Raw genomic sequence first — 65,483 nt, forward strand, 5'->3', positions numbered from 1 at the left:
GGAGACAGTTAAGGCAGTTCTAAGGGGACAGCTTATAGCTAAATTAATTAAAAATCAGAGAGATGACAAATAAATAACCTAACGAGGCAGCTGTACTACTAGAAAACGAGAACACAAGCCCTAAAGCGGGGGAGGGCAATAAATATGAAATTCAGGACACAGATGAAGACTGAAAGAACACGGCACAGACAGCTGTGGTGGCTGTCATGTACAGCAGTTCCCTTCTCATTGAAGCCATCTTTTCCATGAGAGAGTGGAAGGCTCATGAGACTCAGGAGGAAACAAACGTCACGTGCTCTGGAAAGCTGAACCTTAAGAAGATTCATGAGAGCCCCGGCCCAAGGTTACAGAGACAGTAAACTGTGCTGGGCTGGGTGAGACGGTGACTCTAACCCACACAGCTGCTGGGGAGAGACTCTCGGAGCTGTCAAGCTGCTCTCCAGGGTTGCAGCATCCATCGGTCACCACCCACATGGCGTCTGCTTGTGTAATAAAAGCTACTTCTGAGTCCCTGCTCCCGTAAGTAACCCCTCAATCATACTTCTGTGAGACCAATAAACAGACTCATCATCATACAACACATTTGTCTGTTCATCAAGTTGGATTCTGGTGTGGCCAAAACTTTTGTCTGTCATGGGTTCCCTATCTGGGCTGGGTAGAGAAATGTAAGTTGTGCCTCCTCAGGCAGGCTCACACAACAGTGGCTCACACCTGCAACCCCAGCACGAGGAGCCGAAGAGGAGTGTGATTCCAGGGGCCAGCAAGTACGCCTCAGTGGGTAAGGTGCCACCACACCTGACAAATTCGAGTTCAGTCCCCAGAACCTACACGGTAGAAGGACAGAACCAACTCCTGAAAGTTGTCCTCTGACCTCCACGTGTGCACTGGCACACACACTCATGAGTAAGTACAATTTTAAAGATTTTAAAAAGTGATATTGACAAACCTCTAGCTAACCTAATGGAAGAGAAAGCTTAAGTGAATAGAATTGAGATATAGAAGTGGATGTTAAAACAGCCTTCAGTGAAATTCAGAGGGTCGTTAGGGACTATTTTGAAAACTTAGACTTTAGAAGCTGGGAAAGGTAGCTCAGAGAGATGGCTCAGGGGTAAAGGCACCTGCCATACAGGCCTGACAACTGAGCTCCATTTCTAGGACCCATGTAAAGGGGATAGGAAAGAAGCAAATCCACAGCATTGTTCTCTATCCCCTGTATCTCTCCCTACACACACACACACACACACACACACACACACACACACACACGCATGCGAACACAAATGAGATGGCTAATCTTGATTGTCAACATGAATATCTTTGGAACCAAATAAAATCTAAGCAGCTGGGCACACCTGTGAGGGATGTTTTGTGATTGGATCATGTGAAGTGGGAAGACCCACCCTACATCTGGGCCACACCTTCTACTGGCAGCTGGCAGAAAAGGACACCTAAGAAGGAAGCTTTTGCTGTTGGCCTGCTTGCCCTTACTCTCGATGACGAGCTCATCTACCCTGTTGCTAAGGCACTTCTCCACTGGGCTAGAACCTACTACTGGGATTCTAGTGTAGACTGAAGGCCAGTGGCCCTCTAGGAATCCTCTGGATGGATCACCAGCACATGGACCGAACAGCTACTGACTTCTTGGCTTTTCTGTTGGAAAGCACCCATGTTAGGCTACTTAGCCCACAACCTGTGAACCACCTAATAAATCCTAATAAATTCCCCCTTAATATATACCCATATTCATTCCATCAGTTCTGTCCCTCTAGAGAATCTTGACTAAAACAATAAGATCATTTTTTAAATATTTATTTATTTATTTATTTATTTATTTATTATGTATACAATATTCTGTCTGTGTGTATGTCTGCAGGCCAGAAGAGGGCACCAGACCTCATTACAGATGGTTGTGAGCCACCATGTGGTTGCCGGGAATTGAACTCAGAACCTTTGGAAGAGCAGGCAATGCTCTTAACCACTGAGCCATCTCTCCAGCCCCAATAAGATTGTTTTAAACACAAAGTCTAGGGCTGTAGACAGCACAGCAGCTAGGGGCGTGCACCGCTCTGGCAGCAGACCTGGACTCAGTTCCCAGCATCCATGCCAGGAGTCTAATAACCCCTTGTAACTCTAGTTCCAGGGATCTAACGCCCTCTTCTGGCTTTCTGAGGCATTGAGCGCCCACATGGTACACACATGCACGTCTATATGCAAGCAAATACTCACACACATAAATTTTCAACAGTAATCAGGGAAATGGCACTTTTAAACTACTTTGTGATCCCAACTCACTCAAGTCAAAAAAGGCTATGATTAAGACACCAACAACAACAATAAATGCTGGCAAGGGCACACTGCCAGTCATATAGAAACTGTTGCCACCACTACGGAAATCACAGGTTCCTCAAAAAATATTAAAACTAGCATGCTGCCCACCCTTGAGCACTCAGGAGACAATAAGTCAGCATCACACACAGGCATCTACACATCCATGTTTATTAATGCAGTATTCACAATTGCCAGGAAATGAAATTAGGCTAGATGTCCATCAACAGATGCATGGACTTTAAAAATACATAAATAAAAATAAACTTTATTCAGCTGTAAATAAAAGTGATGTATTTGCAGAAAAATGAATGTAATTAGATGTCATCTATAAAGCAGAGTAAGTGCCACGGATACAGCATGCTTTCTCTTAGGAGTGGAGGAAGAGTGTGAGGATGGACTGAGTGTGTTAGCACACACCCATAGTCCCAGCACCCAGGAGACAGAGGCAGGAGGATCAGGAGTTCAAGGCCATCATCAGCTACATATTGAGCTCAAGGTCAGAAAGGTATACATTAGACCCTGTCTCAAAAACCCATCATCATCATCATCATATGGACCAAAATAGCTTGACTGTTAAGAGCACTAGCTGTTCTTTCAGAGGAGCTGAGTTTGATTCCCAGCACCCACACGGCGATCCCAACCCTCTGAAAGTCCAGTGTCTGGGGATCCAATGCTGCCTCTGGCCTCGGCAGGCACCAGGTATACATAAGGTACACAGAGATGTAGGCAAAACATAAAATAAAAAGTTACAACTGGTCAAAATTCAGACATCAACTGCCCCCAAGTAATACAATTACAATACAACTCTATCCTCAAGACGCGGCGGACATCATAGAAGGGACAACCAAAGCCAGAAGACCAGGACATCTGATTCAAAAGTCTTTCCTTAAAAAAAGAGAGACATGAAAGCAGTGGAGATGGCTAGGGTCAAGAGACATTGTATGAAATTCTCTAGGATAAAATAAAAGCAAATACCTGTTCCCTTTCCTAGATCTGTGATTAGAGACGTCAGTGTCACAGCCTGACCAGGAAGTGTGTGAACAAGTCAGAGCCAGTCAAACACTTGGCACAGACACAGGTGTGGGTTCTGGGTACAAGAGTGGCCTATCATCAAGGCTGGTTGGAGAAGCATCCAAAACAGACCTGTGTCAAATCTGAGAGGGGTCTTACTTCCAGCTCTCAAGGTAAACAATCTAATCCAGGGCTAAGGACAAAGACCTGTGCTACACTGCAGGCAGAATGAAGCCCCCCATAGGAACCCAAGGTCAATGAGAAAAGCAAGCATGGGACTTGAGCAGGCTCTGGGAAGGGGCAGACCGGAAGCAGGATGTCTGAGATGTCTGAGGGTGCCTTGCAGAAGCGCCAGGAGAGCTGGGAGCCTATGGGTATCGCCATTGTTACAGCAGTTGGAAAGGATGAGCTCCGGGCCAGCCGCTTGCCCTCTGCCAGCTCCTTGAGGCAGGTTATCTTTTCACTGCCTGCCTGATTGTTTCAGAGGAGGAAACAGGGGCCCAGAGAGGTCCCAAGGTCACACAAGCTGGTAGGTGGCAGAAACAACACCACCTGGTGCCTCACCCTGACCTCCTTACCACTGGAATGTCACACAGTGGCATTGCTCAGTTCTTTCCTTCTAAGATGTCAACAGCCGCAGCGCAGCTGGCAGATGTGTCACCAGGGGTGTGTGCACCGGGACTGGGGAGAGCATGTTCCCTGCGAATATGCAAGCCCTGAGCTGTCTCCAGACCAAAATGAGGAAGAAAGGAAGGAAGGGTAGACATGAAGGAGATGGAGGGAGTGGGGACGGTGGAGGGAAAGAAGAAGTGGGAAAAAGAGAAAGCAAATGTGGGTGCAAAAGTTTCCCTGTTTGCACAAACCAGGAGTACTGGTTTGACTCCGCCTCTTCCACCAAGCATTGGTGGCTGCAGGTTTTTCACTGGGATGGAGGGGACGGTGGAGCAAAGCAGACTGGAACCGAGGACTTGCGCTCTCGTCCTATCCGCTGCTAACCCTTTATTGCTCTACAGTGGTCCAGCAAGTTCCGGCCCCTCAGCTCTCACCAGGGTGGTTAGTGTCCCGGGCAGATCAGATCGTTCTGCCACTGCTACGGTGGCTGGCTTGACATCTAAGTGGAGCTTCCCCGCTGCCTATTCAAGTACTGCTGGGTGCTCAGAGACTCCCGCCTCCAGCGCAGCATCTTCCTCAGCTGGTCTGTCATGAACTTCTTTTTCAGGTGGTCGTACAAATGGCTCATTTTTCTCTTGGTCTTGTCCGAAGCTTTCATCTTAGGGAAAACAGAGATGAGTTTAGGATATGAACAAGTCACTTGGTAGCAAAAGGCAAGGCTGCTGACCTGGAAGGACAAGGGGCCGAAGGGGCCTGTGAGACCTGTGAGACCTGTGAGACCCAATCCATATTCATCCCATGAAACAGCATGGACCACACAGGGCCTCACAGTTTCTCTATTTTAAAGTGGACATTGAGCTGGATAGAGTACCGTGGCGCCCTCTGACGGTCTGTAGCTGCGGAGTCTGCTTTACAAATGGGTATTCATAGGGGCAGGAACGCAGCCTAGTGTATGTGAAGTCCTGAGTCTAATTCCCAAGAATAAATAATAAATAAGTGAAAAGTGTAAGGGAATAATGAAATGGAGGTTTCAGTAGAAAGGAGGTCCATCTTGTTTTTTCCTTCTTCCACAAATCCTCCCACCCTGTCCTTACTAATCACTGTGACATATCTACATGTCTATCTAAAACATGTCAGCTTCCCTATGACAGCCCTTCTGTCACAGGGATTCTAACTTCATCCACTCCTTAACTCCTCTCCTGTCTCAACAAGACTGCAAGGCTGGGAGGACACATCCTCTCTTACCCATTCAGCCGTGCATTTCAATGAACTGCTGCAGAGGGGGATGTGGGGAGCCGACGCAGGGGATCCCCCTAACTACAACACAATCAGGACGTGAGACGCATGCCTGGTGCAGGGGATCCCCGTAACCACAGCGTAATCAGGATGGGAGACACTTGCACAAGAATTTCTAAGTCAGGTAGAAGGGGATACACCCTTAAAGGAGGGGCAGGTGTCAAAAGGCAGATAGCGAGAGCCGCCAAGGAAGCCGGGAAGCATGGGTCGTCCTGTCCTAGCCATCCTTGCTTACGTGGACTCAAGTTCCCTATTCTGCTTAAAGTAGTTCAAATTTACTTTACACAACCTGTAACTAAAAGAGTTTCAAATCTTATTTTAAAAATGAAGAAAGTGTGGCTCACCCAAGATCATATACAACCAGCCTATCTCTGACTGCAGCAGCCTATTTCTACTAGACCATAGCACAGGAAGTTTAACACATGGCCCTACTCAGTCCTTGTCCTTCTGTGGGTTTATTGCTGTTGTTGCTGGCCTCAGCTCTCCTCTGGAGATGAGATAACTTTAAAAACAAAAAAACTAGCCAGATAGTGTTGATGCCGATTCAAGCAGGAAAGCCCGAGGTTCTGCACGGGAGATAATATGTTCTGAGGGAACAAAGCAAGAAACCACTCAAGAGGCGAGAGCTTTCTCTCTTGTCAGATCATGAGAGCAGGTGTGACACCTTGGGGGAGACACTAACCCCAAGTATCATTTTCTCCCCCATAAAGATGGGGCCTACCTTAGAATACGTTCATGACCTCCTATTAGCTCTAGGAGCTGAGAGTCCCTCTTCCACCCTGGGCTCCACAGGCAGCTATCTTAGCAAGGAAGGAGTTATGAGAGAAGAATAGTCAGGCTGCTAACAGGCTCCAACCCAGAAACCGGGGTACCCTACCTCCATCTCGTAGACGCGCTGTGCATTGAGGTTGTCCCGAATAATCACCCGAGACAGATGGCTCTTGGGTAAAAGCTTCTTCACATTGGCATCGCTGGAATTCAATATGCTAGAGAGAGCAGGGAGAAGGAACCGGTTAGAGACAGCTGGCCAAGGGGAGAGGGAACCAGTTAGAGACAGCTAGTCAAGGGGAGAGGGAACCGGTTAGAGACAGCTGGCCAAGGCCTGTTTGACAGCTGCCCTTTGAGTTTATTTTGTTTTGTTTTTGAGACAAGCTCTTGCTACGTAGCTCTGGCTGTTCTGGAAGTCGCTCTGTAGTCAAACTGGCCTGGAACTCACAGAGATCCACCTGTCTCTGCTTCCCACATGCTGGGACTAAAGGCGTGTACCACAGCACCTGGCTCCTCCGTGGCTTTCAAGATAAGTGGTTTTCTCACTTCCAGAGGAGCAAGTAAACCACTCTAAGTTTTGCCTGTAGATGAGGTCTGCTAAGAGGCTGCTTCCTGAACAGGGAGAAAGAGCATCCTGGGAGGACACAGAAAGGCCCAGAGCAGGCCTCAAGAGAGGTCAGCAGAGAATCAGAAGAGTCCTCAAGAATTGCAGTTGTCGTTGTCGTTACTGACACTCTGTGCTGGTGCTTGGCCGGAACCCAGGGCTGCACACACTAATCAAGCGCTCACCCCCTGAGATCGCCCACTGTTCTGGAGTGGTTATCTTATGAGAAACTGCAGGGTAAGAGCAAAGGTGGAGGAGGTCTTAGATGAATGTAAGTTGGAAGGTAGAGGCAAAAGATGAATCTGAGAGAGGCTGAGATGGGGAGTTCTTCCTTTGTAGCCTGGATCTGGGGGGTTTGGGAAATGGGCAGAGAACAGAACAGGATGAAGAAGGTGGGGATGAAAGCTGGTTGTGCTGGTGCATGCCTGTGGTCTCAGCACTCGGGAAGCTGAAAGGAGGAAGATGGAGAGCTCAAGGCCAGCCTGGGCTACACAGGCAACTCTTTTTAAAAGAGAAGAAAAGAATGAGGGAGCGATAAGGAGGAGTGTGGGTGGACACAGGGTTCATTAATAAAGGAAGTCTAATGAATGAGTTTGGGGAGGGAGGAGGTGTGGAGTGCTATAGGACTTCTGGAGACTCTATTCGCTATGTTCCACCTTTTGACACCACAAGACAACAATGTCACTGACAGAGTTCACACTCAGAAATCACATAATTGAGTTACCAAAAAAAGATTCCCCCATCTACTCCTAATCTCCCAATGCTCTAATTTGCTACATTGTGTTGTGTTGGACATTGGCATTCACAGGAATCCTGAGCCCCTAGGCATCAATGGGTCGGAGACACCCACAGGGTGAGAAGTATGGAGCAATGTGAGAATGAGGAGCTGGGGACCAGGCTCAGTTGGTGGAATGTGTGTTTAGCAAGCACACAGTTCTGGGTGGTCTCCGGCACCAATAAAAACTCACCTATTTGGGAGGCAGAAGAAGGAGATCAAGGGCATTCTTAGTTACATTGTGGTTTAAGTTAACCTTGGCTACATATCTTAACAATAAACAACATCAAAGGATGTTGCTAGCCAGTAGGTTTTCGTTTTCTGATAATTTAGTTACACTATGAAGCTTTTAAAATGGTTTTTCCATTTTAAAAAATTGTTCAGACCAGGCGATTGTGGTGCATACCTTTAATCCCAGCACTGGGAAGACAGAAGCAGATGGATCTTTGTGAGTTTGAGGACAGCCTGGTCTTCAGAGCAAGTTCCAGGACGGGCTCCAAAGCTACAGAGAAACCCTGTCTCAAAACAACAACAACAAAAAACTGTTTATACATTCTAAGTCATCAGATAAAATACATGTACTCAAGTATAACTATTTTGGTGTGATAACTAGTTAAGAGGAAAAAAGGAGATTGCTAAACAGTGATGTTTTGTGCTGTTTGTTTTTAAAGCTGTAACACACATACACATATATGTATTATCTTAGCCTATTAGTTGCTGTGATAAAACATAAACCAAAATCAACCTGAGGGGAGAGTGTTTGTTCCAGCTTACAGGTTACAGTTGCTCATCAAGAGAAGCTGAGGCAGGACTCAGTGCAGGAGCTAAAGCAGGAAGGCCACTACTGCCTTGCTTTCCATTACTCTACACAACCCAGCCACCCGCCCAGGGGAGGCACCACCCACAGTGGCTGCATTATCCCACATCAATCACTAGGAACCCGCCCCACAGACAGGCCCACCAGTCAATCAGCTGCAGGAGATTCTCCAGCTGGGGTTCTTTTAGCTTGTTTCAAGGTGACAGCAGCTAACCAGCACAGGACCTTACATGTACACATCAAAATGTTAACAGTGATCGCATCTGCTCATTCGTTTTGCTGGTTTGTCTTCAGTTTGTTGTTGATGATGTTCTAATCAGTATACATTACTTTTGTAATGATTGACAAACCATTTTAAAGGAAACCAGGGAAATGACCGATGTGCTGGCGAAGTGTTCCCTGAATACAGATTCCCTAACAAACAAGAACAAGAAAGGAAGAACTCCATGCACACTTTCACGAATTGACTGAACAGAAACAGCTGGCTGGATGGCTGATACACACAGGGACAGAAGGAGCAACAAACAAGAAAGCTCATGTTACCTTCATAAATTCTTTTCATTAGCACACCAGAACAACATCATCAGAAAGTATACTACTTTTATCATTAGGACCAAAACAAACAAAAAGATATATATTTTATTTATTTATTTATTTATTTATTTATTTTGTATACAATATTCTGTCTGTATGCCTCAAGGCCAGAAGAGGGCGCCAGACCTCTTTACAGATGGTTGTGAGCCACCATGTGGTTGCTGGGAATTGAACTCAGGACCTTTGGAAGAGCAGGCAATGCTCTTAACTACTGAGCCATCTCTCCAGCCCCAAAAGATATATTTTTTGAGACAAAGTCTCATATATCCCAAGCTGGCCTAGAACTCCCTCTTAAACTGAGGATGATCTTGAATTTCCAACCCGAGTGCTGGGATAACAAGCATGGGCAACCATGTCCAGTTTAAGAAGGGCAGGGGGACAATAACCTTTCAAGGGATTATAAAATGTTTTCCAATTTACTTTTTATCGGTAGGTAACAACTGTCTTCTGAGTGTGCTTACCTTTACAAATATTACAAAGAAATCAACATGCCAGGGCTGGAGAGATGGCTCAGAGGTTAAGAGCACTGACTGCTCTTCCAGGGGACCCAAGTTCAATTCCCAGCAACCACATGGTGGCTCACAACCATCTATAATGAGATAGGGTGCCCTCTTCTGGCATACAGGCATACATGCAGACCGAACACTATACATAATAAATAAATAAATAAATAAATAAATAAATAAATAAATAAATAAATAAATAAATAAATCCCAAGCTTCCTATTTCCATTTTTCTGGCTTCTATGAAAGTCAATCCAACATACCCAGGTGCTGACGGGAAAAAGGTTTAAAGGTCAGGAATTCGCACACAAGACTAAACCCTGTTTTCGAGGGAAAGAGCCTCAATACTTAGATCCTCTCTACTCAGTGACACATCAAATTTATCAACAGTAGACATGAAAAAGGAGAAAGGTTGGAAGTACTCTTTCAAGCAATAAATAATGGTCATTTTGAACCAAATTGTTTTTCCATAATAAATCCTCTGTAGGAACTTGGGTGAGGGAAGGGTTGAGAAAGCGGGGTAGAATTAAGGCTTGTGGGGATTGGGGCCAAACAACGGGAAACTGAAGGCTTTTCCAGAATCACTGGAGAATGGGAAGGCTTGAAAGCGGGTGGTCAAGTAATTGTGGGCCTGAGACCTGAGCTTCACCGGGTGTCACCTCAAAGTGCGCTCGGACCGCATGATGTCAAGCCTACAGTAAGCTAGGGCCAGGATTCATTCGGAGGGCTGAAAATGGGACCACGACTTCACGCCCGAGTCCAGGCTTATGAGGGTCCTACAGATTAATCCGGGTCTGAAGTCTGAGGAACTCGGATGGGCGGGGGTAGGGGACACGACTGGGCGGTGTGGATCTGAAAGCTCGGATTCCTTCAGAGGTCCCGGGTCTGACGACCGCTCGGCACACCAGAACCACACCTGAAGAACAACTTCGGAATTGCCGGCCGCGGCCGCAGGAAGTAGATCTGTGGTTGGACGCGGGAGCCGAGATCCGGCTGGCTGTCAATTCTCTCGCGCCGGAAGTCCGTGCCAGAGGCAGTGGGCTCCTTGGCAACAGAGTCCAAATTCGAGCCCAGATCCCATTTGACTGAAGGCCTTCTGGGCTGTGTGGAGGAACCTAACAGGCCGGCGAAGGACTCGGGAAGGTTAGCTATGCCAAAAACCATGCTGGAAGAGCGCGCGGACGCCGAGCGACTATCTATATTGAAGTCTAAGGCGGAGCTCTGCGCGTTGCCCTGGAGACAAGCAAGGGGCGGAGCCTGCAGGCTGCAGACCTCCAAATCTTTGTGACTCTCGGTAGGGTGTTGCCTAGGAGACGCTTGAGGGGGCGGGGCCTGAAGGCGGCCGCCCTGAGGTCGACCCTTCCGGCTGTCTGAGACGCGCTGCCAGGCGCGTTTCCGTGGAGACGGGCCGGTATGTTGTGCTGCAGCCTTCCCGGCTTCTCCGAGAGGTCTGATGATTGCTCGAGTGCTACGACGCTACGTCCGGGTGCAGAGCAGGCCGCGGCTTCCCCATAGGCCCAGAACAGCCCTTTGTTGCGCGAGGAGAAGCCGTTGCTACCGAGATCCAGGGTCATGACGGACCCTCTCGGAGACCATCGCCCGCGGCTCTGCCCTGCGGTCGCTTCCTGAAAGACTCCCGCGGCTCTGCGGCTGAGAGGTAAGATGATCGGAGCCCTGTCTCCACGTAGAGAGCCATTCTAAGCCAATTCCCTAGGAAGCGTCCTAGACTTGAAGTGGCACCTCCTGCCCATCAACTTGTGGACTCTGGTCCAGTTTATAACCCAGAATTTAACCAAAGCCCCACCTATATTTGCCAACTTTCTCCCGAAAGAACTTGCTGTCTGACGATGAACAAAACTTGTTTTCCTCGAGTCTCACTTTCCACGAGTGACAAATTAACTAGATGTCAAAGGCCTCATTGGCCATAAAGTGCGAAAGCAGCCGCGACCAAGTTTCTCTCTCCTTCCTCCTCAATCCAAACTGTTCATTTTTGTGGGGAATGATACTGGGCCTGTTCTTTTGTTGTGGGTTGTTTTGTTTTTAAAGAATTTCAGTAGTCCAGGCTGGTCTAGAACTCCCCCGTCTTTTGCCTCAGTTTCCCCATCTGCTCTATGCCCTCCTGTCTGTGTTGGCTTCAGACCATCTTTACAACTCTATAGCCCCCCCGCCTTTACGTGTCATTCCCACAAGGATCTGCATTTTAACCTCTCTACACGCCCTTGGATTGTCTCGTTTCATCACCTCTTTATAAGGTAGACATCTTGCCCCGTTGATCAACATTTTAAAAATCTTATTTGGCTCTATTTTCTAAAGTTGTACAACACTTTATTCTGTACAACAGAATGTTCCAGTGAGCCAAGCAAAGGAGGTTTGTGGGTTTGTGGATAGAAAAGGACTTGAGGACAGAAACAAAAACACTGGTCACTTCAAAGTTACACTCCTTGGAAGGCCGGAACAGGGAGACAGACCTGTAGGAACATGACTGACTGGCCTGATGTTACTTCGGATGACCCTTTGTTGTGGGAGGATTTTAATAAGACGTCCCTTATACTAGCGGAAACTGGCCTGCTTGGGAAATTTGCTTGTTCTCTCTGTAATCCCATTTTCCCAAAGGTTAATTTTAAGTAAACAGCTCTGTTTCTTTGCCAAAGGAAAAAAACCTAAAGAGACCCTGTAGCTTGTTTCCCTGGCTCTTTATTCAGTGTAGGGGGCAGAAAACAGCACCCTTGTGTCCAGAGCCCCCCACCTTCCTCTTCTGCCTCCTGAGTGCTGTGTTCCAGGTGAGCACCGCCGGGCATCACTTTCACTTGGTCTCAGTTGACTTAGGGTCATTAATGTTGGAAGGTGCAAAGTCGGGCGGTGGTGGCGCACGCCTTTAATCCCAGCACTCAGGAGGCAGAGCAGGCGGATCTCTGTGAGTTCGAGGCCAGCCTGGTCTAAAAGAGCTAGTTCCAGGACAGGCTCCAAAAGCTACAGAGAAACCTTGTTTCGAAAAAACAAACAAAAATGTTGAAGGCACAGCTGAGCAAAATACATGACGAGTTTCTCATTAGCTTTGTGTCCAGTTGTGTGGGTACTCTCTAGGGACCAAGACCCTGGTGAGTACCACCTGTTCTCCGGAAGCTCTTTAGGACCTGGCCTGAACCCATCCCAGTAAACCCAAGTTGCTCCTTCCTTTGTCCCATGGTCTCTCCGACCATGGCTGACCCCCTTCCACTCACTAGCTGAAGTCCCTTTAAAGACTATCCCGTGCTCCTCTCGTGGTTGACTGTTCTCGTTTCCATTGTTTTCTGTGTGAAAAGACCCCCCCAACAATCCAGTAACTTTAGTGTAACTAACGTGTTCCCTGACCGCTGCTCAGAGAAGGCCTTGGCTAGCCTTGGAGACCCAGCCGTCCACTTCTCAGAACTCTTCTCAGTTCTTACCCTTCTCCACCCTCCTTTCCACAGTGTTCAGTAGACACAGCTTGGCAGAAAGATGGACATGTAACCCAGCACCAGCTGTTGACCTGTCTGTCACCTTGATGACTTCTCCTTTGGGTGCCTTCGCAGTCCAGTTCCCACAGCCTTCAATCAGTGGCCTCTCACAGATCACCAAGAGCCTGTTCATCAGCAATGGTGTGGCTGCCAACAACAAGCTCCTGCTGTCCAGCAATCAGATCACCACGGTCATCAACGTCTCAGTAGAGGTAGCCAACACCTTCTACGAGGATATCCAGTACGTGCAGGTGCCTGTGATTGATGCGCCCATTGCGCGTCTCTGCGATTTCTTCGACCCCATCGCTGACCATATCCATTCCGTGGAGATGAAGCAGGGCCGCACCCTGCTGCACTGTGCTGCTGGTGTGAGCCGCTCCCCTGCCCTGTGCCTCGCCTACCTCATGAAATACCACGCCATGACCCTTCTAGATGCCCACACGTGGACCAAATCATGCCGGCCCATCATTCGACCCAACAGTGGCTTTTGGGAGCAGCTCATCCGTTATGAGTTCCAGCTGTTTGGCAAGAATACAATGCACATGATTAACTCTCCGATGGGACTGATCCCAGACATCTACGAGAAGGAGATCCGTTTTATGATTCCACTGTAAGCCAACCCAACCAGCTCCTATATCAGGGTCAGCAGTACAGATCTGTCATTAATAGTATACAAGTATACTTGAACACTCTACTTGTGTTGCTGCAGGAGCACACCAGATGGTGCTTTTCATAAGGGCAAGAATAGAGCATTGCCATAACTTTTCACCTCCTAATCCACAGGTTTGGGGGGTACATGCCTTAGATGGCTGAAGCAGAAAGATTGCAAGGTGAGTTTGAGGCCAGCCTGGACAACATAGTGAGACCCTGTCTCAAAAAACAAACAAACAACTCAACAATTACTGCCCTGTAGTATGTGTCTTTAGATATTAAATTCTTTGGTTAGAGCATGGTGAGGGTAACTCTTCTGTGAGTGGTAGGTCACAGCTACTGTCTGGAGGATGGGGGAGGCAAATGGTGGCCATGCCAAAGAGACCAGTGCACAGTGCATATGGCAGCCTTGGGATCCTGCAGCTCTCCCCTAGATGACCAATCTAGAGATGACTCTGCCAAAATCCCACCTCGTTCATTCCTTAAGCATCCTGGTGCTCTCCAGTGTCTCACAGTAAGTGCCAACCTAATAGACCATGGGGCCTCCCCTCCACCTTCACCACAGTGGCCCAACACTGGTCTTCCAGGCCAGACTTGCACAGGGCGTGGATCACAGCGCTGCTCCGATCAGCAGTACTCATCCGGAAGGCCGTCCTGTCTACACACAGCCCTTTGTTTATGTGTCTCAGAAGCCTCTGTGAGAGAGAAGAAATAGCTTAATCTTTGCTAAGCCTCATCTGAGAAGTTTGCCAGAGCTTCCAATGTGCAGCCTAGGATGCACGCCCAGCTTTCTCCAAAAGGCCTTATGCAGAATTGCAGACCGTGAGATCCAGTGTCCCAGGCTGCCTGACTGTTCAGGAGTTATGGGGACAGAGGTCAGGACAAGTGAGTTGACTCCAGGAGGCCCTGAAATTCAGGGTTGCTCAGAATTCCTTAGTGTCAGGACCCAACTCAAGAAGGTTGTGTTTGGTTGAAGAGGTGATCCCAGGGGCGGTGGTGGTGCAAGCCTTTAATCCTAGCACTCAGGAAAGCAAGTGGATCTCTGTGAGTTTGAGGCCAGCCTGGTTTACAAGAACTAGTTCCAGGACAGCTAGGACTGTTACACAGAGAAACCCTGTCTCAAAAAAAAAAAAAGAACTAAACTAAATAATAATAATAATTAAAAAAAAAGAGGAGTCCCATGTAGTCCTTGAGCTCCTTATCTCTTGCTTGTACTTAAGGAATGCTGGGGCCATTGGTGTGTGCCACCATGCCCTGCAAAGACTAGTGCTCCACTTAACTTTTATGGTATAACACCAAAAGCAGCTTGGGGGAGGAAAGGGTTTCTTTGACTTACAGGTCCACACAGTCCATCATGAAGAGACGTCAGGACAGGAACTCAAGGCAGGAACTGAAGCAGAAGCAAGGAGGAATGCTGTTTATTGGCTTGCTCCTTCCCCATGGCTTGCTCAGCCCAGTTTGTTGTACAGTGCGGGACCACCTGCCCGGGCTGGCAGAGCCGAGAGCAGGCTACACCCTCTCCCAAATTATTCTTGCATTATTAGTCCAGAAGCCCCACAGACATGCTCACCTAGTGGAGGGACCCTTTCCTAGGTGACTCTAGTTTATGTCACGTTGGCAATCAAACCAGTTGGTCTGATCTAGAGCTTTCAGATGGTTTATGAGCAAACAACAGCACGGCTGCCCTGCTGGGTGGCTTGATGCGGTGCTGTGCATCTCGAGTGCTGTAGAAACTGCAGACCTTCCCCCTGTATGAGTCGGGTTCTCGGGAGGCGCAGAACCGGTAGGGTGAAAAGAAAAGAATTTAACTTAGCATATGGGACGCTCAGCAGTGGAAGTGGTTCCACAGCGTCTGTCTCTCATGGGAGAGGCCACAGTCCATGAGTCTGGGACATCAGCAGTCCCAGCCTGGCCCCAAAACCTGGAGTGCTCCCAGAGAGCCTGGAAATGCTGGTTCTGATGTCAGCGGCATGCGGGAAGGCCGAGAGCAGGGTGAATCATCTTCCTGCCGCCATGCTGTTTTTATCTGAGCTGCTTCCAGAAGTGCTGCCCACTCTTGGGTGGGTCTTCCCACATCCATTATAGGCAACCAAGCAATGCTCCAGGTGTGGCTCCCTATAGGTGATTCTGATTTATGGCGAACTGACATTTAAACCAACCACCATACTCCCCAACCTACCTGTGCCCTGTTTTCAGAAAGGGTCTGCCCCTCACACAGCCCCTTGTCTTTGTTCTATGGCATTTTTACGGCTATGTCACTCTTCACCCACTGAAGTGTATTTAGTTGTCGGGTGTAGGGGTTATAGGTGAAACTGCCATACACATTGCACACAGGTTGTTCATTTCTCTAGGGTGTGTACTACAGAGTTCTGGTCACATGATGATGGCCTCACCAGAACTGGATTAAAACTAATCATATTTACTTCTTATTACCCTCCCTCATCCCTTCCCACTTTTTCTGAACCCCTTTCTCTTCCCAGTAAGTTCCCTTAAATGTTCATAACTTTTCTGTGACTATATAAGGAAGTATCCATATTTTAAAATATTAAAAATTAAATTTTCTTGGTTTTCCAAGGTATGATTTTTCCATGTAGTCCTGGCTGTCCTTGAACTCACAGAGACCTGCAGCTTTGCCTCCCAAGTGCTGGGATTAAAGGTATGTGCCACCACCGTTCAGCTGTAAGTGAGGAGTTTTGTTATGGTGTATTGATAGATGTCATTACACTACTCCCTCCCTCTCCTTGTCCATATTTTTTATTTTTAAATAATATATTTTTGGAAAATATACACGTATAGGTATATTTTGATTGTCTCCATCCCCCAGGGCCTTCTCCAAGTCACCCTAGTGCCCTTCTTCTGCCTCCCTCCCAATATCATGTCCTCCTTTTGTTGCTGTTGTTGTTATTAATAACCCTGAAACCAGGTGGTGCTGCCCATATGCTCGTGGGTGTGGGATCATACCTAGGGCGTGGGCAACTTAGCAGTGGCCATGCTGCCAACGGAGAGAGGCCCTGTCTCCCTCGGCAGCCATCAACTGCCGGTAGCTCCTCCACAAGGTGAGGCTTGACTTGTGCCAGTAACAATGGGTGCTAGGAGTGGACATTACAGCGGCCACGCAATATCCAGCAGCCGGCCTGTCTCCTCATCCTCTAGCTCCTACATTAATGAGAGGGAACAGGAGACTGGTTGGTGCTTCCTGCAGAAGAGAATATTCTAGCACAGTAACATTTGTTGTAAAGGGTGACAGCTAGGAGTTGCCCTTTAATTTATAGACACATTTTGTGTTAAAATAAGTGAACCTTGCTTAAGGCCTAAACCTATATAATTTATAGACACATTTTGTGTTAAAATAAGTGAACCTTGCTTAAGGCCTAAACCTATATGACCTTTAAGTGTGACCTTACTCCTTTCCTAGATATTTTTGAGATTCCCAAAAACAAGACTAACCCCCCCCCTTTTTTTTTACAGTAGAAATGTCTTAACTTCCCCAGCAACCCTGTGATCTAGAGTTTTACCTTAGTGGTGCCCCTGTCCAGTGCATAGAAACTAGCCATGAGTACCTTAGGCTCAAGTCTAAAGCCACCAGAAACATACAGATGGCTGCTGTGACGACACTGAGCTGGGGCTGAGACACCCAGACACACGCTTTCGGAGATGCTGGCTTTCCTCCCCTGCTCCTCTGTTTCTAAATCTTTGTGCTTAAAATGTTTGTTTTTTTTTTAAATAAACTAACTCTGCTTCAGACTGGCTCTTCCTGAAATTCTTTTCTACTTTTCTAGTAGAGCCTAGAATCCAGCTCTACTTGAATGGAGATCCCTAAAACTAAGGGGACTCAAAAGGCTGCCACGGGGAGACACTGCCGCCCCTGACCCTTGAACAAAGCAACCGTGGAGATTATATTCAGGGAGCCTAGACATATTCCTACAGGTGCTGGCCCATTCCTGGACATGCTCAGTTGGACTTCACAACTGAAGAGGAAAGAGTAGACACACTGGGACATGCTGAGTTGAGCTCGGGTCAGGGGCATATGTGTACAGAAGATGGAAGGCCGGAATGCCTCAGCATGCTCAGCCTGCCCAAGGAATCAGCTTTTCAGAAAGAGAACTTTGGGAGTGTGTTATACAGGATTCGGCCTGGAAAGGTACCTGCCTCAACTAGTGGCTGGTTAGCAGAGGCAAAGAAGGTTTTGAGGGGTTCATGGAATGATGGCTGGGACGAGCAGTGTCCTTGTCCTCAGGCTCAGCTGCTGGGCTTTTCCCTGGACACAGCCTGGGTAGAGGAACCTCTGGGTGGTCCTGTTTAATCCCCGCCTCCTAGGTTGGTTGGTAAAACCTGTGTGGGTAGGAAAGAGACCTGCAGGTGTCTCCCTTAGACTTTCTCTTGGTGTTTTGAGACAGGATCTCAGTATGTAGCCCAGGCTGACCTGGAATTTACTTACTGGGTAGCCTAGGTTAGCCTCAGAAGCCTCCCAAGTGCTGTGATTGTAGGTATAAGACATCATGTTTCTAGGAAAGGGCCACACTTGATTGTATAAAGTAGAGGAGGTGTTTTTTTGTTTTTGTTTTTTTTGGGATTTTTTGGTTTTTCGAGACAGGGTTTCTCTGTGGCTTTGGAGCCTGTCCTGGAACTAGCTCTGTAGACCAGGCTGGTCTCGAACTCACAGAGATCCGCCTGCCTCTGCCTCCCGAGTGCTGGGATTAAAGGCGTGCGCCACCATCGCCCGGGCTAGAGGAAGTGTTTAACTGAGCAGAAGAATGTGGAGTTATAGAAAATGGCGGGCAAAAACAGAAAGGTGTACTTGAAGACAAGACCTTGAAATAGGTAATTAAAACCAAAAGAAGCTGCTCATTTGAAAGTTTGTGTGTTGGGGACTGGAGGAGTAAGGTGTGTGTGTGTGTGTAAGGGAGGGGGCATGAGGCCAGCTCTCCACGCAGCCCAGGACTAGCAATCCTCTCTACCCTCCAGAGTGCTGCCTGCCAGGCAGAGGGACAGACACGTCAGGTTACTTCAGGTTACCTTTTGGTAAGGATTAAAGGATTAAAAAACGCCCAGGCGACCTCATTGTCATGCCAGTTCCAGCTGCCCATTTGGGAACCCGGGCTATCCTTTCTTCTTCCCTTCATTTCTACTAAGTAGTAATTTAGTCTCAGTTTGCTGGGTGGAACTCGCGCAGGTTTTAGTTTTTAATCTGGCACATTAAGACAGTGCAAAAGCTAATTCAAAATAGTGAACTTCCAGAGTTTGTTTTTTGTTTTGTTTTGTTTTTTCTCGAGACAGAGTCTCTCTGCGTAGCCCTGGATGTCCTGGAACTCGCTCTGTGGACGGGGCTGGCCTCGAAATCAGAGATCACCTGCCTCTGCCTCCCGAGTGCTGGGATTAAAGGTGTGCGCCACCACACAAACTTCCAACAATTTTTAAACAACGTACTACTCTACTCTGGCCCTAACTCTTTCCCCACTGTCATATGGCCCTGGGCCTTCTGGCTCCAGTGAACTGGCAAGATGGCTCATCAGGAAAGGAGGCTCGCGGTACCTCCTGGGAAAGGACACACACAAGAAGAGTCCTTGCTTCCTTTTGTTCCTACTGTTGGTGTGATTTCCCAGCCTGGTCTCAAAATCACTATATAGCTAAAGATGACTGAATTTCTGAACCTCCTGCCTCCACCTCCTGAATGCTTGGAATACAGACATGAGCCACCACAGTACTGGCGGGATAAACCTAATACTTTGTATGTGTATTCTACCAATGGAGCCATAGCCTCAAACCCCAGCCCTCTTGTAGAACTAGAAGGAAAATCTTGCCTAACAGGCACACGACCCTTGGGTTCCATCCCTAGCACTGAAAAAAGGAGTCCTTGTTTGCCCTGACTTTCTCGAATGACAACCCAAGGGTACCAGGGCAGGATGGGAAGGGAAGCCTGGTAGCTAAGGCTGAAACAAGGCTTTGCCTGAAGTCCACAATGGCAGGATGCCCAGCACAGTTCCAACTTCCTGGCTTCCCCCAAGACCTGGCAGGAAGCCTGGGGGCCTGGGCTACACCCTGTTCTGTCCAGTAGGAGCAGGCCTGCCCTGAGGTTGTCAGTGTGCAGGTGGCCGCAGAGGAAGTGGAGAGACCAACTCCCTAGCATCTGTGACAGTGACTCAGGACACTTGGGCTAAGCACTTCCCAGGCAGCTCCCCAGAGCCGCAGGGTTAGGTTTCACTGCCCCATTTACAGCACAGAGGCAGGGGAGCTGAAGGCCTGGCTCCAAGTCACAGCATGTAAGAGCCAGGACTCAAACCCAGTTCCGACTCCAGAGCTCCGTTTGTCACTAGTGCAGCAGCACACCACTGTCCCCACTTCCTCTTTCCAGGATTCCTAGTACTGATCTTCGTGAAGGGTCCTCTCGTCACCCTGGGGCCTCTGGGCTTGCCTGTGGTGCATTCATTCTATCTTGACTAAGCTAACTGAGGTGGAAGCTCTGCCCACTGAGAGTAGCACCATTCCCTGAGCTGGGTCCTGGGCTGTCTGAAAAAGGAGAAACTGCCCTGAACACGGGTCCATCGCTCTCTGATTCTTGACTGTGGATGTGAGGTGACCAAGTGCTTCAGTCTCCTGTGGGGGACTTGCTTGACCCAAGGGACTGTAACCTCAACCTCTGAACCAAAGTAACCCTTTCTTCCTTCAGTGGTGCTTTGGTCAGGGTGTTAGCAACAGAAAAAGTGACTAATGTCACTGTCAACTACAGTCTGAAAATATCAAATGGTAAATTCCAGACAGAAACAAATCCCTGCGCTTCTGAGGGTGCACCACTGCAATGCCACGCCTGTCCTGCTTCTGCCCACCCCGGCCATCGGTCTTCATTATGGTTATCAGATGTGGGGTCACCATGGTTGTGTGTAGGTGACTTATCTTACTAATAAGCACAAGGATAGCAGAGTGACGTCTGCATTTCGGAAATGGCGAAAAGAAGCCGTAAAGCGCTTGCTTTACGTGGAAAGGTGAAAGCTGCTGCCCCACTAAGAAAGGCATCGAGCAGTCATTGCTAAGATCAAGACTCGGAAGCTCGAGTCTGTGACACTGTGAAAAGAAAGTTATCAGTGCTGGCTTGGTGCTGTGCTTCAGGCCGCAGAAGCTCAGGCCAAGTGTGTGGTAAGGGCTCAGTTAAGATAGAAATCACAAGAAACACACGCCTAAAAGAACAGGGCAGTATAGGGCTCTTTCCGCTTCACTGGATGTCTTGCAAGGAAGCTGGTCCTTACACCTGCTCCCTCCTGCCACACCCTCACTCCTTCCCCACCATGCTGGAGGCACTGGTCCTGAAGGCAGGTCTGGTGAGGAAGACAAGAAAGGCTGACCTAGCTCTCAGGTGGAGTGTGACCGTGGGATCAGGGCCCCTTCTGGAATGATCACATTCAGTTGGGGCTTCGGACTTGCTGTGGTGGAGGGAGGCAGGCAGGCAGTGGAGAGGGAGAGAAGAGCTCCCCCCCCCACACCCACCCGAAAGGCAACATTTGTTATCCTGGCAAACCAACCAGCAGTGACTGGATACAAAAATCATGAAGCCTCCTCAGAGAGGTGAGGCACTTGCCCAGGACAACAGAGTCCCAGAGGGAGGGTGACCTTGCAATGGGATTCCTGCTGCTGTGATCGTCACTAGAGGTGACTGTGGGGTCCGGCAAGACTAGCCAGATTTCCTGCTGTGAGTAGCGAGACTGTGGCTTTCTGTTGCTGGTCTCTCTGCCTCTGCTGGAAACTGATTGCAGGGTCTTGGGGACATCAATTCTGTTACTGGTGATAAGCCAGCACCTAAGCCCAGCACAGATCCATCTAACCCCTGTCCTGTCCCCACACCACCAGGCTTTGACGTGTGTGTGTGTGTGTGTGTGTGTGTGTGTGTGTGTGTGTGTGTAGGGTCGGGGAATGACTCCCCAGGCAGCAGGCATTTCCTGAGGCCAAAGAGCGTGGGTGAGGCTGGGCAGGAACACTCCTAGAGTGGTGTAGAGCACCTCCAATAAGGAAGACAAGAGTCACCAAGGGGGCTTTCCCCAGCCAAAGCATCTCTTCTCTCCTGCTCAGCCCAGCCTGAGAGTGGAATCCAGAGATGGGCAAGCTGCTAAGGGTGGGACAGACCAAACGAGTGGCATCTCTGAGTCATAGAGAGGTGGGTGGCAGTGACTCAGCAAGGTCCTCTATAAGGCCAGCCTGGGTGGAGGCTGAGGCTAGGAAACCCTGTCAGTCTGTGTCCCTTGCCATTCACCACCCGTCTCTCTCCCACCCAGCCTCAGGCCACCCTCCACATACCCTGACACAGGAGTCCTTTATGAACAAATACGTAGTCCTCTCTGGATCCCAGCCCCCCGCCCCCGCACCTGCTCTAACTCTGTCCTCACTCAGAAGGACCCTATTTCCAGGTGGATCTGCAACTGTGGTGGGGAGCAAGGTGTGCGTGACTAGCCACCTAAGATGGTCACCCCTCCTTCCTCGCCACTGGGCTCCCCATTCAAATCCTCCACACAGGGACCATCACAAACCTGAGCATCATTTACTGGTGCTCAGAAAGGGGAGGGGAGGGGCTAGAGATGTAGCTCAATTGGTAGGATGCTGTTTGCCTGGCATGCTTGAAGCCCCAGTACTGCATAAGCCCAAGGGTTGTGATGAACACGCCTGTAACCCCAGCCATGTGGAGGAGAAGCAGGAGGATCAAGGGTCCGGAGTCACCCTCAGTACATGGTGGCTTTCCAGCCAGACTAGGCTACATGAAACCCTATCTCAAAACAACAACAAAAAGAAAGAGAGAAGGGAGGGAGGAAGGAAGGAAGGAAGGAAGGAAGGAAGGAAGGAAGGAAGGAAGGAAGGAAAAAAACAAACAAGAAAGAAGAAAAAAAAGAAAGGAATAAAAAAGAACAATGCAGTCTAAACAGGGAGAGCAGTTAGGCTGACAGAGCAGGAGGTCTGGTCCCAGGCCTTTGTGCCCCAGGCTAGGTTCTTATTCATTGTAATAGGTATAGGGACTTAGCTGTCTATCACCAAAGACTGAGAGATGGATAGACAAAGTTGGGGTCAACCAACAGGGGCCCTCTGGGCTAGGTTCACGGCATGAAAGGCCTACTTCCTAGGTCCTAGGCTAGCCTGGGTGCTTCCTTGGTGCCTGCTCCTCCATGAAGCTGTCCTTATGACTGATCCTGTGTACCCACAACCCTAGACTCACCCCCTCATGAACAACCCCTCTCACCAGGCCTCCTTGAAGGGAGAGTAGCATGCAGGGGTCTTTCTCTTATAGGTGAGGATGTGTCCAGGAGAAGGGCGGAGGGCATATAGGAAAAGGGACCAGATGGGATAGCACAAGCGAAGGTTCTGGTGGGTGAGCTGGCATTGTACTCAGTGAGATAGGCGCCTGGTAAGGACACGGAATAAGGGGAAAGCCCTGACTTTGTCCTCAGAGCAGAGTGGGACTCCAGAGCACGTGTGTTTTGGGAAGATCTCTCTAAGAGGAGAGAGGGCATATGGGGGTGGGGGCAGGGCCACTACCACCATCCTGACGCTGGACAATGGTAGCCTGGGCAGTAGAGGACCTTGTAGAGAGCGGTGTTAGGCTGGAGGCCAACAGAGTGTCAAAGGAGACAGAACCATGCGGTAGCCAGCCACTCCCTTTATGTCCCTTTGACTGTAGCCCCAAGGAATGACACAGATGGCCAAGCAAAAATAGTTTATTTGAGGATGGAAGACCCAAATCCAGGGGAGGAGGAAGCACTGGAGTGAGGCTACGGTAGCTACCTGAAGTTGGCACAGGCTACCCCAAGTTTTTAGAGGAGCCCAGCAATGAAGAAGCCTTCTGTGGTGTGCCTCACGGCCTCCCCCACCAGAGGAAAGATTGTGCAACCACTGGGCATTGTCTTCATAACACATTGAGGTGTTCTAAGTTTGCCCAGCAATTTTCATTGTAATACTTGACCCTAATCATAATGACTCATCTGGCAGGCACACATGCCAGACTTGGACCCACCATCCAGTGGCGGGCCTTGCTGTAACAGGTGAGGCTGTCAGGGGCGAAGGGGGGGGGGTGTCTCTCTGAAGGCAGCCCTTCTAGAAGGCACCTCCTCTCCTTGGCCTGGCAGGCATAGTAGCTCTCCACTTAACCTCATTGTCCATGGTTAAGAGTCAGGCTAGGACTGTCCAGGTATGGCTCATGTGCTCCCCAGGTCTCAAAGACCTTTGCCAGGCTGGTCCCTGTGCCACAATCCCCGACGGGTTGCCCAGGAGGCCACGAACTCACAGTTGTGGTAAAGAAACATTCCTGAAAGAGTGAGTGCGATGCCCAAATAGCTGAGCGCGCTGAGGTGACTGCCGAACAGGAGCCGGGACAGGATGAGGTTGCCCACAACTGTGAGGTTGCCCAGTACGTGGACGGTGAGGGCGGACGTGAGTGCCAGCAAGGAGAAGCTGGCCAGGTTGTAGACCACAGACAAGAAGCAGCTGAGCAGGACACAGGCCCAGAGGCGACAGTCAGTGGGAGCCAGAGGTGGGGCCACTCCAGCCTCCATCACCAGAGCAGCACCTGCCAGCAGGCAGAAACTGGGCACAGAGGTGGCATACAGCAGCGTCACTGCGTCCAACCTCTCTTCCTGCAGCAGAGCACCTGCAACCAGGAAAAGTGGCTGTCATCACTGGGATCGAGGCAGCACCCAGAGCCAGCCCTGAACACCCCGTCCTCATGACCCAGCCTCCTGGAAGCCAGCCCTCACTCAGCAGGGTTAGTGGCTCCTGATGTGAGGTGTCACTTGCAAGGCCAGCTGGGCTTGTGACCTGTGCCCACTCCTCCTTTATAGGTAACAGCTCACAAAGGTAACATGTACAAAAGCCTTAATGTGGAGAATGCGTAGGAGATGTAGAAAATAAAACTTATCCCTACCACTCCAGCCGGGAAGTGGGGACTGAGCACGGAGCACCCAGCTCTACCACTTACAGCTACAACGAAAGAAAGGGCGAAGGAGCTGGGGTGGGAGTGTGCAGAGGAGGAGGGGGAAGGAAGAAGGAAAGAAGTTCGATAAAATAGTTTTGAGTCGAAATGGTGAGACCAGTCATCCCCCCATTTGCTATGACCGCCGGGTGACAAAGGACCAACAAGACAGCCATTGTTGGCTCTTGGCAATCACTCACTGTTTACGATCTCAAATCAGGGTGTTTGGTTGCCTTCTTTTTTAAAAAATGTTTTATGATTTCATGCAGCCAAGGCTGGCCACGAGCTCTCCATGTGGCTGAGGCTTGCCTTCAATTCTTCCTCCGTTTGTCTAACACTGTATTTACACCCCCACCACTTCCAAATGCTGGGATCACAGTGTGCGCCACCATGTCTCGCTTGATAATCTGCGTATAATCTAAACAAACAAAAACAAAAAAACTACCTGTCAAGATGAATCCAGAAGCCTTTTAGGTTTCCAAGGAAAAGAAGGGCTTCCGCTGCCCGCGTGGTTGTATGTGCCTACGTCCATACCACTGCGACCATCAAAGGCCGACACAGGGTGAAATGGCCGTGTGTACCCAAGGACAGAGACCAGGCAGAGCCTTCTCCAAGTCTTAGTAGAAGAAAGACGACAATTGGTACCGGGGTCCTCCTGGGCCCCCTAGATCTGTTTCCTGACACACACTTTCCAAAGAGCCCCACAGTGCTTACTCACACCCCATGTTTAGAAGAGGAAATGGCACTTATTCCCCTCTCCATTCATCCTGCTGTTTGGGCTGGGTTCTCTAGGCAACAGTCTCTCCAGCTCAAGCCTTTCTAGAAAGGAGCAGAGTGCCTCTGCTCATTCACTCCAAAGTTAGTACCTGAGGAGCTGTTTGAGGCTTGGGCCTGAAAGACACCAGGACAGAAAGGGTCCGGTTTCAGGTGGACTTCACCCTCCGGGGTAGCCCCTGCACCTGTCCTGCATCCTGCCAAACCTCCCCCTCCCTGCAGCCCACAGAAGGGCAGTGATTGCCGTGGCAGAAGTGACTAACTCGCAAAACGTTAGCCTGTTGTGCTGACTCCTCAGTAACCCCACCCTTGCCAGCCCATCTTCACAATCCTCTGTTTTTCCAGAGACATTCTATTGTTTCCTTCTGGTGCTGGGACCCAGCCCAGGGCTTCCCTCCCTAAGAAAGCTCTCTAGCGCTGAGCTACACAGTCCCAGCCCCTTCAAAGGCATTTTTATTTATGGGGTTTTTTGAGGGGAGAGAGATTGAAACAGGATCGAGGTTGAAATGGGGTCTTTAACACTAAAAAAAATTACATCATGTGTATGTATGATGTGTGTATATGTAGATCACACACAGTTTGTGTGATGTATGTGTGTGTATGATGTGTGTATATGTAGATCACACACAGTTTGTGTGATGTATGTGTGTGTATGATGTGTGTATATGTAGATCACACACAGTTTGTGTGATGTATGTGTGTGTATGATGTGTGTATATGTAGATCACACATACACAGTTTGTGTGATGTATGTGTGTATGATGTGTGTATATGTAGATCACACACAGTTTGTGTGATGTATGTGTATGTATGATGTGTATATGTAGATCACACACAGTTTGTGTGATGTATGTGTGTGTATGATGTGTGTATATGTAGATCACACACAGTTTGTGTGATGTATGTGTGTGTATGATGTGTGTATATGTAGATCACACATACACAGTTTGTGTGATGTATGTGTGTGTATGATGTGTGTATATGTAGATCACACACAGTTTGTGTGATGTATGTGTGTGTATGATGTGTGTATATGTAGATCACACACAGTTTGTGTGATGTATGTGTGTGTATGATGTGTATATGTAGATCACACACAGTTTGTGTGATGTATGTGTGTGTATGATGTGTGTATATGTAGATCACACATACACAGTTTGTGTGATGTATGTGTGTGTATGATGTGTGTATATGTAGATCACACATACACAGTTTGTGTGATGTATGTGTGTATGATGTGTGTATATGTAGATCACACACAGTTTGTGTGATGTATGTGTGTGTATGATGTGTGTATATGTGGATCACACACAGTTTGTGTGATGTATGTGTGTGTATGATGTGTGTATATGTAGATCACACACAGTTTGTGTGATGTATGTGTGTGTATGATGTGTGTATATGTGGATCACACACAGTTTGTGTGATGTATGTGTGTATGATGTGTGTATATGTAGATCACACACAGTTTGTGTGATGTATGTGTATGTATGATGTGTGTATATGTGGATCACACACAGTTTGTGTGATGTATGTGTATGTATGATGTGTGTATATGTGGATCACACACAGTTTGTGTGATGTATGTGTATGTATGATGTGTGTATATGTAGATCACACACAGTTTGTGTGATGTATGTGTGTGTATGATGTGTGTATATGTGGATCACACACAGTTTGTGTGATGTATGTGTGTGTATATGTGGAATATGTGGAGGTCACAGAATGACTTTCAGGAGTTGGTTCTTTCCTTCCTCTGTGGGTTCTAAGCATCAAGCTCAGGTCATCTGTGCAGAAAATGCTTTCATCCACTAAAACTGCCTCACTAGCCCTGAGCCAAGGGCCTTCCATGTAACTCATGCTGGCCCAGAACACTCTACAGATCCCAGGCTGGTCCATACTAGCCTGGTCTTGAGGCACTCCTACCTCAGTTTCTAAAGTGATGGGATTACAGGCATGTGCCACCATGCCGGGCTGAAAGGGTATTTTATTTTTCTGCTTCTAGACAGAGTTTGACTTTGTGGCCCCAGCTGGCTTTGAACTCATGATCCTCCCAGGGTACTGGGATTGCAGGCATGCTCTTCCATGCCTGCTTCGAAGGCACTTTCACGTCAGCATCTGAACACACGTCACCCCTGCTGCAAACACACAGCAGTGACCTATGTAAACCCTCACCTCCTGTCCTGTTTCCACTTTGTCCCTTCCCTGGATGTGTGACATAGCTCCCTGTCTCGGTCTCCTCGTGGATAGCATGGGGAGGAACAGTATACACACCCAGTGTACCTTACCAGCACCGGAGCTGACCCCCCAGCTCTCCTCCTGATGACTGACAGGGATCTGCCACAGCCTGTGTCCCATCTCAGAATGCCCTTTCCTGCTCTGTTGCCATGGCCGTGGCTGCACAGCTCCCTCCACAGCCTTCTCGAGCCCACACCATACCTGTGCCCACCTTGCTCTATAGCTTCCCTCCTGCAAAGTGTCCTCCCTCTGCGGGCTCAAAGGATGAGGACCAAGTGAGGTTCTGAAACACAGGTGGGTACAGATGACAACAGGCTTGGCAGGCTGGCACCTCACTCCCTTGTCTGTCTGGGTATAAGGGTGGCATTTCTCCACTGAGCCTGTAGCTGGTCCACATAGGAGAGCAGAGACTCTCTGGCCGCCTGCTCTCACTCTCTGGATCCCTGGCCCCTGTTCTCGTGGCATCTGATCTCAGGGAGGAATCCAGCACCAGGGAACATCTGTATCCTCTAGTCTCTAGCAAAGAGAAACTTCCTCTTTTTAAAAATCCATTCCAAGCCCTGGATCCAGTCCACTCCCCCATCTCAGCGAGGCTCCGGTTTCTGTTGATGGAACCGTTAGCTTTCTTTAGCACCTGGCCCAAATGCATGCAGCCTAATCTATTTACCCATCTGATGTCAACTGATATCAAAACCACCAATTAAAAACATCATTTTAATTTCTTCTCTATGCCAGACCTCAGGTCAGGTGCTGAGGATAGAAATGCCCCAAAGCCTGTCAGGTTGGGAAGCAGATGGGTGACCAATAACTCTGAATAGCCCATAGCTGGCGAAGAAGAGGGCACCCAACACACTCACTGTAAGAAACTGAGCCTTGGGAGGGAAGAAGGGAGCTGGCACAAGCCAAGAGGAGGCTGGGTGTCAATAACATGCTGCTATAAACATGCCTGAATGCCCTATGCCTGGCTAGTCACAGCCCCTCCTACCGACAGGAGCTGCCCAGAGCCCAGCATGAAGAGTTCTTGGCTCTGGCAGGTGCAATGTGGGCCTAGAAGCAGGAGCCTTCTCTGCTTGGTGTCCCTGCCCAGGAAGGCCCTACAGGGTTGGATTTCCCTGAACCAACTCAAGGCCCAGCTCAGGGCTCAGCTCATGTAACCCGAGGCTAAAATAGACCGGGCTTTCACCCCGCCCATGGGGTTAGGGTGAAGATGGGGACAGGGCCTTTGGGTCCCGGCTGAAGATGCCAGGCAGGACAGAGTCCACACTTCACCGTTCCTCAGCTGGAGGCTGCCCCAACCATACTTGGCGCCCCGGAAACCCCTTACTTTCCATTCTCAACTCTCCTACTTCTTCCTTGTTAAGGTGGAGGGAGGGTAGGGCTATGACTCAAACGCCCCTCAGCTGCCCAGACAGGAAGTCAGCCTCCACCCCAGGCATACTGGAGCTGGGCGGACAATTGCACCTTACTTCAACTCTGAGTCCTGCTGCCCACTCCCGAAAGCCACCACCCAGTCACACAAACCAGACGTGGGAGTCCGGGGAGCCATGTGACCCTGGGACAACCATACACCTCTTTGGCAGAAGGCTGAGACAGGAGGATCACAAGTTTGAGGCCAGCCTGAGCTTCACAGCAGGACAGCCTCCTCTCCCCTCTCCCCTCCCACTGTAAAACACTGTCTTATCAGTACTGCCCCCTTTACCGTGAAGATGGAGGTGGAAATGGCTGTGACAACTGATGATCTACACACAGTATCGGACTGTCACACCGCGGCCACTAGTAAACGCTTCCCTGGCTTGGATAAACCGGTGTTCCCAATCAGCTCACAGCCTGGCTGCTTTCCCTTTCCTTCCCTAGGTCACACTGGCCTGCTGGGTTCATAATCTTAGGACATATAGCTTAGGCAGCATAGACTCTGAATGCCATGTTCAAATATTGCCTTTGCTGTTCACTGGCACAAGGCCCAGGCTGAGACTCCACAGCTGTCAAATGGGGATAATAAAGACCTGACTAACTCAAGGAGAGGCCGTAGGAGGACCCAGTAGGACAAAAGGCTTGCCAAGTTATAGAGCACACTTCACCAGCAACTGTTATTAACTATGCCTCTAAGGCTTAAGTTTGAGGCCTGAACTCCCTGAATTCTGTCAAAGAGGATCACTGCCACCCCCTTGACAAGAGCATCCCAGCCACACACCCCACCTCCTCAGATGGAGACCAGGCACTTACTCTGTTGAACGGACTTGAAGCCTCGGAGACAGGTGGCCACTAGCAAGAAGCCACAGCCAGCTGAGGGTGCCCGGATCTCTCCAGCTAGGCTGCATGCAGCTCCCAGGCAGAGCGGGCCCATGGCAGCAAACTGTAAGGGATGGTGTCTTCGGCCAAGCAGCAGCGCAGACAAGGCCAATGTGAAGAGTGGTGTGGTGGTGGTGGCCAGTTGTGCTAGGTCCAAGGGTACAGTGCTCAGGCCTACATTGCCGCAGGCCATGGAGGTACCAAAGGTGAGGCTGAGCAGTAACACTCTGCCTTGGATGCTGCGAGGCATGGGCCGCCGGGCCCCCCAGTGGCATGCCAGGGCAGCTGCCAGCATGTGCAGTGCTGAGAGAAGCAGGGGCCGTCCGAAGCCATGCACTGTGAAGATCCACTTGTTGAGACTTGACATGCTGGCTCCTGCCAACAACCACACCAGGGCTGCCACAACCACTCTGACCCGAGCAGGCTGCCCAAGGACCTGAGGGCTGTCAGGAGGCCACTTGGGGCGGCCATGCTCCAGGGCACTTCCAGCCACAGCCACTGCTTCGGCTGAGGTCATCCTGCCTTCATGGCGCTCCAGTGGGCAGCGGCACATCCGCACCAGAAGGGCTGGGGCAGGAGGCAGGCTTTCCAGGGACTCGCTGAGCCACGTCCTGGTTCCTCAGACAAGAGAAGGCACTACACCGCTTCAAGAGCTAGATCCTAGAGCCACCCGATTATTCTAGCTCCCTGAGGGCAGAACGGAGGTCGTAGCTGCTGGGATGCCGGACTCCCTGGTACCCTCCCAGGCCTCGTAAGCCCTGGCACCTCCCTTACCAGGGAAATTTTCACTCTCCTCCACGCCCCAAGCTCACGCGATGCTCTTACACGGAATCCTCTTGGTTTTTATCCTCTTCGGCCCCCAGATCGTCAGAGTGAAGACACTGACCCCGACCTCCGTATTTGGTGCTCAGGCCATGACCAGACAGGACAGGGGAGATCGCGCACCGAGCTTGGAAGCAAAGGTGGCAGCCGCCGCTCCCCCAGTCCCTCTCGCCTCCGACAGCGCGAAGAATAGGAGAGAACAGGCCGGTGGTCGCGGATCTGCCAGCTCGGCCTGGCTGCAGCTGCTCTAGCTGCTCTGGCTGCTCTGGCTGCGGCTCGGCTCGGGATCTGGCAGCGTAGAGCGCGGGGCTCCAGTCCGGCCCTGCGCGCCCGCGCCGCTCGGCACTCCCGACCCCGCCCTCTCCGCGGCTACCGAAGCAGCGCTCCACCCGGAAAGTTGGGCTCAGTCGGCCCCGCCCCACGAGGCCCCGCCCCGGAGCCCAGAGGACGTCTAGCCCCTCCCACAGCCTTTGCGCCTTCTGGCTCGGCTTGAGCAGCTGCGGGCAAAGTCCCTTAGTGGGGAGTGTCGGCCGTACCCGCCACCAACGGGAATCCACCAACGTCTCCAGCACCTACAAGAGCCTCCCTTAAAGTATCCAGCGCTGGAAACCCTAGTGTACCCTGCAGAGATGTCCCAAAGCTGTCGTCGTCAAGAAGCAGGGCGATGAAGAGCGACTCCTGACCCCAGACCACAAATGTCTCCAGAGACCTTGGAATTTAGCAGAGCTGGACCACGTGGTCCCTTAAGACTGCCTCATCTTGTTACCTCTCCACTCCCCTCTAAATCTTTTCTCCCCTGCCAGACCAGGGCGGCGCCCCCTCTGGGCCAGCAGAAGGGGAAATGAATCACCAGGGCTAACCACAGCTACGAGAAGCAGGGTACCTCGGGCTGACATCCATCCCGGGCTAGCCGACCCCGTATGCTGCTCTCTGGGCACTCTGAGGTGACTCTCAGCTGGACTTCCTGGGGCTCATACGACAGAATCCTAGGCCGAGAAGCAGAGCAGCTGTCACTAAAATCTTGTTCCTGGGTGGTCTCGGATTTCCCATCCGAAAAAGAGATGTTCTCTGAATTCAGGATACGTTAAGTCCCTCACCCCAGAGGCCGATTCCAAACACAACTTGCTCCAGGTGATCAAGAATCAAGGCTCATCCTGGAACCTAGCTTCTTTCCAGTCATTGGATTTCTGGGGAAGCTCCCGCCCAGCTGGACAGGCATCACCTGGCTCCGTCAGCTGACTAACAAGTCCTGGATGACAACCTGCCTAGAAAAACAAGATCGCAAAGCGGGACCAATAGCTCGGCCCGCAGCACCCTCTGGTGGTCATAATCCCGTATGGCCGTAAGTGTTTCAGATCCCTTCACAACCATCAAAGGTGAAAATAAGCCAGTCCCGGCTGGAGACCTGAATCAGACCTCCGTCCCGGATGAACCAGGAATCTACATTGTCACACTTGCTTCTGATGACTCTGATGCCGTGGGAGCTCGTAGATCGCTGCTGAGCAGCCCAAGTTGAAGGACAGGGACTGTAGATAGGGGACTTCCAGGCAGAGGACCAAAATCTGGGATATTTAGATAGTGTCTCCAAAAAGAGTTACGGGAGGGAAACTGAGTCAAACACACACACTCTCACTCACTCTCTTTCTCTCTCTCTCTCTCTCTCTCTCAAGAGGAGGAATTTGGGCTTCTTGTGAGTTATATTCCTCTGGGATTTTTAACCCATTATCCACCAAGCTTCTTTCAATTAAAAAGTATTACTTCCGATTTTAAAATTGTTGTGGGATAATCTTTTTGTACGCTGTAAAGATGTGTTTCTGCCTAAGTCACCTTCCGATTGGTTTAATAATAACTGAAAGGCCAATAACTAGGCAGGAGAGAATAGGTGGGACTTCCAGGCAGAGAAGAGGAACTGGGAAGAGGAATCTAGGCCCATGGATCTTGCCAGCAGACTCTAAGCAAGTCAGATGTGCCATACTGAGGAAGAGTAAAGAGCCACGAGGCACATGTGGATTTAAAAATATGTGTTAATTAGATAAGAGCTAGTTGGCAATAAGCCTAAGCTAAAAGCCAAGTGTTCACAATAAGAAGCCTCCGTGTCGTTACTCAGGGGCTGATGGTCCTGACGAGAAAGTACTCCAGCAGTTTATTGTTTGTGGTGTGTGTGCATGTACAGGAGCACTGGGATTCCAAGCGTGTGCCACTGCCCACTTTTGAAGCCCGTTTTAACTTGTCTCAACCCCATAGACAACAGGGCTCTCAGTAGGAGAGTGTTTGCATGCGGGAGAATGGGGGGGCCAAGAAGCCCAGATTCAAAGAGCACATCACTAGAGAGGAGGGCTTTCTCATTCCTTGGGGTCCGCTCACTTCCCATGGTGTCCGGTGTCCGCAAATCTGCACCCTGCTGTTTGAGGGCCCAGCAGCTCTTCTATGAAGCAGGTGGTGCCAAAAACACTTCTGAGGGAGGCTGGAAAGGAAAAAGGAACTCATCCCTGGTGACTAGGCTGCAGATGTGGAAGTCTGAGCTTTTTTTCTTATGGTCTCAACCCTGACCAGATCATTTCTCTACCGGGGCTTTAGTGTCCTGTATGTCACAAACACCATGAACCAGAGAGCACCACCCCACAGTGACACAGACTGACCTGGAAAAGGGGCTTCTTAAAGCTCATGGTGAGACCCTGCACCAAATATGACTTTCTTCTCATCCCTGGCTTCTCTGGGTCCCTGCTGAGTGTGTCAGATTAGATACCCATTTTAGGACATAAACTCAGAAAGAGGAACCTGGGGGCCCTAGTGTGGAGATGAGGCAGGCAAGTCCCAACTTCAAGTTTTTGATTGTCCTTAGCTATTTCCAGGTTGGTGGGTGGGATCTTTTGGGCAAATATGGCTTTGTGGGTTTGGGGATTTAGCTCAGTGGTGGAGTGCTGGCCTAGCAAGCGTAAGGCCCTGGGTTCGGTCCTCAGCTCAGAAGTGTGTGTGTGTGTGTGTGTGTGTGTGTGTGTGTGTGTGTGTGTATTCAGTGTATGTGTGACAGAGTTATATCCCAGGCTGGCCTCAAATTCCTTATGCAGATGAAGATGACCTTAAACTTCTGATACTTCTGCCTCTGCCTCCCAAGCACTCAGATCTCAGGTGTACTCCACCAAGCTGACTTTATGTGATGCTAAACTCCAGGCATTGTGCATGCCAGGCAGAGCCTGTAACAAGGGAGCAATATTCCTACCCCATCAAATAGCGCTTAGTTCTCGTTTCATGCAGTTCTGGGATGCAGCCTCTCTCTTGACAGCTGAGATTACAGGTATACAGGTTCCTTTTAAACAAGCATTCTTTGGTATGACTGTGTGTCCCCCAAAATCCACGTGCTTAAATCTAACCTCAAAGTGATAGTATCAGAAGGTGAATGGGCGGTGATTAGGTCTTCAAAGCCAGGTATGGTGGGGACACACTGGTAATCCCAGGAGGCTGAGACATGAAGATTGTGGGTTCAAAGCCAGCCTAGGCTACATGCATAATAAAGCTTTGTGCCTGGTTAGCGAGTGCCTTACTACTCAGCTACAGCCCAGTCCACAGCAGGAGTCAGTAGCTGCCTCTGTCTCCTAAGTCATGTCTCCTGCCCGACACTGCCTCCTACAGTGTTACTGCCTAGCTGTGACCTTCCGTGAGTCACTTTTACTTTTTCACCACTGGTTCCCTTGTCTTCCTGATGAGAGATGGGCTGTTCCGTGTGATATTTATAAAGGTGTGTGTAGTCAGCTCTGTTTGTGCCACTTCACGCCTGATACACAGGAGAGCACTCACAAGTCCTGCTGGACACCCAGACGCCTCTGCTCCGCACCCCAGCCAATGACTATGAGACGTCAGAACACTGCGGCCAGGAAAGGGAAATCAGGCTTTAATTATGTTGGAAGGCCCCGCTGAAGGCTGGCCAGCAGCTGCCTTATGACCAGCTCTGGGAACACCACCCTGACAATAGAGAGCAAAGTTATGGGGGTCAGAACCACAGCCCCTGGGCTGTGGAGGCCTCCTTGCAGGACTCCATTCCCAGAGCAGTGGTACTCAACACCCACAGCCAGCAGTCTTCCCATGTGGAGGAAGTCAGGGGCAGCCTGTTCTTTAGACTTCTGCAGCCTTCATGAAAGGCCCCTGGGTTAGGCAGGGCCAGTTTAGGATTCTCTCTGCTGAGATAGTGGAAGTGATCTGAGGGACATCGCTCCAAGTGCACTTGAGGTGGCAGCAGGGTACAAGGACATCAGGAGGGAGCCCAAGGCTACCAGCTAACTAGCCTTAGCTCGATGGTTTCCCCATTCTGGGGTTTGTAGTCAGCAATGCCTGCAGAAACAAATGGAATGAAGGGAATTAGCAAGACAACGTCCCACCCCCAACCACATCAAGTGACCACTACCCTGAAGCCACATCTCTAAGACCCACTCTGGGTTTGGTGGTGAGAAGCTGGGAGCTGTGCAGAACCAGTTGGAGACTCTCATCCAGCCTTAGCAGGATCTCTCGGGCCACAGGTTCATACAGCAGAAAGGGCGCCCCCAGTGGGTAGACATGGGACTAACAAGCTCACAGCAAAGAGCGCCCCCAATGGGTAGACATGGGACTAACAGTTGAATGGCATCATGAAAGAAATTGGGACAGGATCACCACCTTCAAAATAGAGTTGTCAGACAGAGGGACTGTCTCAGTGTAGTCCAGGGGTGTCATTAATGAATGTCCCAGAAGTGACCTTTGAGTCTAGCAGATACCTGGCTTCAAGACCCAGCTCTGTCATTCACTAGCATGGTGAACACCAGATTCTCATTGGAGAAAATTGGAGGATAATAAAATCAGCCTCCAGGCTGGGTGTGGCTCAGGGGAAGATCATTTGCATAGTGGAAGATCATCAGGCCTGAGGCCTAAATCATTCCTAGATCTAAATTAACCATTTAGAAATAATATCACAAACTTGGAGGAAGTAAAAGGGTCCCTTGAGAACCCAGGTGTCCAGAGACAGTTCTATTTGTGACTCATTTTGATTTTGTAGGGCCAGTGGTTGAGACAGGGTCTGGCTATACAGACCAGGCTAGCCTCAAACTCACAGCAATCCTCCTACCCCAATATCCTGAGGGTTGTTGGGATTACAGGTGTGCATCACCAATGGAGATTTTCTTTTAAATACGCATGCTATGGATGCGTCTCTGAAGCTGCGGCCCAGGAAGGCTCAGGGGAAAGGCTGGGCTGGGTTGATGCAGCCTTATCTCAAAGTGGGTGAGGATCAGGGTGGGAGGTATCCAGGGCAGCAGGCCACCAGACTCACCTTGCTGCAGGGGGGTGTCAGGGTCTCGGAGGAGTTGCCAGAATTCTCGATCCCCCACTTCTTTCCCCAGTACGGATGTCAGGTAGGGGCCTGACAAAGAGGGCTTTTTCTCATACCTAGAAAATAGAAAAGAGAGGAAGTGACTGCTGTCCCCAAGGAGGAAAGCAGGGGGCTCACCCACGCCAGCAGAAACCTGCCTGCCCTCGGGTGCCCTTCTCCTAGCCCTGCTGGGCTGGTTAGTTTAAATTTGCTTGAAACAAACTAGAGACCCCTGGGAAGAGGAAATTGACAGGTTGCTCCCATCGGATTGGCCAGTGGGTGTTCCTTGGGCCATGTTTGATTGATAATTGACCCCCCAGAACATACCCTGCCAGAGTGCTGGTAATTCTGGGTTCCTGTCTCCCTTAAGTTCCTGCCTTGAGTTCCTGCCTTGCCTTTACTCAGTGATGGTCTATAACCAGCAAATCATATAAACCCTATCCACCTCCAAGTTGCTTTTGACTGTGGGGTTTTTCACAGCAATGGAAGGCCAACCAGGCCAGCTTCCTAGGCCATCTCACTGCAGGTCGTGGCACCCCTCCCCCCCACTTTCTCTACAGCTTCACTGATGCTGCCCACCTGGGTTTTATCCACCATCGTCCCTCAGCAGTTATGGGCCTCTTGGCATGGGTGTGGGTGTTTAGGGCTGATGGAACTGAGCTACCAGAATGTGAGACCTGAGCTCAGAGATACGGGGCCAGAGGCAGAGAGCAGTGGCCCTGGGTCTCATTCCAGTTTCACTTGGTAGCGTTTCCTTCTTTGAGAGTGCATGCTGCCTACGCTGCTATCTGATTCTTCTCTCTACTCTGCCCTTTTCTGGAGAGAATGGAGTTAGATTTGGGGTCCTAGCACAGAGGGGTGCTTTTCTCACTCACCACACAGCCTTCTCTGAGCCTCCTGACTCCAACTTCACATTCTCCAACCCTCCTAGACACCACCACCAGTGGCCCGGCCAGCACCCCATAGATCATGCACTCTCTCCCTCCAAAGGGCTTATCAGCAAATTCCATCTTAGACAGGGAGGGAGTGCCTCCATTCCAAGAAATATAAACCAGGCAGGTTTGTGACTCCGGCCTGTCATCCAAACTACTTGGGAGGTTGAGGCAGAGCACCGAGAGTTCAAGGCCTGCCTGCACTATAGAACAAGGCCAACCTGGGCAACTTATAAAACCCTGACTCAAACTTAAAAACACAATAAAACAACAAAATACTTCTGTCTCAGATTTTTTTAAATGTGGGGACCAGAGATGTAGCTCAGTTATCCACCATGATGAACTATTTCCCCCAGAACGCTGAGCCCACACCGGTCCTTCCCCCCAGTTTGCCCGTGTACGGCCTTTTGTCATAGCAGTGAGGTTTGTGACTAGTACAGACTTTGTTTCCAAGTGAGGAGCAAAAATCTAACGGTTCAGTAGTAGATCTCCGCTTAGCCTGTCAAAGCTCCAGATTCAGTCCTCCGCGGGGATGCGGGGAGGAGATGTCATTTAAACTGAAAACTGGGACCATTTCTGTCCCTTAAAGACAGTAGTATGGTCAGGCGCACACCTTTAGCCCCAACACTCGGGCGGCAGAGGCGGGTGGCTCTCTGAGTTTTAGACCAGCATGGTCTGCAGAGAGAGTTCTAAGACAATCAGTGCCACACTGAGAAACCCTGTTTCGAAAAACCAGATTAATTAATTAATGAAATGTGGTGGTATTGATGCAGCTCTGGTCTCAGAGTTGCTGACCCAAATGACCAAATGGTCCCCATTGTCAGCCTTCCCTAGAACTACTGCTGGGAACAGAAAGCACGGATTTCTCAAGATGAGGCAAGAGTTCAGGGAAATGAGCAGGCCAGCAGGAAGAACTCAACCTCTCTGAGCCAGAGGTCCCCCCATTAGCCATGTCCACCTCCTGGTATAGCCAGGGCCCAGCAAGGAGCAGCGATTAAGATACGCTCATTCCCAGGCCCATCAAATCTCAAGGGGACAAACACATTGTCTAGCTTTTCAGGGTTATTAATGGCAAAATTCTAGCAAGATGAATTGATACTATTAGTCTTCCTAGAGTACCTACTGCTGCCGGGCATTAGACCTACTCAGAGCATGTCACCAGAGACCATCGGCTCCTCACACTGGCCTATGAGGAGGCGGGATATCTCAAGTCCAAACTGAATAACTGTCCTGGCTCGATAGCTGGGGTGGAGGTAGAAGAACTGGAATTCCTAGGCTGGGTCTCTGCTTCTAGAGTGAGCTCTCAATGACAGTGGTGGTCCACAGCTCACACCACAGGCTAAACACCACAGGTCCAAAACACTGGCTGGAAAGGAGTGTAGGCGGTAGAAGCAGAGATAAAGCCAGAACTTCTCCCAAGAAACCTGTCTGTTCCCATCCTTCCCATGATTCCATTCCAAGCATGGAGGGCTGAGCGGGGTGAGGGCTGGGAAGTGGGGAGGGAGTCTCACGTGAAGCCTCCTATGTTTTGAGCCATCTTCAGGACATCTTCCAAGGTGGACCCAGAAAGGATAAAAAATGTTTGTTTGTATGGTGGCAGGACACTGGAGACCTTCAGCGTGACACTGATGACCTCTGGGATATGGGCCGGTGAAGGGTCCTCGAAAGCGGGTACCAACATGACTGCACCAGAGAGACGGGAAGAGCAGCGGTCATGAGGATGGGGAGCCAAGTTCTCCTTTCTTCCCTGCACACTGCGGCCCATGTGGCCATGGCCTTCCCCCATAGTGGCTCAGTCAATGAACACCCACCCGGGGAAGCCTGCCTCTTAACCCAGTCCCCCTGGCCCTTGCTGGTGTCTCTGCTTCTTGCCTCCCACCTATCTGCTACACCTCACCTCAGAAGACCCTCTCCGTTTGTTCCTGGTGACCTCTAATGGACGGACTCATCTTTCTGTGCCATATTCTTCTCCTGCTCACTCTCCCAGACCCACTCAGTTCCAAGATGATGTCCCCACCCCTGCATCACCGGTCTCTGCACATTTGCCTTTGCCCTCTCCTCCCGCTGCTCTGGCAAATCCCACTCACTCCTTCAAGTTCTTCACCAAGATGACGCCCAGTGATTCAGTGCTGGGAATTAAGCTCCTTGGGTATCAAAATGAGCCAAACGTGTCTGTCTACTCATTCATCCACACATCTCTGATGACCCATCTTACTGGTCAACCTGACTGGATCTAGAACCAGCTAAAATGCAAGTCTCTGGGTATTCTTTGGAGAGATTTTTCTTGATCAGATTATTCAAAATGGGGAAGACCCTCTGTAAATGTGGGCGGCACCTTCTGATGACAGCCCAGATGGGGAACATGAAAGGAGCAGCTTCTGCTTGCCCTCACTCTCAAGTTCCTCTATGCTGCTACTGCAGCATTCTTCGCTGATAATTGGAACCACCTTCTTTAGACTTCCAGTGTAAACAGAAGGCCAGCTGCTGTCCGGAATCCTTCGGGCCTTCTGCACCACAATGGGACTGCCAAGACATCCCATCACGGACTGCAACACTCTGGGATTCTCAACCTCTCCAGAGTGAGACGGATGCTGTCAGACTATCTGGACCATATGCTATATGTCAGTCTAATAGATCATTCTATAAATTTTGCTCTTTTAGAGAACCTTGGCTAATACATCTCTCCATCCATTCACTCAAACATTTCCACAGTGGGTACCACTCAGAGGGCTTATTTGGTATCTGTCTCCACACCATGAGCATCAAAAAGCTGCGACCTCATTTAAGCTGCCATGTCCTGTGCAGACCCACACACTCCTGTTGGCTCAGCAAAGCAGAACCAACCGACCGCCCATCACTGGGACCCACAGAGAGCAGATTACTCAGGAAACAGAAAGGGTTCAGCTACCTCTGGGCGCCTGGCAGTCTGGGAAGATAAGATCCAGGTAGGTCTTGTGGTTCAGTACCGGGAGCAGCTGTGAAATCATCAGAGGATTCTGGAAGGCCCCACCCTGGATACTGGTCTGCAGAGATGCCCTTGCCTTGAGACATGCTGCACCCAGTCCTACCCCAGAAGCAGGGGAGGTCATCAGAAACTGTGGGGAAGAGAAGGAGGAGGTAGGTCAATCACTAGGGAAAAGCCAGGTCTTCCAGCCTCCGACCAGCCCACCCTCCATTGACTTGTTGAGTGGTCGTGGTTCCAGGATCTCTTTCCCACCTGTAGTGCCAGTGGGGTGCTGTAGACATTCCCAAAGTTGCCCTCGGGGGTCTGGGCCTTCAGGATCTTCTCTCGCACGGTCTCAATGGCCATGGTGATTCGTGGTCTCAAATCAGGATTGAAAAAGAAACGCTCCAAACAGGTGAAGGCCAAGCCAGCCATGGCTTCCGTGTCTGGGGGATAGAGCCTAGGATGAACTGGATAGCTATGGAACCAGGCTAGGTGAGTTTTGGGGTTCAGGAACATCTGGGGTACCAATCCAGGACTCCCCAATCCAAACACTGGACATACTAAGCCCCCAGAAAACCTCTCAAGTCTAGACAAATGGATTTAATTGGTCACTGAGTGTCTTGAGCAGCAGGACAGACGGACAGATTGAATACAAGAGGACAGATCCTAAAGAACCTGCTCCCCAACCAGGATGCACATTGGGCTCACACAGGGAGCTTTATTTTATTGATTAATTGATTCATATTGGGTTTTTTTTTTTTTTGTGGTGCTGGGTATTGGATTTGGGGCCTCAGGCATGCTTGGTGCTTTGCTACTGGGCTAAACCTCCTGCCCCGCAGAGAACTGGACAGGAACAGCTGCCTCATCTACCCTCAGGCAGTCTGATTTAATCAATAGGAGGAGCAGCCAGGGCCTGGGAGGGAATCTTTAAGTTCTTCTCCTCCTATAGGTAATGTGTTCACTGTTTCTCTGCAAGCCTTTGAGACAGTTCAAGCCTCTTATTGACAAAGGCCCTGGTGCCCTTTTCTCTCTGGGCAATTATCTACCAAACACCACCACCACCCTCCTGTTTCCCACCCTCCCCCAAAGAGTCCCGACTGTGTGAACCTAACTTTGCAAACTCCATTTTAAAGAAGGGGATTCATCTTAAGCCATATAAGGAGTGGAGGAGGGGCAGTGGGGCGATCTCAGCTCCATAAATGTGCTGTCATAGCAGAAATTTGAACAGATACCCTGAAAATAGCCAATTAAGGAGATAGGGGGCAGGGCCATAAAATTAAATGAGGTCCAGATATTCTTGGGAGGCATTCTGTCCTTGAAGATACCTTGTCAGTAATTTGTGGCTCTTTGTTAGATTTTCACACCGAAAAACTGACCAATGGTTTCAAAAACTACCTTTCCCTATGCCCTCCTTACCCAATCTCAAGACGACAGGACATGACCTCCCCTGATTACGACATTTCTCCTTTAAAAGTTCTCCCCTCCAAGGGCCCCCTGCCACACTTTCTGCACCCACCATGCTGGGGTACTGGAAAGGTGTTGGTCCAAACTTAAGTTTGAATATTATTAAAATCCTCATGTAATTTGCATTGGAAATCCAGCTCCGTGAATTTATTTGGGGACCAGAAATCTGGGCATAACACTACCCGCTCACTCCTGGAGCCCAGGCCTAGCAGAGACCTTGAAGCATGATGATAAAAACTGACTGTGGTGGCCCCAGTCATACAACATACAACAATCAGATCAGAATCCAGGTATCAGGATCCCCAGGCTAACTGGTGTCAAGAGCACCCAGTGTGTGCTCAGACCTCTGTTTATAATGCACCCTTTAGTGAGAGGCTGCTGGGAGGCCATTTTCTAGTAAAAGCCTGACTGACAGAGTAGGGGACACCCTGCAGTGAACAGGTGATGGAGCTGGGGTCAAAGCCCGGTTCCAGAGCTGGCTCTTAGCTCCCACCACCACCACCATTTCACTTCTAGGGGTCTAATGAGGACATTCACAAGAAAGGTGAGCATAGGAGAAGGTCATAGAGGCCTTCCTTTCCTGGGGCTGGGGGGAGGCTAGGTTTGTCCACTCACCCAGAGAGAGGTGGCCCTGGCGGACATGGTGGCCGTGTTCAATAGCATACAAGAGCTTGCCCACCACACTGTCATGGACCCGCTTCTGGTGGACACACAGTGCCAGGATGCTGAGGCTGTACTGGTAATAGCTGGTACGGGGGTGACCTTCATGGTTGTGCCCTGAGACAAGAAAGGCAAGGAGTAAAGAGACTTGTCAGGCTTCGGGGTTTCCCTTTCAGCCTCTTCCCAGAAAGAAGCCCCATAGCTCAGGGACCCCACAGTCTGCATGCTCCAACACATCCCATGGAGACCACGGCATCATATCCTCCTTCAGTGCCTAGCTGAGATCCCAGTGTAGCCCAGGTTCTGTGCTTGAGGTCAGAGTAGAGGATCACGGCCCAACAGATACTCATGAGACAGCACAATTATAACAGAAGTATGGCCTAAGGTCCCTGGAGCCACACAAGTCTTTAAATGGCTGGGAAATTGAGGATTCTTCACAATAGTGACTCGGGAGTGGAGAGAAGTGAGCACAGAGCTAGGAGTGTGAAAGGGGATGGAGGAGCATACACGAATACCCAAACTTGTGAGAAAGATCAGTGTGGCTGGAGCACACAGAGAAGTAACCAGACCAATGCCTAAAAAGTAGAAGAGGCAAGCCAGGCTGGGCCCGGGGCTGCGAATGGAGGGGCCCTGCAGGGCTTAAGCTGCATGAAGAACAGATTCACAGTGAAAAGCCTTGCTTCAGCTGTTGGGACTGGGTCCAAGGCAGGAGGCTGGACAGTTGACCGAGAGGCTAAGGGTCAGTGGAAAGGTGGCTGGACAGGTGTCTCAGAGCTAGACAACAGGTCAGTCTTGGTGACTGACAGCCCGGCAGATTGTTCCTGGGTCCAGCCTGAGCCTCTACATCAGTGCTTCTCAATCGTGGGTCTTGACCCCTTTGTAGCTTTGATGATCTTTTCACAGGGGTCTCCTAAGACCATTGGGAAACACAGTTATTTACATTACGATTCATAATAGTAGCATAACTACAGTTATGAAGTAACAATGACAGTTTTATGGTTGGAGGTCACCACAGCATGAGGCACTGTCTCATTAGGGAGACTGAGCACCCCTGCTCTGGGAGGACTTGATGTGGACCGGGGTGGGGGTGTGGGGGTGAGAAGAGGCCTGGAAAGAAAACCAAAGCTCTGACTCTCACCCAGAACACCGTTTACTGAGAACAATTACAAATATGAGGCCTGCCTCGAAAGTACAAACAACAGAGCGAATTGATGAGCCCTCCCAGAGGTCCCTAACCACTCAGATGGCATCTTTCTCACCAATGGCATTTTTCTCATCCTCCAAGAACCACTTGAGCTGTGAGACCAGCCGGTCCCCCTTGCGGCTCCCAACGAACTCGCAGTTAGCCCTGAGGGCAAGCAGGTAGAGGGCCAGGTGGCCTGCCGAAGGCTTGGTCTGGCAACCGCTGTTGTCATCCCTGGAGACAGACCTAGGACCAGGCAAGTCAATACGCTTTTATGAGAAACTGTCCCCTTGGTAAGCCTGACTTGGGATCACCTCTGAAGGGCCCAAGAAAAAGAATATAGAAATGTATATTCCAGGAATAGGAATGTAGAAATAAACAAATATAAAGTTGTGAGCCTAGGAGGATGAGAGCAGGCTGTCAACAGCTTTCTCAGCAGCTTAGGGATTAACTATTAACAGTGTGTTACTCCGCTTTGCAACCCTTAGCTCTCTTTGTGAGGCTGAAGCGGCCCTCTGTAAGCGAGGATCAGCTTTTAGATAAGCCCCTGGCCACTCATGACCAGCAATTGATTTAAGCTGAGTTAACTTTTAAATGATGGGATGTACGTGACTTTTGATTTTGGTTTTATATTGTCCCCTACCCTTCCCTGCTTTGCGAAACTGGCAGTCTCAGGGGAGGTGCAGAGCCTTGGTAAACACTGTCCAAGGAATGCCAGGGAAAGCAATGGACTAAATACAAACATTAGTTTAACTGCTAATGGAAATTGCAAAGAAGGGCAGTTTGCATCTGAGTTTTACCTTGAGATTGTAAAACTCTTTTGCTATTGCCTAATGCTTGCTATAAAAGGAGGAATTCAGAAACCAGCCTTTGCCACAGCCTTACAAGTCCATCTCTGGCCGTGGTCTCAGATAGATGATAAGTTTTTTGTGCCCCATGGAGATTTATTTTTTTATTTTTTTTTCCTGGAATAAAGTTTGCTTCTGGTATAAGAACCTTTGGTGGTCTGCCCCCATGTCTGTGCGACCCTTGTGGACGGAACAACCTCCACTAAGGTCACAAAGAAGAACTGGCAGTCAGCTGTGCTGGTGGGGACACATGCCGCAGACACTTAGAAAGTTAAATTCCAGGAAGAACCATAAGGGTGCCCACGCCAGATCTCCTGGCTTGGCCTCCAGCCAGACCATGCACTCTCCCCTACATTTCCTCTCCCTTCCCTGCATCTCTGTCTTGAGAAGGAATGAAATCAGGAAGGTATTTCATGGCTTTTCCCCCCTTTTTCTTTTTTCTTTTGTTTTTTGTTTTTGTTTTTGAAGACAGGATCTCTCTACATAGCCCTGGCAGCCCAGGAACTCACTCTGTAGACCAGGCTGACCTTGAACTCACAGAGATCTGCCTGTTTCTGCCTCCCAAGTGCTGGGATTAAATGCATGAACCACTACATCTGGTGACTCGTGGCTTTTTCTTATTCTTCACCTCACTCACACTCCAGAGCAGGCCTCTCTTTCATGGCCACTCCTTGGAGAAAGAGCACAGAAATATGTTGCTTCTAGGTTCTGCATGAAAGAACATAGCTGTGGATTAGTAGTGTCTGTCTTTAGCATATGAATAAACTACAGAATGAGTTAGATACTACTTCTTTGTACCAATATACAATCGCATATCTGGTTATGGATTAGTGATGTCTGCCTTGGGTACAGGTAGGGAGCACAGAAAGAGTTAAGTGCTACTTTGGGGCTCATGGATTAGTGATGTCTGTCTCAGGCACAAGTCAGGAGCACATGAAGAATTAGGTGTTGCTTCAGGAATCAGGGGAATGCAGTTTCAGGACAAAGGACACATGTCAGCATCTCTGGCCTAGTACCACCACTTACCCCTTCACTCTGCAGATGGAGGAAGGCCCAAGGAAGACAAAATATGCCTAGAGTTTGTCAAAAAGCCACAAACACCCAGATGAGAGAACCCAGTCTCCTATCTCTTACGACATGGATCAAGTCATGGGGAAAGAGGAGAGAGAGTAGCAATACCCCAGGAGGCACTGCTGATAATCGAGCTTGAGGCTGTGCAGGTAGAGGTCCTCCTTGGTCCCAGCCTGCATACTGGAAAGGCGCAGGCCAACATAGACGCTGGGGTTCAATTGCTCTGAGGAGATCCGGTCCATCCAAGGTAAGAGCTGCTGGCCCAGCTTCTCTACCAGCTGGCTGTCCATCTGTGGTATTACTGAGGAAAGAAAATGGTGTGAGGGAGGACTCAGGGCTATGCCACTAGCAAGCGACTATTCTGACCTCCTTACCAGATAAAACCTTCTCCGGGAAATACATGTCCCAGTTCCCATTACCACACAGCCCACACCCACTGTGTAGACAAATGTCTGCTATGACAAAAGGCGGCGCCTACACAGGAAAGCAGGCATCCCCTAAGAGGAGTTAGTGTGGGCCAAAGAGAGGTGATGGAGTGAGATCAAAGGATGTTATTGCCAGGCAACCACCACACCTATCAGTAGTAAGTCCAGGCTCCCAGACCCTCACGGCAGCTCTGTGGTGTCGATAGTTCCACCGTTGTTTTGCACGGAAGAGAAATCAGAAGTTCTAAGTCAGGCTGTCTTTCATGGTGCTTCAGAGCCAAGCCTGTGTCAGGCTGCAATCCCCTCCCCTTGCTCTGATCGAAACTCCAGCCCTCATGCTGGGAATGTTCCACAACAAATCTTCACATTCTGGACTCTGTCAGCTGATTCCCCAGCTGCCTGAGGAAACTCCTCCACTCAAACCTTGAAAAAGGCCACTTTTTCTGCCATCCCTATTTCAGTGGAAAGGGTCTCTGACTGGGAGACCAGTCACTAACAACCTGTCACAACTGGGGATTAGCCTGAAAATCTGTAGCCAAGATACAGAAATACCCTGGTAGCAGCAATCTCAGGGCCATGCCCGGATTCCAGTTGATGGCTGCCTTCCTTCCTTGGGAAGGGCCCAAACTCAGAGTGGGGAAGACTGGATTGTCTTGGAGGTCCTGCCTATGATAGGGGGCTGGAAACCACAACTTACTCTTTTATTTTACATTTTTATTCATTGTACATGCCAACCACAGTTCCCCCTCCCTCCCGGACTCACCTGCCCTGGAAAGGGGAAATGACACAATTTACTCTCTTTAGCAGGAAAGAGACAGGCAGATTCACTCAAGCTAGAAAAAGTGGCCTTAGGCAAGGTTCCTATGATAGCTAATCTCAGTTGTCAACTTGACTGCATCTGGAATCAACAAAACCCCGAAGCTGCTGGAAGCTCTATTAAGGGGTTTTCTTAGTGAGATTAGAATTTGAAGCAGGAAGATGAAGCACTCGAAATCTAGGCCAAACTTCCTGATGGCAGATAAGAGATAGGGGGAAGGGCTGTAGAGATAAGATGGCTCAGTGGTTAAGAGCACTGGCTGCTCTTCCAGAGGTCCTAAGTTCAATTCCCAGCACCCACACAGTGGTTCACAACCATCTGTAATGAGATCTGGTGCCCTCTTCTGGCCTGCAGTTGTACATAATAAATAAATAAATAAATCTTTTAAAAAAACGAGAGAGATGGGGGGGGGGACTTAGCTTTTTGCCTGCTTGCCCTCACTCTCACTGGCAAATTCATCTACTCCGTTGCTGGGGCTGGTATTAAATCCACCTTCTTCATGATTCCAACATACTCCTGAGGACCAGCAATCTCCAGGAATCCTCCAGAACTCCAGCAGAGATTAGGTCGCAAAGATCAGCACCCTCATCAACTGGACAACTACGAGATTCTCAGACTTTCCATCAAGAGACAGCCATTGTTGGACCACCAAGACCACACCTTGCAAGCCAGTCTAAATTCTTTTAAAATACATGTTCATTCCATCAGTTCTGTTCCTCTAGAGAACCCTGACAGGTCTCCTACCCCCACACTAGGGCGTGCCGTTCACAGGGCTGCCCAGCCCTCTCACCTGAGGACTGACCAGCGGGCACACGGAAGCCCAGGGGCCCTCTTTGTGTAGGTTTTAATGAACGGTCCTTTCCACTTCATTGCATACAGAGCCTGAAGCTGAACAGGCAGGGTGTGGTGTCCTCACAGGGCACCGAGGAGGAAGGCAGGAGGGACAGCCTCTGTTCACTTTACAAGACACAGGAGGCCGGGAGTGTTGAAGGGACTGCACCCCAAACTCCCAAAGCTCTCAGGATGGTGAAGGAAGGGGCTTTGGAGATGAAGCGGGCAAGAAGGGAATCTCTGGCTTGCTGGCGGAATCCCCAGGACTGTCTGGACAGTAATCCGGGGCACAAGGATGAGGAGCTTTAGTAGGACATGGTCAGAGATTCCAGGTGCCTAGAAACAAGGCTGGCCTGAAATCCCAAGAATTGAGTCCAGTAAAGTTCTGCTGGAGCTGGGGCCCCGTGAGTAGGTCATTTGGTCCCTCTGCCCCTTGACTTCTTCATCTGACACCTGTAGCACAGGGTTTGCCCAAGGTCACCCGAGAATGCATTTGCAGGGTACGTGGACTGAAGGGGAGAAGTGAGCCATACAGCCTTATGCTTCCTGCCTGGTCCCAGGGCATGAATGTGCCTAAACCTGGAACCTCAGGCTCACAGTCATGCTTTGAGAGTTCCCTCGAATCCACAAGAGATTTCTTGGGGACTGCAGCCCTGGGACAAATAGCAGGAGCAGGCAGGGCCTCCAGGCACCGTCCTGGGCCTGGGATGCTTGCCTCTTACTCCCTCCTTTCTCGGCTTCTTGTCCTGCTTTGGGTCCAGTCTCTGCATGCCCTTTCCAACCTCTCTCCCTGAGTGATGGGCCCCTCCCTGTGGCTTTCTATTGTTGCCCCAGGTTGACTCGGCATCACTCATGGTAACCCAGTTTGGCAACCCATGCCTTTGCCAACACCTTCTCTAGAATACAAACTCTAGGAGGGCTGGGATCAGACCAATATACTCCCCATTCTTTCTCCAAACGAAATTCTGGCCTGCCCCAGAGAGGTTTCCCGTGTGTCCAGTGAGTAAATGAACAGATTGCTGGGATATGAAGGGGGAGGGGAGCATCCGCTAAGCACACCCAAGCACTAACATCCAGTTAAGCCTAAACGTCTGTAGGAGACCTGAGGGACAAGTAAGCTTCCCCATGCCCACCCGGAGCTTCTGATTCCCCAAATATAGCAAGGGGACGGCAGAGGCAGCCATCCCTCCTCGAGACTCAGGAAGCAGCAGGCTCCAGTCCGTGGCTGGTTACTCACCACAGAGCTCAGCAAGAGCCCCTAGAACTCCCGACAGGAGCAGCAGCACCTTCAGTGGCACCATGGCAGGCACAGGTGGGAGACCGGAGACTCCTGGGACCGGCCTTGAGGCTTGTCTGACTGCAGCTGGGCTTCCTGTCACTGATTAATTGTCTCTCCAACGCCCCGAAGCACACAGCTAAGTCAGCAGAGAGAAAAGGGGAAAGGTCTGTTATGGGGCAAGAGGCCGAAGCTCAGAGGAAGGAAGGGCAAAGCCTCTGTCCCCAGGTGGGGAACAAGAGAAGGGGAAGGACCAGTAGGACCCTGTGGGACAAGTTGAAGCCAACCGTAGGTGTTCCCGCAACTTTAAGAGCCCGGAAGGGACACAGAGAGCCTGTCCCAAGTCTATCTGATAGTGCTTGCCGCGTCTCCACTTCTCACTGCTCCACCCCTCCCTCCAGTCATTCCCCCCCCCCCCACACACACACACACCCGCACCCTACGCCGTCCTGCTGCAGACTTTCGGGATTAGGATACCTACCTGGTGCACGCCACAGGAGTCCCTGGAAGTGCCCACTCTGACTCTCGAGGACAAGGAATGGAGCAGGGAGCTACGGTGATCACGTGAGGAACTCTCTGGCGTCAGCTGCTGTCTGCCACCAGCCTGCCAAGGAGGTGGGGCGACTGCTGGACCTGGCCCAAACCAGCTAGTCTCCTCAATCAACCGGACACAGCTGGAGCTTCCTAGAAAAAACAAAACAAGTTGAAGAATGAGGATGAACCAAGCAAGTCACAACACTGATGGGGAACAGGGCTGCGGGGCTGCTTGCCCTGAGCTAGAAAAATTGCTTAAAAACATTTCAGTAGAGAGAAGGAAAGATCCCTTATCTGCCTGCCCCCCCTAGAGACTCAAAGCTCGAACCTAGCAAAGCTGTGTGACCTTGGCTAGAATGTTTAACCTCTCTGAGTTTCAAGTTGGTCCCCATATATATGAGTGTTGAACAAAATTATCCTAACCGCATTTGTTCAACTCTCCTTGTGAGGATGTTGGGGGTCATAAAATGCCCCTAATCATCTCCAGATGAGGTGTTTGTTACAATTATTTTTATGGCAAATTGCTATAGGTCACACTTTCCAGAGAACTTATTTTTGTACCAGGCTAATTATCACCAGCCAAGCCATCAACAGGTATAAACATGGGCCTGTATTAATTAGCAGTACTCATTAATGTAATCTCTCTTTTGTTGCCGCTGGGCTGGGCAAGGTCATGTTGTCAGGGAAAGTGAGAAAGACCAAGGACCCCATCATAACAGAGGGTTGCTATTTGAAGGGCTGCAGCCAGAGAGGTGCACACCCTAGCCCCAGCCACCCAGGAGGCTGAAAGAGGACAGCTGGAGCCCAGAAATTCCAGCCAGCCTGGGCAACCATGGGAGGAAGAAATGATGGAAGAGGAGGGGGTGAGGAGCTGAGCATGGTTCTTGGTGCACATCTATATCACAGAACTGGAGAAACTGAGGCAGGAGAATCACTGCAAGTTCTAAGCCAGACTCTGGGCTACATAGAGAGACCTCAAAACCTGAGAAGTAAGATGGACAGGAAGAAAGGAAGGAGGGAGGGGAGGAGGGAGAGGAAAAGAGAGGGGAAGAGGGAGAGGAGGAGGGAAGGGAGGAGGGAGAGGAGAAAGGAGGGAAGGGAGGAGGGAGAGGAAGAGGAAGGGGAAGAGGGAGATGAGGAGGGAAGGGAGGAGGGAGAGGAGGAGGGAGGGGAGGAGGGAGAGGAGAAAGGAGGGGAGGAGGGAGGGGAGGAGGGAAGAACGGAGAGAGGAGTGAGCAGCGAGCAAGCAGCTTGGAGTAAAGAGAATCTGCACACGCATTCATTTTGTGAGGATAAGAGGTACAATGTGAGCCAGCAAATTCTACCAAGGCCATGAATCCGGGTGTAAAATGTCCCAATAGCCAGTAATCTTTGAGGGTCTACTACTTGTTTAATGAAGATTTCTTTTTCTTCCCCTCACATAACAAGCTCTCAAGCTTTTGCTGTTTATAAGTGTTTTTAAACACTCCCCCACTCCAGCCTGGGCCGCTAGACACTTCGACCAAGATCAGGAGCCGCAGGAAAGAAATCTCTGGACTTCACATTCCACACCTGCCTTAACTTTGCCATTTCTAAGAAAATAGACCCCAGAGTCCCTGTGCTGTCCAGACCTGAGCTGACCCTCCCACACAGCCCTGTTGTCTTGAATGCCTATCAAAACCTGCTTGGTTGGCCCTTCACTCAACCCCACCTTCCCTCCGGCCTGTGGTGACCTTTGTCTGTGAAGAGTCCACAGTTCTTCTATGGGAGCCTCCCCTATAGCAAAAGGTCAGCACGTCCTGCTGCTCCTGGGTGAACAGGCTAGAACTCAGCCCATTGTTAGACATGACCCCAGAGAGGCCAGATGGCATGAGAAGAATGGACAGAACAGATATGGACCCGTGTGGGTACACAGAGAACATGCATTGTGTAATAAAACGCACATGTTACAATCTCTGCTTACATGGGTGAATGAGAAGACGAGGCCATGAGAGCTCCTAGGTGTGGGTGAGGGGAGGTTTTATTGTATATATGAGGGCAAGCACAGCCAGCCCCGACTGAACCAGGCCACGAGAAGAGAGAGCTGAGGGGAAGGTGAGGGGAGAGCACTAGAAAGAGGGGGCAGGGAGAGTAGTCAAAGACTCAGAGCACCAAGAGAACGGGGAGCCAGAAGGCTGGATTATATAGGAGAGGTTTAGGGTAGGGGGCGGGGCATGCCCGCCAGGAGGACTCTGCAACAGGTACTTGTGAGCCGGGAATGAGGGGGCCTAGAGGGTACATAGACCTTGATACCTGATAGGCACCATGGGCATAGGTTAATGGAGGAGCCCTGTGTCCCTTTTGCCAGAGATCGGGAGGACTCCTTTGAGCACTTAGTAACTTAAGTCCCTGAGGGAATGTTGGTGTTTGTCTAAATGCCAGACTTTGGGGAAAGGAATTTCTTGGGACCTAATAACAGAAAAGATCTGAAGGGGAGAAAGAGTGAAGGAAATCAGGAGGGGAGCTCTCGGGAGTTGGGGACCAGCAAGGAGTGGGGGGTAAGAGAATAACGGGGGAGGGGATGAATAAGAACAAAATATAATGGCGTACATGTATGAAAATAACAGCAAACCTCACTATTCTGTAATGCTAACTTAAATGCTAGGAGGGGCTGTAGCTTAGTAGGTAGGAAGCTTGCCTAGCAGCACACACGAGGCCCTGAGTTCAAGTCCTAGCACCTCATAAATTGGGCACGGTAATCCAAGTGCTCCAGAGGTTGAGGCAGAAGCACTGCTGAGAGTCCGGAACCATCCTGGGCTAGATAGTGAGTTCTGGGTCAGTCTGGCTATAGTTGAGAAATTGTGAGACCTTGCCCCTCAAAAAAAGAAAAAAGAAAAAGGAAGGAAGGGAGGGAGGAGGGAGGGAGGGAGGGAGGAAGGAAGGAAGGAAGGAAGGAAGGAAGGAAGGAAGGAAGGAAGGAAGGAAGAGCAAAACATATTCTTTCTTTCTTTCTTTCTTTGTCATGGTTTGGTTTGGTTTTAGAGGTAGGATCTCACTGTGAAAGTCAGGCTAGCCCCAAACTGTTCATCGTCCTGCCTTCAGCCCGAGAGTGCCATTACCATCATAGCTAGCTTAGGATGTCCTGGATAAAGTGACAACAGGAACAACTGATCATATCTCAAAAAGCAAAGTTAGACTGTCTGAAGGACTCAGGCTCCAGCTGTGCACCGCACACACGCACACATGCACACATGCACACAGACAGGCTGCACCTTCCCTGAGCTTGCTTCTCTATGAACTGGGAATGTAGCACCTTCCTGTAGAAGTCTTTGTGGTTTTCAGCTTTATTTGGATCTATTTGACAAAAGCTGTGCATATTTAGGGTATCCAGCAGGACGGTTTAATAATCATGGGCATTGTGAAAAGCTTCTGTTATAGAAAACATTTAACATGTTTTGGAGCCCTGTCCTCAGAGCACACTGCCGTCTGTACCAGAAGCAGCTCTCCTGAGACGGAGGAGAGGTCCAGCAGACCCTCCCTGGAGATGGCAGCCTCTTCCTACGCCTCCTCTCAGTTATGTTTAGTGCCGCCCTTGTTGCAGGTCACCTCTGGTCTCAGAGGTGCCATGGAGAGTGTGAGGTTTACTGAAGTCTAGACTCCACCGAGACGCTATAGGGAAGTCATCTTCCCTGCTGAGACAGACTTTTCTGGGTCACTCATGCTCTGTAAGTCCAGTAAACTCCCGGGCTTGTCAGTGTCTGTCACTGGTGCCCCATCTTGGGGGGGGTAGACATTTATTCTCATCTCCCTAGGAAAAGTTCACATAATATCCATCAGCTCCTTAGTCACCAATGTGTGTATGTGCGTGTGCTCATGTGTGCACATGTGTGCATGTGTGTGTGTTTGTGTGTGGGGGGGGTGTAGATTGAAAACACTTTTCTGTTTACTTAACAAATTTTAAGTATACAATAGAACATTAACTCCAGTCACTGTAGTACGACTAATAAAAACCCGGAGACAGATATTGGGGTTCAACCTGAAGGTCAGATAGGCAAAACAGCCAGCTACTGGCTCTTACCTCTACCTCAGTCCGAAATGGAGATCCTACCTCCAGGAATCCTCAGAATGAAACTGAGCTGAGACCTGTCTCCTCCCATCTTATTTTCTTCTCTAGTGCAATATTATAATGCTAACAGATAATGCTCTTGTACACTGTACAGATTTGTCACCCATATTGGTTTAAGAAAATGCTGATTGGCCAGTAGCCAGGCAGGAAGTATAGATGGGGTGACCAGACTAAGAGAATTCTTGGAAGAGGAAAAGTAGAGACATAGTCAGTCACAAGTCAGACACGGAGGAATCAAGATGAGAATGGCTCACTGAGAAAAGATACCAAGCCACGTGGCTAACCGTAGGTAAGAATTATGGGTTAATTTAAGTTGTAAGAGCAGTTAGTAATAAGCCTGAGCAATAGGCCAAGCAGTTTATAGTTAATATAAGCCTCTGTGTGTTTATTTAGGACTGAATGGCTGCGGGACCAGGCAGGACAGAAACTTTCTTCTACAAGTCACCATGATGTACACTAACTCCTCAGAACTTTCTCACAGTTACAGGTTTGAATCTTGGCAATATCTTCTGTTTCCCCTACACTATCCTGCCCCTAGCCCCCTGGCAGCCACCCTAGTACTCTCTGCTTTTGTAATCTCACTATTTCTGGGTTCTGCTGGAAATCGAGGAAATGTTGTAAAATACCGCAGAGTCTGGCAAGTGGTTCAAGATCATCCCATGCCAGCTCTTCCCAGCAACCACCACAGTTCAGGAAAGGGTGTGAATAGAACAGTTAGTGTCCCAGACAACAAGTTTCCAGATCCTATAATTTGGAGCAGAACGGAGAAAGAAGAAATCCTGGAGCACGTGGCACAAGACTTAGAACATTCTGCCAGGCAGTGGTGGCACCCTCTTTTAATCCCAGCACTTGGGAGGCAGAGGCAAGTGGATCTCTGTAAGTTTGAGTCCAGCCTGGTCTACAGAATGAGTTCCAGGACAGCAAAGACTGTTACACAGAGAAACCCTGTCTTGAAAAGCCAAAAGACTTAGAACATTCTAAGTGGTGGTGAGGAACAATGGGCGAGAATGTAGCGACTCAAGCTCTGAATTATCGTGTGTGTGTGTGTGTGTGTGTGTGTGTGTGTGTGTGTGTGTGTGTGTGTGTGTGTGATGGGCTTCATTATAGCCCCGGCACCTCATCTCTTCGAATGGATCACCTGGCCAGAACTCTTAGAGGAGAGGCCCTGAGTTCCTGCTGACAAACCCCAGGAGAGCTTTGTGTCCCTGGCCTTGGCACTGGTTTGTATCTCCCACCAGGAACTCTGAAGGCACTGCCAAAGCAGACATGCAATCTACTTTACTTGTTTTGACCACATCTCTGGCCAAGAAGTGGGGGTCAGAGAGGGCCCAGGAAAGGGAGCTGGAGGGGGATGTGTGAGAGATGATGCCTCCAGGTTCTATGTGACTCTGGAGTCTTAGACTTAGGTAAGCTGCTCATCTCTGTGTGGACTTAACTCTGTCACCTTTTCTCTCTGCTGTGTCCCTTATTTCTAGTGGAACCAGAACAGTGCCCAAGGCTGGGATTACAGTTATGTAACCCACCATTCCTAGGTTGCTTTATTTTGATGGCTATGTGGCAGTGGCTAGCCTGATATTTGCCAAGTTGCTAAGATTATAGATTAAGGGAACCAACCCCTACCATCCACAGGGTTTTTGTTAGATAGCTCTTTTGTTAGGCTTTTTCTCTATGCCTGATGACCTGAGTTTGTTCTTCAGAACCTAATATGGCAAAAAGAAAGAACCAGCTCCCACAGATTTTCCTCTTATTAAATAAATAAATGAATAAATAAATTTAATTTTAAATATTTAAATAAATAGATATAATTTAATTTTTGAATCACCTAGGGATGGGGGAGATGTAGCTCAGAGGTAGTGTGCTAATCTAGCATACACAAGGCCCTGGCTTCAATACCTGCAAGAGAGAGAGGGAGAGGGAGAGAGAAGGAGGAGGAAAAAGAAAGGAGCAATAAACCTTAATTATCAGAAATTAATACTGACTCATCAAAACCGAAGAAAACTGTGACAGCTGGTTTTAATTGCCAACTTGACACAACCTAGGAAGAGTTCTCAATGAAGGGCTGTAAGGGCTGTCTAGATCAGGCTGGCCTGTGGGCATGTCTGTGTGGGTTGTTTTGATCACCTTAGCTGAGGTGGGAAGACCTGCCCGTTGTGAGCGGCACCATTCCCTAGGAATGGATCCCGTTGTGTGTGAGAGCGGAGAACATGAGCTGAGCACTAGCAAGCATACATTCATTGCTCTCTGCTCTGACCATGATGTCATGTGACTAACTGCTTTAAGTCCCTTCTGCCTTGACTTCCCCAAAATGATGGACTGTACCCAGGTATTGTGAGAAAAATAAACCCTTTATCCATCAAGATGCTTTTGTTGGGGGTATTTAGCCACTGCTACAGGAAACAAAACTAAAACAGAAATTAATGCTGAAGAAAAAACTCCTCCCCTGAGGGAAAAGAGTGTGCTTGAGCATGCCATAAGGAAGGTACCTTCAGTAGCAAACGTCAGCACTGACCATTGCTTCACACACACTTGTGACATACACATGAACAAGTTCCATTATGAAATCTCACCCATTTATATCGTGTGTTCTGTTCATGGTCTCCCTGTTACAGTCTCCTGAAACTTGCCCCTGCTAGTCCCTTTCTTCCCAAATGATTCCTATTCCATTTGCTTGTCACATCTAGACAGATGGATATATAGATATAGGCTCTGCTCGTGGGTGTGTCCAAATGATTTCTATTCCACTTGCTTGTCACATCTAGACAGATGGATGTATAGATAGAGGTTCTGTTCGTGGGGTGTGTCCAAATGATTCCTATTCTACTTGCTTGTCACATCTAGACAGATGGATATATAGATATAGGTTTTGCTCATGGCGTGTACTGCTCTGTCTCTGAGTCTGGCTCATTTCATTCACCAGGATGGTCTCTGGTTCCATCTATCCCCCTGAATCCTTCAGGACTGGGTCCACTCCACTGTGTATGTACCACATGTTTTTTTTTCAGGATTTTTAGTGTGTGTCCTAGTTTGCTTTACACTAATGTCATAAACACCATGACAAGAAGTAACTTCTGGAGAAAAGGGTCTATTTGATTTATGTGTCCCGACAGCATCCACCATAGCGAAAAGTCAGACAGGAGCAGAATCAGGACCCGGAGCAGAAAGTAACGGAGTAACACTGCTGACTGGTTTGCTCTCCAGGCTCACATTCAGCTACCTGCCTCTTTTTATAATTTTCCCTCTTATTCTTATTTTATATTTCTGGGTATTTTGCCTACCGTGTGCATGCAATGTCTTTAGAGGCATCTGGAGTTATAAATGATTGTGAGCCTCCATGTGAGTGCTGGGAACAAGCCCAGGTCCTCTGGAAGAACAGCCAGTGCTTTTAACTGCTAAACTATCTCTCCAGCCTTCTGCCATCTTTCCTATATCTCCCTGGATCAGCTCCGTTGAGATGACACACCGTTCCCAGTGTTCTGGACCCTCCCACATCAATCATCAATCAAGAAAATACCCTCATAGACTCACCTACATGCTATTATGATGGAGGCCTTTTCTCAGCTGAGGTTCTGTCTTCCAAGATGAGCCTAGTTTGTGTCAAGTTGACAAGACAACAATAACAATAAAATAACAACAACAAAGAAACCTAAAAACTAACCAGCACAGTGTACAAAATGGGCGTAAGGGGCCAGTGAGACGGCTCAGTGAATAACAGCACTTTCTGCCAAGCCTGACAACCTGGTCAAACCCTAGGCAGGAGAGAACTGTTTCTGAAGGCTGCCCTCTGATCTCCACACATGTCATGGAATGTACATGCACACATCACAACTAAAATTGGTTTCACCATAACAACACTTCGATACATATCTGTCACTGTGCTTTGCTAATATTTACCGCCATTACCCTCCCTTATCCCCACACACTTTCATGTCTTTCTGTTACAGTTTCGTAATCCATTCTTCCATGGTTGAGCCTGCTTCCATAGCTTGGCTGTAGACATAGGTGTGCAGGTATGTCTGTGGCATGCTCTTGGTATGTACCCAGGAATAGTATAGACAGCTTCTATAGCAGTTGCTGTTTTAGCTTTCTGAGGCACCTCCATGTTTTCATAGTGGCTACGCTAATGTACACTCTCACCCCCAGTGTACAGGGGACTCGTGGTCTACTTCCTTGTCAGCAGTTGTCTGATTTCCTGATGGCAACCAGTCCAGAGATTCCTGGGTCCCTCGTTCTGTAGCCATGCATGTAGATCTGAAGTAGCTGCTGATAGCCCTTCACCTGCAGACACCGTACACCCACTGCCAAGAGGTCGGTCGTAGATAGTGTTCCCTTAAATTCTTCCTGTTGTTTTAAGTATTTATTTATCTTATGTGTGTACGTGTGTACCTGAGTGTATGTAAGTGTGTATGTGTGTACTTGAGTGTATGTAAGTGTGTGTGTACCTGAGTGAATGCAAGTGTGTATTGTGTACCTAAGTGTATGTGTGTACGTGTGTACCTGAGTATATGTGTGTACCTGAGTGTATGTGTGTGACTGAGTGTATGTAAGTGTGTGTGTACCTGAGTGAATGTAAGTGTGTATTGTGTACCTAAGTGTGTGTACGTGTGTACCTGAGTATATGTGTGTACCTGAGTGTATGTGTGTGACTGAGTGTATGTAAGTGTGTGTGTGCCTGAGTGTATGTAAGTGAACCACATGTAAGACCCCTCAAAGGTCAGAAGAGGGCATTGGATCCTGTTGAGGAATGTTATTTTCAGGTGTGTGACTTTTGTTTACACTGCATTTGTTTAACTCTGTGAAGCTATGGTTCTGTGCCTGTCTAAAACGCCTGATTGCCCTAATAAAGAGATGAACAGCCAATAGCGAGGCGGGAGCAAGGACAGGTGCGACTAGCAGGTAGAAAGAGAAGGAGGCGCAGCAAGGAGAGAGCAAGGAGGGAAGAGCTTCAGGGGCCAGCCACCCAGCTACACAGCCAGCCACGGAGAAAGAAGTAAGATATACAGAAGCAAGAAAGATAAAAGCCCAGAGATGGAAAGTGAATGGGATAATTTAGATAAGAAAAGCTGGCAAGAAACAAGCAAAACTAAGGCCGGGCATTCATAACTAAGAATAAGCCTCTGTGTGTGATTTATTTGGGAGCTGAGTGGTGGGCCCTCCAAAAAACCAAAAAAGTAAAACATGATACAACAGGATTCTCTGAAACTGGAGTTGCAGGCTGTTGTGAGGGCCCTATGGGTGCTAGAAACTGAACTTAGGTCCTCGGCAAGAGAAGTAAGTGCTTTTAATCACTGAGCCATCTCTCCAGCTTTTTTTTTTGTTTGCTTGTTTGTTTGTTTGGGGGTTTGATTGGTTTTTCAATACAGGGTTTCTTTGTGTAACCTTGGCTGTCCTGAAATTTGCTCTGTGGACCAGGTTGGCCTCAATCTCTTAGAGATCCCCCTGCCTCTTCCTCCTGAGTGCTGGGATTAAAGGTTACATTTATTTTAAACTTAAACGTCTCTGTTTTTACTTTTTACTTGCAGGTGGTAGATACTGTCAATTACCACATCACTGATGACCACCGTATGCTTGTGGTCCCTGTGCTCCCTGCAGGGCAAGGCCATCATAGCTACCATGGTGCCTCTGCCTCATCTGCTTCTTGAAGGGCCTTTGCCGCCCCACAGTTTATTCTCTTGTCTAATGTAACATTAAAATAGCAAAAATAGGCACTTATCTTTTAAAAAGTTCCACCTAACTAAACATATACAGACGTGTGTGTGTGTGTGTGTGTGTGTGTGTGTGTGTGTTTGCCTGTGTTTGCACATGCATGTGCGCAGTTCTGGAGATTAAAGCCAGGGCCTCTCTTGTGGTAGGCAGAGTCCTACCAGTGAGCCCTTTATTATATATTATTTTTATTTTGAGACTGTTTCTTGATAGGTTTCCCAGGTTGGCTTTGAATTCAACATCTTTCTGTCTCAGCTTCAAGCACTTGTGATTTCAGGCCCAGCTAAGACTGTTCTTATCAGTACTTCTTTTTTTTTTAAAAAAAAAAAAAGAAAGAAAAATTTTTTTATTCTTTGTGGATCTCCCATCACCCCATTCCTACTCATCTCCCCAACCCTTCATATCCACCCTCTGCCTGTGCAACCTCCCCCCGAAATAAAATTAAAAACCATTTCATCGTGGAAAGTGTAGTGTGCCACAGTGAGTCACATAATCCATACATCTTGTAAGTGTTCATTGCAATGAGTCTTTGGTCTGGTTCGAGGCCTCTGGTTTCTGCTCCACTATCAATATTGGATCCTCACTAGGACTCCTCTCAGATGTCCTGCTCTTGCCTTGTGTCATGAAATCCTGTAGCTTTTCATCTGCAGGACTGGACCCTTCACAAGCTCCAGCAGTTCATAGATGGGGTGGATGTTAGGATGGGTCAACTCAGAGCCCTGGAGCTGGACCTGGGTGGTAGCCAAGTTGGTTAGCCTGCCAACTCTCCCACATCCTCACCACCAGGGCTAGCTCTTCAGCACTGCCCCAGCTAATCCATCCAACGCTGAAAGCAGCAAGGGGCGGGGTCAGTTCTCCTGCTTTCACACCCTCAGGGCTACCTCACCTGCACCCAAACCACCAGCGCTACTGTGATGCCCAAGTGAGGTGCTAGGACCACATACTCCCGAGTGCTACAGCAGGTGAGGGTCAGGGCAAGCTCTCCCGAGTGCCGTAGCTAGTCTCACTGCTTCTTCTTCTTCTTCTTCTTCTTCTTCTTCTTCTTCTTCTTCTTCTTCTTCTTCTTCTTCTTCTTCTTCTTCTTCTTCTTCTTCTTCTCCTCCTCCTCCTCCTCCTCCTCCTCCTCCCCCTCCCCCTCCCCCTCCCCCTCCCCCTCCCCCTCCTCCTCCTCCTCCTCCTCCTCCTCCTCCTCCTCCTCCTCCTCCTTCATGCTTCTCTTTCAATGAAACAGATCCAAAGGATGTACAGTTAAGACTTAAGCACACGTTGTGCAGTTCACAGGTGTGGAAAAACAGGACAGAGTTCCAACAGAAGAAAATAACCCAAGACCAGACTGAACTTGCTGCCAAAGGTTTCTCTTGGATGGTGCTGGGGCCAGAACCACTGGGCTGGGCTCAGGAGCAGCAGTTAAACAACACACATACATACTAGCAATCACATGCCCAGGGTCTAAGCTGGATTAATATTAGATGTTCTCCACAGATTATCTAAAAGATCCTGTAGATCCTGATGATATCATCTGATGGTGTAGCTGAACCCTCATTCCTGAGGGTCCTAGACCCTTGATTTTCTAACCATTTACAAGACAGGGACATTTCACGTGTCTGTTCACAGTCTAAGTGAACAACAAAGTGGCAAGAAATGTGGGATGTTCATACAAAGATTTATTGCATTTTCCAGAATGTGGTAAATTGGAAATAAATTATAACTAGTAATATTTGTCTGGGTGTGGTGTAATCCCAGTACTTAGGAAGCTGAAGCAGGAGGAGCATAAATTCAAGGATAGTACGGACTACATAATGAGGTCCTGTAGTATAGCATGAATAATAAAAACCCAGAGACAGATATTGGGGTTCAAGCTGAATATCAGAAAATCAATCAGGCAAACTTTATTTATTAAAACACAAATAATATATCACTATACTGTAGCCAGTCTTTCTTTGGACCACCAGCTCCTGAATAATGACATGGAGACTTTTAATTAATTATGAAAGCTTGACCTTAGCTTAGACTTATTCCCAACTAGCTCTTATAACTTAAATGAACACATTTATATTAACCTACGTTCTTCCACGTGGCTCAAAACTTCTCCTCCATAATACACACATCCGCTTCTGTGTCTCACTGGTGAAAACCCCCACCTCAGATTCTTCCCAAATGGCCTATCCCTGCCTAGAAGTCCTGCCTATCCTCTCCTGCCTAGCTATTGGCCACTCAGTTCTTTATTAAACCAATCAGAACTTGCCTTAAACAGGTAAGGAAGGAAAGAGACACATCTTCACACAGTGTGATCAATCATCCTGCAACATTTCCCCCTTTTTTGTCTAAATAAAAAGGAAGGGTTTTAACTCTAACATAGTAAGAATATACAGTAAGAACAATTATCAAGTAAGAATTTCATACACAAAGTCAATTCCATTTATATTTGGCAAATTTGGAGACAGCACTCTATTATCTATCCTATTTTGATGAGTCCAAAGTTTTGTACCTAAGTCATTTTTTATTATATCTTGTATTATCAACCTAAAAGTATAATTTTAGATTTTAAAACATTTTCTTGGATAAACAAATTAAGATTTTATGTCTCTCAACCTTTATAATCTTTAAATCTCTTTTTTGAATTTCGTTTTTAAATATGGTAATAAAGTAAAGAGTAAAACTATAGCTACCTAGTCTTCCACCCCATCAGAGACCTGAGAAGAATAAAATATTGCCTGAGTAAACAGAAAGGACAGAGCAAGCAACTTCCAAAACTATAGAATTGACAGACAGTTGGCTGCCTGGACAGTTAAGGTTTCCTCTGCAATGTTGGAGCATCCATCTTCAGCCTACAGGCCTAGAATATCTGACAGATTTTTCTGTGAAGCAGGAATTTTGAAGGACTTGTTCACCCTCTCTTGGCAAAGTTTGACAATTGACTTCCCCTGTGTCCTATTTGCCAATCTGTACAATTTGTTCATGCTGCATTTGTTTCATTATGTAAAGATGGGTGGCAAGTTTTACCTTGTCTGCCTAAGGCACCTATTTGTCTAATAAAAAGATGAACAGTCAGTAGCTAGGCAGTAGAGGGATAGGCAGGACAGGCAGGCAAAGAGAGGAAGGAGTAGGAGAAGGAATCTAGGCTCAAGAGAGAAAGAGAAGAGACAATGAGGGAGAAAAAAAGGGAGATGCCCAAGGCCAGTCAGCTAGCCATCTGCCAGCCAATCAGACATGGAGTAGGACATACAGGATGAAAGAAAGGTAAAAAAGCCCCAAGACACAACTTAGATGAAAAGAAACAGGTTAAATTAAATTATAAGAGCTAGTGGGTCAAGAATAAGATAAGGCCAAGCATTCATAACTAGTAATATGTCTTTGTGTCATGATTTGGGGGCTGGTGGTACAAGAAAGCCTGTTACATCTTTAGGGGACCCTGAGAAAATTGGGATAATGATCAAGTTCTGGGAGAATTAGCTGTATCATTTGTTTTCTAGTCTCTGTGTGACAGAAAGGTGCAGGGTTTATCTGAAGTCCTGCCTGGGGTAGTCTGTGAGGCTGGACCTTTTTAGCCACTTTGAAGTTGTTCTAGATGGAGAGTTTTGAGGAGACTGCAACAGAGGCATTCTGAGATCATCTGGGCATCTTGTCTTCATTGGTGTCTGGTCCTTTTGTTCTGAAAACACACAAACTCTTAAAGGTAGCATGTATATATACATCAACAAAAGCATGGAATGTGCAGTCTGCACACATCTGTTGAAGATGATCTTCTTCTCTATGTTTGAGGTAAATGGCATCCGTTAAGTTTATAAGTCTATTTGGACTGCATAAGCAAACTGTCATGAGGACTCTGTAGCCAACAAGATTTATCCTGTCTCATCCAGTTTCAGAGCTGTTCCGTTGTAGAGGGGTCAGCATATACGTCATCTGACTTATAGCCTTTCTTGGTGGTTGCCAATGGCCAGCCAGCAAACAAAATTGGGACCAGTTTGATATGTTGTAGTCAAAGACGCTGAAATACTTGTGAAATTATTATTAAATAAATTTTGCCACTATGAAAAGACACAAATGGTCTATATTTCTGCATTGCACACACATAACAAGCACCTAAAGCAGGTGTGAATATATGAATCTTGCGATTGTTCCTTAAGGAAAACAACATGGAAATTGTCTTTTTTTATATGTGTGTATACTGTGTATGTGTAGTGTGTGCATGTGTGTGAGTGTGGGTGCATGTGTGCCCTGGCATGAGTGTGGAGAGCAGATGATAACTTCAGGTATCTGTTGTGTGATGTTTTGATTTTTTTGAGGGGCCCACCACCCAGCTCCCAAATAAATCACACACAGGGGCTTATTCTTAGTTATGAATAGCTGGCATTAGCTTGGTTTGTTGCTAACCAGTTTTTCTTTTTCTTTTTCTTTTTTTTTTTTTTTGGTTTTTCGAGACAGGGTTTCTCTGTGGTTTTGGAGCCTGTCCTGGAACTAGCTCTTGTAGACCAGGCTGGCCTCGAACTCACAGAGATCCACCTGCCTCTGCCTCCCGAGTGCTGGGATTAAAGGCGTGTGCCACCACCGCCCGGCTAGCCAGTTTTTCTTAACTTATATTATCCCATCTACTTTTTCCCTCTGGGCTTTTATCTTTCTTACTTCTGTATGTATCTTACTTTACTCTTACTCTGCGGCTGACTGGATGGCTGGGCGGTTGACCCCTGACATCCATCTTCCACTCCTTGTTCTCTTCAGTTCTCCTATTTATCCTCTCTGCCCGCTAGCCTGGCCTATCCTTGCTCCTGCCTCATTATTGGCCATTCCTCTCTTTATTAGGATCATCAGGTGGTTTAGACAGGCAAAGAACAACAGCTTCATAGTTAATCAAATGCAGTATAAACAAAAGTAACACACCTAAAAATAATATTCCCCAACAGATTTCTGTCTTCATCTTCCACTGCTTGAGGCAAAGTTTCTTATTCACTGATGCATACTCTAGCCGTCCTGTGAGCTTTCCAGCCTCTGGCTCCTATCTATTATAGGAGGCCTGGAATTATAGTTTCGTTTACATAGCTCTGATGATCCAAATGAATCCTCATGACTGCCCTCAAGTGCTTTATCTTACAGAGCCGTGCCCTTAGTCCCAACACAGACTTCTTTGTTTAGCTTTTATTTAAGCTGTGTTAAATATGCATTTAGAAATACTCCATAAATTATCTCACTCTGCTCAACTTTAGGTGTGTGTGTGTTGTATGCCCGGGTAGTGTTTGTGAGCCCCTTGAGGTACGAGTGGCAAGGCACTACTAGACTACTCAAAGAGCCCTACAAGAGGCAAATGTCCAAGCTACACCTACAAAGAAAAACAAAAACAAGATCAAGTCACAGAATCCCACCAACCCCACCCTGGAAAGCTCTACCTCTCCTCCAAGAAACCCTGTATAAAGCCTGGCTCCTGCTCAGTGCTTTGCTGCTTCTCTTCCAAGCAGAAGCATCCACTCACTCTTGTGTCTTTCCCAATACATCTTTTCTGTGAATGTTTGTTGTGTGGTGTGACTGTGGTGTTCCTTGGCTCCCAACTGTTAGGATACCTGTTCCCCTCAGAGATGTACCATTAAGAGTGTTCATCTGGGTGTGTGCACCTATAAGTTCAGGTGTGTCTTAACGTTGAATGTTTGGGTGTTTTCTTGTTTTTTCCAGACAAGTTTTCCCTATGTAGCTGTGGTTGTCCTGAAACTCATTCTGTAGACCACGCTGGTTTCGAATTCACAGAGATTCACCTGCCTCTGCCTACCAAGTGCTGGGATTAAAGATGTGTGCCATCACCGCCCAGCTGATGTTTTTCTTTTTTGAAAACAGAATTCAGGGGCCGGGCGGTGGTGGTGCATGCCTTTAATCCCAGCTCTTGGGAGGCAGAGGCAGGTGGGTCTCTGAGTTTGAGGCCAGCCTGGTCTACAGAGTAAGTTCCAGGACAGCTAGGGCTGTTACACAGAAACCCTGTCTAGAAAAACCAAAGAAAGAAAGAAAACCGAATTCCTCACTAAACCTAGAGCTACTAGATTTTGTTATGCTAGGCAGACTGGTCAGTAAATTTAAGGGACCTGCTTATCCCATGATCACCGAATCCTCACTCCATCCCATCAGCCCTGGGATTCCAGGCCCCACTGTCACTGCAAAGATTTGTTGCTGTTGTTTTGCCCTTTGTTTCTTGTTTTTCTGAGACAAAGTTTCTCTTTGTAGCCCTGGCTGTCCTAGAACTTGCTCATAAGACCAGGTTGTCAGGTTGTCCTCAAACTCAAAGAGATTCACCGGCCTCTATCTCCCTGGTGTTGGGATTAAAGGTGTGCACCACCACTGCCCGGCTGTTACTGCAACTGTTATGCGTGTGTTGCAGATCTGAGCGCAGGTCTATTGCATGTCAGGAATTCTGTCCACTGGTCATCACCCTAGCCCTGCTTTATGTACTTTACTTGGTTTTGTTGTTTTGAGACAGTATCTCTAGCCCAACCTGGGACTGGAACTTGTGATTTCCCCGTCTCAGACTCCTGTGTGCTGGGATTACAGGCTTCCACCACCATGTTGAGTCTCCCATTCTGCTTCTTTTTGTTGTTTTTCTGTTTTGTTTTTTAAATAAAGTCGCTTTCTGTAGCCTTCGATGTACTGGAACTCACAACATAGATCCAGCTGGCCTCGAACTCAGAGATCTACCTCTTCTGCCTTTACCCATTCCCCCAGATTTAAGTGATTCCTCAAATCTCTCTGCCGTATGTAGTTAAAAAAAAAAAAAAGGTAGGCCTTTGTTCCATCTTATCCTAACATGAACAAACAAACTAGGAGCAGCTGAACTTCTTCAGGCCAACAAGGTAAAGCCTGACCAGCCAGGTTTTACAACGCCTAGCAACCGTTGCCACGACAACT

General features: G+C 48.7%; 4 protein-coding genes across 4 annotated transcripts; 1 reads left to right on the forward strand and 3 right to left on the reverse strand.

The window, feature by feature from the left end:
• Window positions 1-2,481: 2,481 nt before the first annotated feature.
• C12H5orf52 (chromosome 12 C5orf52 homolog) lies at window positions 2,482-10,504 on the reverse strand. The gene is made up of 3 exons (XM_075944089.1): window positions 10,225-10,504; window positions 6,125-6,233; window positions 2,482-4,609 (listed from the first exon to the last, which is right to left on the reverse strand). Exons 1-3 carry the CDS (start codon window positions 10,470-10,472, stop codon window positions 4,451-4,453), a joined length of 516 nt encoding a protein of 171 aa, XP_075800204.1. The 5' UTR covers window positions 10,473-10,504; the 3' UTR covers window positions 2,482-4,450.
• A 242-nt stretch (window positions 10,505-10,746) lies between these two features.
• On the forward strand, window positions 10,747-17,177 carry Dusp18 (dual specificity phosphatase 18). Its single transcript, XM_075944088.1, has 2 exons — window positions 10,747-10,965; window positions 12,758-17,177. Exon 2 carries the CDS (start codon window positions 12,832-12,834, stop codon window positions 13,396-13,398), a length of 567 nt encoding a protein of 188 aa, XP_075800203.1. The 5' UTR covers window positions 10,747-10,965; window positions 12,758-12,831; the 3' UTR covers window positions 13,399-17,177.
• A 5,932-nt stretch (window positions 17,178-23,109) lies between these two features.
• Window positions 23,110-31,675, reverse strand: Slc35e4 (solute carrier family 35 member E4). The gene is made up of 2 exons (XM_075944090.1): window positions 29,610-31,675; window positions 23,110-24,053 (listed from the first exon to the last, which is right to left on the reverse strand). Exons 1-2 carry the CDS (start codon window positions 30,226-30,228, stop codon window positions 23,620-23,622), a joined length of 1,053 nt encoding a protein of 350 aa, XP_075800205.1. The 5' UTR covers window positions 30,229-31,675; the 3' UTR covers window positions 23,110-23,619.
• A 2,689-nt stretch (window positions 31,676-34,364) lies between these two features.
• Tcn2 (transcobalamin 2) lies at window positions 34,365-48,861 on the reverse strand. The gene is made up of 10 exons (XM_075944091.1): window positions 48,768-48,861; window positions 48,248-48,425; window positions 45,046-45,238; window positions 43,095-43,264; window positions 41,791-41,952; window positions 39,982-40,154; window positions 39,673-39,859; window positions 38,276-38,447; window positions 35,794-35,909; window positions 34,365-34,823 (listed from the first exon to the last, which is right to left on the reverse strand). The coding sequence occupies exons 2-10, from the start codon at window positions 48,309-48,311 to the stop codon at window positions 34,762-34,764; spliced, it is 1,299 nt and encodes a 432-aa protein (XP_075800206.1). The 5' UTR covers window positions 48,312-48,425; window positions 48,768-48,861; the 3' UTR covers window positions 34,365-34,761.
• Between the last annotated feature and the right edge of the window lie 16,622 nt (window positions 48,862-65,483).

Source organism: Microtus pennsylvanicus, chromosome 12, assembly GCF_037038515.1.
Source record: "Microtus pennsylvanicus isolate mMicPen1 chromosome 12, mMicPen1.hap1, whole genome shotgun sequence".
Taxonomy (NCBI): domain Eukaryota; kingdom Metazoa; phylum Chordata; class Mammalia; order Rodentia; family Cricetidae; genus Microtus; species Microtus pennsylvanicus.

Excerpts from the sequence above, each read along its gene's own strand:
- C12H5orf52 (XM_075944089.1), bottom strand. The coding sequence starts at position 10,472 with ATGGTTTTTGGCATAGCTAACCTTCCCGAGTCCTTCGCCGGCCTGTTA. Across the intron at positions 6,234-10,224 it reads ATTCCGAAGTTGTTCTTCAG|CATATTGAATTCCAGCGATG; the intron begins GTGTGGTTCTGG and ends TGCTCTCTCTAG. Across the intron at positions 4,610-6,124 it reads AGCGCGTCTACGAGATGGAG|ATGAAAGCTTCGGACAAGAC; the intron begins GTAGGGTACCCC and ends GTTTTCCCTAAG.
- Dusp18 (XM_075944088.1), top strand. The coding sequence starts at position 12,832 with ATGACTTCTCCTTTGGGTGCCTTCGCAGTCCAGTTCCCACAGCCTTCA.
- Tcn2 (XM_075944091.1), bottom strand. The coding sequence starts at position 48,311 with ATGGTGCCACTGAAGGTGCTGCTGCTCCTGTCGGGAGTTCTAGGGGCT. Across the intron at positions 41,953-43,094 it reads GGATGAGAAAAATGCCATTG|GGCACAACCATGAAGGTCAC; the intron begins GTGAGAAAGATG and ends TTCTTGTCTCAG. Across the intron at positions 35,910-38,275 it reads CAAAACATAGGAGGCTTCAC|GTATGAGAAAAAGCCCTCTT; the intron begins GTGAGACTCCCT and ends TCTATTTTCTAG.
- Slc35e4 (XM_075944090.1), bottom strand. The coding sequence starts at position 30,228 with ATGTGCCGCTGCCCACTGGAGCGCCATGAAGGCAGGATGACCTCAGCC. Across the intron at positions 24,054-29,609 it reads CTTCAAGTCCGTTCAACAGA|GTGCTCTGCTGCAGGAAGAG; the intron begins GTAAGTGCCTGG and ends TCCTGGTTGCAG.